Source organism: Manacus vitellinus, unplaced genomic scaffold (assembly GCF_001715985.3).
Source record: "Manacus vitellinus isolate BGI_N305 unplaced genomic scaffold, ASM171598v3 scaffold_15_pilon, whole genome shotgun sequence".
NCBI classification, from domain to species: Eukaryota; Metazoa; Chordata; class Aves; order Passeriformes; family Pipridae; genus Manacus; species Manacus vitellinus.
In genome coordinates this window covers 6086081-6156945 of record NW_021939122.1, presented here as the reverse complement: position 1 = coordinate 6156945, position 70865 = coordinate 6086081, and the positions used below count along the sequence as shown (strand labels likewise).

Here is a 70865-nt window from a genome sequence, read left to right as displayed (position 1 = left end):
AGGACATGGTAGCTGTCCACATGCTTAAGCTCTACGAGAAGTACAACCGGGAAGGGAGCCGGCCCGGCGACGGCAACACGGTCCGCAGCTTCAAAGCCAGGCCGGGTAAGACGGGCCGGGCGCAGGGGGCACCGCTGGAGCCCCCTCGCTCCTCTTTCGCTTTAAAGTGATGGGTTTGCGGCGAGGTTGTCATGGACAGCGCGGGGTGTCACGCTGGGTGAATGCGGGGGAGACCTTTGCTAACTACACGGACAGGGTGTCTCCCCTCCGCTTGCGTACGGCTTCCCATCTCCCCTGGCTCCCTTCCCTCCCCCGAGAGTATCTTCCTCGGGAAAGCCGCCGTTGCTGTGGATGCAAACCATCGGCAAAAGAAGCGCCGTTCCCAGCGGATACCGCACTGGGTCGAAAGATTCTTTCAGAAATACTTGGAGCATGAAACTAGTAGAGAGTGCTCCGGCCGCTGGTCCTCTCCTCCGGCTCTGCTCGCAGGCTCACAAGTTCCTGCTAGGAAGAGTGCCGCCTACGGGACCGCCTAAAACTGCTCGGCATCTTAAATACCTTGCACTGCCTAAACCTGAGAAGACATATGTCTGACCTCCCTCTTCCCAGTTTTATGTGGCTTATTATGAGGGTGGAGAGACATATATACTATGTCAAAACTACACTTTCATTATCCCAATCTTACATTAAATAATAAAAAGGAGATTTGTGTAGCTAATAGCCCTTAAATTTGTTATTCTTTGCCAAGGACACTCAAAGTGTCTTTTCTGGAAAACATCTTTCTTCTTTGGCTAATTCTTACAGTCCATACTTAACTATAACTAGGTCTTAAAATAAGAACTGTATCAGCTTCTAAAGCTAATTGTTGTTACCTCATCAGAAATATTCATTATTCTTTTTAGACAAATCTGATGGATTGAAATTCACAAAAGCAAATTTTGAATTAATCTATTTCTCCTACATTTAAGGTTCGTATATAGAATACAGTGCAGCATACGGTGTTTTAGGGAATCATTACTATGATACTGCACAATAATTCATATTCTCTTGTACACCCCAACTTAATTTCTATCCTGTGTCAACTGTAATATTAAAAAGTAATCATATTCAAGGAGGAGGAGACTCCGTGGAAGGATAAGAATGAAATGAAAATGTCTATAATTCTGGGAGTTAGGATGTGAAGCAACTGCAGACATTTGGGAGAGAAATAAATTGTTGTGCTTTAGATCATTAGCTAGTGGTTAGGAAGGAACTTCCACTGTGGATGGTTATTCCATGACCTCCTGCTAACTTATTTTTCTGTGATCCAAGCAGCTGATACTGGCTGCTACCCAGATAAGGCCCTGGGCCACAGGACAAATTTGGAAACAAGGCAAGAATTGCACTACATTCTTTTTCTTCATTTTTCAGTTAATCTGATGAACAAGTTACTTGTGTCTAAGTACTCTAAGTTGTAATTCTAATTTAAAACAATAAATTAGCAGCATTTTCTACCCAGAGGTAGACTGTGCTGGCCAGTTACAAGTCAATATTATTTCACTCATTTTTCAGATCATGAAACTAAGGCAGAAAGGTCTAGAAGTAACTTGTCTTTCCATGCAATGGAAATAAGGCACACCTATGTCCAAAACTCCTGTCTCCTCTGTCCTACCTGTGTACTTTCTCTGCTGGATTCCACCTCTCTCAAGTAACATTTCATGAAAGCAGAAGCTCCTCTGCAGTGTTCCTTTGTTATGACAACAAATTGTATTTCTTTGTAATTCCTCAAGCAAGTGGTGAACACTCTAAAATTAACCATAGAATGATGCAAGATGAGGGAGGGGAGAAGAACCTTATTTGATAGCATGTTTATCTTCTCTGAGAAATTATAGTGGTTTTTTCTGAAAGAAGAAAATTACATGTTTTGCTAAGAAGATGTTGAACATTCATTCTTTATAAAATACAGATAATAATTCTGATCCTATTGAGATAAGAAAAACAGACTACAGATACAGTAATTTTCTCTTCATTATCCCAAGCAATGGACTTACTTCTTTCTTTTTTTCTTTTTATCATATACCTTTCAGAAAATTTGTACTTGTCTATTCCTATCCTGCTGCTTCAAGCTGTTTGTTAGGGCACACTCAAGCATCAGTGTTACTTATGGTTGTCAAGATGAAGGCTCCAGAGATATGAAACATCATTCCAGAAATTTATCCATTGTCATATGTATTTCTGAGGTCTTCTAAACTACCCAGTTGTATTGCAATCCTACATATCCCTTACAGGGTTTACATGGTGTTGACTGAGTTACTGAGCGTGTAGTATTTCCCCATACTCAGTGTGAGGCACTTGAAATGTACGTGCATCTGCTATTTGCATGTGTTCCAAATACAACTTCTTTTTTTTCAGTTCCTGTAGCAGTGCCTGCCACTTCAGGAAGAGTACTTCACAAACATCTGATGACCTCCTCCCAGCTCAGTTCTGTGTGTGCTCTCAAGAGTTCATTATTTCTCTGATAAGCAGCTGAGAGACAGTCTAAGAACTAATTTCTCAAGTTTCTTATTTCTTTAGGTGCTTTACAGTTTTTTAGGGAATTTTGTAGCTCTAGAAAACAGCAGCAATTGGCTGACATTAGTTACTCTGTCGTTAATTGTTTATGACCAAATGTGAAATATTAAGGTATTGTACAACTTCACCTAAATTGCTCAGATAGGGGAGAATTAATCTTCATGGCAGCAATGTGCTGCTTAAGCCATGGAACTTCCCTATAAATTGATTCTTGCAGCTCAAGCTCACTCCCTGAACATGATCAATCCTCTCTGCTAAACAAAGCAAAGACCTTTGTGAATAGTAGAAAAAGCAGCCATTTAATTAAGACTATATCATAATGCATGTGGGCAAGAAGACCAAATCAAGATTAACCAGGGAACTGTAATTCTGGCTTCTAGAACCTTGCTTTAACATAATTTCACCACTGAAAATTATTTAAATGAGGTTCTCTGCATATTCCTTTCTCACAGATGTGTTATCAGAAGTACCATGTAAATCTGTTTTGCTAATCTTCATTTACTGCAATGCAGCATTCTTCCATGTGGGCTACATACTAAAAGCTAGTATTTCCTTTCTTTGGCCACTTGCCTTTTTTCTCCTACCAATCTCTTGCTTGTATCCTCCACACAACTTGCCTGTATTCCTGACTTGAAGATGTCTACAGTGATCAGAGGCAGATACAATCAGCCTCTTAGTGTATACAGCTAGCAACTTTAATGTATACATCTAGTACAGTTCAACTCAAAGTAGACCTGGAAAATGTAACAATGCATTGCTGACAGCTTGGTAAAAGCCTGAGTGAGCTCAGGATCACAGATTCTTATTCTGTTCTATGAAGAATTTTGACTTTCAAAGGGTTTGTTTCACTCTAGAATGCAGATTTTAGAATAATTCAACCTCTCGTCCTCTGAGTTATCATTATAAGTTACTTTCCCATCTGAAACTGATGTTTGAAACATCTTTATCCTAATGATGCATATGCTTCATAGCCATATCTATAGAGCTCATGGTGCTAGAAGCATTCTACTACTAAAAGAAATATTAGAAAATTAAACTGTACACAGCTCAAGTGAAGAGAAGCAGTGGATAGACTTTGTTTTAAAAACATATGCCTTCTGAAATGAACAAATATTAATAAATCCTGATGTTCTAAAGGGAGTATTACAATTACTCTCTCGCTTACCCTGAGAAATAATCGGTAGCCTGGTGACATTTCTGTGCTTCAAAGACTTGAATAGAATCTAAACTCTTATGGTATTTCATAGTATAAACACCTGTGCATATGACTAGGGTTAATTAAAAGCTTACTAATAGGAATCCATTGACAGAAACAAACAGGTTTTATCACAGAATACTGTGTTTCTTTTAGCCTCTCTGCCGCTGAAACCATTATGTGGGCATCAGTGCAAGCTGTTCCACTTCACTGTGTCAGGAACAAAATACAGATGATGTAGATGGGAATTGCATATTTGAACATCAGACTGTCTGTGTGGGCAGGGGCTTAATGAACATGCTAACCTGCTGTTCTTTAGTCCAAATGATTGTTCCATCCAGCATTAACTGGGAGACAGCAAGCACCAATTTTGTAAGATGTAGCACTATTGATTTCCCTCTTTCAAATGAAACTGTGCTTAAAAGGAAGAACGTTCTGACAGGTGGCAGTTAATAGTACTGCCTTTCTGTTGTTCTCAAAATTTCTGTGGCTCCTCCTCCATAGTGCATTGAAAATCAAACCTGTGTGTTTCTGGGAAGCCTGCCTATGGAGTTTGTTGGTTTTTGTTTGTTGTGGGGTAGTTTTTTTTCTTTCTTCTGCCAGAGATGTTTCAGGTATGTCAGAGAGGGCTCCCAGAGGGTTGGTCCACTTGGGTTAATTAAAGAGCAAACTTACTCACTGCAATCCTTTGATGCATTCTAAGTAGCACTCTGAGCTTGGGAGAATAAGAATCAATTCTGCCACCATTTTCCCATATACTGTTGAGCTAGTAAAAATTTTTTAAAAAGCAACTTTTCACAATGATAGACTGTGAAGGCATTGTCTTTTGATTCTGGGATTACATTCTAACACTCTAAGAAATATTTCTACTGTTTAAATAAACATAGTGTAAACAGTTACTAGTGTAAAATTGTTCCTCTTCCTTGAGTGGACAGTGAAGATGTAAGCTGAGCACAAATAGTTCAACTAGCTAAAAAGAAGCAGTTTCAAATGGAGTTTGAATTTTAAGAGTCAGCTCCTATTCAACAGTAGTTGTCACTAACTTCAAGCAGATCAAAACAGAAGCCTTAGAAACCAAGTATGTTTTACAGTGCTTTAAACAAAGTGCCTACATGATGTGTACAGGAAAGGAGGATTGCTCATAAGAGTAACAACCCCCAAAATGTGCCATACTACTTATTTATCAAGCCCCCATGTGAAATGACTCTTGTGCACTGTTTACAGACAATGAACTTCATATGCTATTCCCCACAGAGTTAGCACCTGGAGACCTTTGAGGAATCTGCAGTCAGCTTTAGATTAGACCATCTTGAATACTAACTGTAAATCTGATTTCTGCTATTATACTCAGCAAGGTACTGCTCTGAGCTCTGCCACAGGCAAATTTGACAGCTTCTCTGAGCTTGACTTTGTTATAATGAAATAGAAGGAAAGACTGCTTTTCTTGCCTGCCTAGAATGAAAGGCACTCTGAAACTAAAAATCTCTGGGAAGAGTTTTATCCCTCATATGTACAAAAGATGCCCAGTATGGTGAACAGTCCAGATATTATTGTAATATTGCTCTTAAATATTTAAGAGGGTTTTTCCTCTTGTTCAACATAGTTTTAAGTTGAAGTGATAAGCTCACTATGCTTAATGATTTAAGTGAAAAGTAAAATTTGTTAATTCACTTAAATGGAAATAAGGGTTTGACTGCCATTTTTGGTCTCAGAAATATATTTATGTTTTCCTTGCTCTCTTGCAGAATTCTTGGCCCAGAAGCCCTTGTACTGCTTCAATCTGACATCTATGCAGGATTCAGAGATGATCCTTGCTGCCAGTTTTCACTTCTATGTTGATAAACGCCCTCGGCACCGGGAAGTGTTTTGTAAGCGGTCAAAGAACTCATCCTGCCGCCTCCTTCACCTGCCTCCGGCCCTCCGGCTCAACCTCGTTTTCCAAAGCATCCACCAGAATTCTGCCTACGGACTAGTTAAAGGGAACATCACTGTGCTTCTTCAAAGGCGAGGGGCTTGGCATGTAACGGACATTTCACACATCGTAAAAGAATCAAAAAGGGCTGGAGAGCTCATTCTCTGTGCCGAGCTTGATTCTGGGGAGAAACATCAAGGCTTCCCTGAACAGGTCACCAGTCATTTGCCTTATATACTAGTTTATGCCAATGATCTTGCAATCTCTGAACCTAACAGTGTGGCAGGCACCCTACAGCGTTATGATCCATTTCCTTCCAATGATGGGGACCCAAATCTGTCCCCTAATGCTTCTGCTGATACTCGGGTGAGGAGGGATACATACCTCACTAGCTCAATTCAGAACAATGAGTTGCCAGAAGTACATTATAACAACAATAAATACAACAAGCATGACATATGGGAGAATGCCTACAGATCCTTGAAACCAAAAGCCTCACGCAAAGATCGAAGGAGAAAAGGGCAAGAAAATACAGAAACATTTACAAAGTCACAGGTGTTAAATTTTGATGAGAAAACAATGAAGAAAGCAAGGCGAAAACAATGGAATGAGCCGAGGATTTGTTCAAGAAGATACATGAAAGTTGACTTTGCTGATATTGGCTGGAATGAATGGATCATATCTCCCAAATCATTTGATGCCTACTACTGTGCAGGGGCATGTGAATTTCCAATGCCCAAGGTAGTATGTCTTTTTATTCTTGTCACTTTGCAAAAAGTAGGCCTACTGTTCTTCCTATCCAACTACTTCTTAAGTTAGATTTTCCTTAAAATTTTTACCTTTTTCACTGTGTTTTGTTGCATTGTTCAACCTAAATAATTTAAGCAATATTCCATATGCCAAAGGATTCCAAGTTTTCTTTAAAGTTAATCTAAAGAATAAGAAAAATATCTCAGGTTTATCTTCCAATTTCTCATTTTATATCTTGAAACCATAACATAAAGATTTATACAGCTTATGAAAATATGGTCACACCCACTAAATCATCAAAGTACTCTATTATACTTGGAGAAGTATGAAGTATTATATGCTGATAATAAAACAAGCTACTCTTTCACAGTATTTCTCTATTCCACTTTAGAAGAAAAATGCAGAGTAGTGACACTGAGGTATTTTTAACTTTAAGAAACTGGTTGTCACATTTGAAAACAATAATGCTGATTACAATGATATTTGTCTACCAAAATTCTAAAAAGTTAATACAGCTGGAACAAAAAAGTTGATTTACCTTATGTGGCTGGAAATGCCACATAGCTGTCTCTAACACTCCAAGCATACTGAATTCCTCCTTAGAAGCAGTGTGAAATTTGCTAATAGAGAGGCAAACATTTGGCTCACTCCCACTCTGTGTTCTATGGAAAGAAGTAAAAATTTTGGTAATCATATGTAGGACAAGAATTACCAATATTTTATAGGGGTTTCAAGTGATGGCAGAGGGAAGGATTTGAAGCACTGCGTAAGATGCCTATTTAGAAACTGTCATTATTTTGCAATTCTACCTACAAATGGCCTGATTGTTTATTCTACTGACATTTTTGCTTGTGGTCATTCGGCACATAAATAATGGATAGTGTTTTACAGCAGAGAATTTCAAGGCTCTGAGACAGGAATCTGCCCTACTTTATATACAGGGAGACTGATGTATGTTTGTGTTGAAACAAGTAGTATGATTTCAGGAAGAGTAGATATGCAGGCTAGTTTTAAGTCCAGGAACAGTGAAAATACAGACTTCACCGTAGGGTGCACAGATTTGGCAACGTGTTCTTGTGTAGCTGGCCAATGCTGAACCATGTGTACATAAATTGATACACGGTCTGGCAAAAATTAAAGCTTGCACAGACTGACATACAACTTCATTGTTGTTGTTGTTGTAATATAAAGAGGTCATGCAACGTAATCACCATTTAACTTATCTAAAGCAAAACACAGCCTGGCAATATGGGTTATTTGCCATAGACCCACAGTCTAATGCACCATTCCTACACAAGAACACAAACCCAAACCAAAAAAAACCCAAGCAAACAACTCCACCCTTCAAAAAAAGATGCATTTGACGCATTTGGTTTCTTGTGAGCAAAACAGCATAACACAAAAGCTGCCAGGACCATAAAAGAGAGGATCCATTTCTAGCTGGAATAGTTGAATAAGCTTATATTGCTCACTTATTTAACATCTTATCTAGAAATATTACTTGCTATATAATAAAGATTCCTTTGTAAATTAAAACCACTTACTTTAGTTCTTATTTTGAGACTTGTTTTCTGTATAAATTAATGTGACTGCACTTGTATCTTGGTGCCCTAAAACCAAAACAAGCAAAAAAACGCCAACAAGAACAGCAACAAAAAAAAAATAAAAATACAAACAAACAAACAAACAAACAACAAAACCCAGAGTAACTAAATCACAGATCCATAGCTGTGGGAATTTTGCATTTGATACATTCATTGATTGGCTTTGCTTTGGAAAAGGTCTGCTCTTTGTCAGCTTTGTATATTTAAGAGGGAAAAAAAGGAGGCAGATTCAAGAGTGTAGCTTTTTTTAATGAGTGTTTCCAAAAGAAGAGCAATAGCTAGGACTGAAGATTCAGTTCAGAGCATAAGAATTGCTAAATATTATGGAGGGAGAAATACCTTTTGCTCTTGCATATATGCTCTAAGTCAGCCAAGTGAGATCTTGGCTCTCCTAAGTAAAGATCACACTGAAGCTATTCATGAAGATTTGGTCTACACAATCAACCTCTAAGGGACAACAGATACCTTATTTCCAACTGCAGAGACAGAATCATATACTTGTGTTGAGAATCATTACATTGTATGATTACCTTTTTTTAAGTATCAGTACCTCATTCTGCACATTTACTTTAATGACTGCAATTCATAATTTAGGTACACAACAGCTTGGGTACAAATTTTGTGACAGCAAGTTTACCTACCTGACTGCTGAATTTCTTATTCCCTGAACTGTGAGGAGGAATAATAGGTTATATGGCTGGCTGCAGTGCTGCATTTACCAAATAAATTCAAGTCCTACATGTGGTAGAACCTGGTCTGTTGTATATAACTTGGCAGCCAGCATTTAAAACATTAGCATTTCCTCAGTGCTATCACTACTGGGCATTCCACTCATTATTTCAAGCTTTCTACTTTATCACATTGGTACAAAGGCTAATGTGAAGCCTAGCCCATGATCACTGAACACTGATGCCAGGTTTCCAGAAGGGCTGATAAAATTCAGAAGCTGGCTGGATGAGGGGTGCATGTGCTGTCTGGCTCTGCTGTCAGTATAGGGCTCAGGCAGCCAGATTTTGTACAGAGTACTGGTCCATCATAAGCATATTTCTCTCTAAGCATTTTTGTGTATAGTGTATCTACTTGCAGGCATTAGAAACATAATTAGTGCTGCTGTCTTGGGAGGCAGCAGCTCACACTAGTCTGCTCTCATCTGCTTGTTCCTTGCAGATATTAGATACTCACAGCTGGAGAAGATCCTAGTAGGATCTTCTGCAGGTTCATAGCCAGGAATCATGTAAGTCAGTAACTGGCACTGAGGGCAATGACGGTTATCCACTGCATGGGGTCAACAAATGCTGTTTCAGTAGCACATTGTGATCTGTAACTGCTTCAAATAACAATATGAAATAGCACAGGCACTAGGAACACTTCAGGAGGTTTTTTGTAAAGGCTAAATTAAGAACCTGATTCTAGAAGCCCTAATTCTTTGAATTTTTAAACTCTGCAGTTGCTTAAACACAAAAAGAACTCCTTCTGTCTCTCTCTTGCTGTCCAGATTTGCTGGCATGACCAATGTGGGTAGAAGGTGATTTCTACTTCACACAGGAGCTATGAGACTACCTCACTGCTGCCTGTCTGTGCACAGCTTTGAAATCTAAAGATGAAGGGAGACAAGAGAGACCAAGCTGTTGTTAATTATGCTAACACATACTAATGAACAGATACTAATGAACAGAAAGGCACTTTGCAGGATTGGTCACTTGTTAGGACTTGGCTATAGGGGTGCTGTCTTGGGGCCCTGAAGGGTCAACGATGGATTTCACAGTTCCTCCTTGTAATGGCTTAGTTAAGGATGATCTGAAAGCCTTAATGGCAATCAAGATTTGTATCTGATTTGCTGATATGTTACACTTAATGTGAATGTATCATAACTGAATTATACTGAAAAATATCTCCTTTGTTCCATCCATGGACTACATAACCTTTCGTATTGAAGTGGAAAATCATGTTTTGCATATACTTATATATTTAAAAAAAAGAGAAGATACAGGAGACAATAATTCTTCTCACTTGAAGTATCTAATGTGCAGAGTCCCTTTCTGTTGTCCCCCAGATACCATTTTCCACCCGATGTACTGCTGCGTACCAACAGCGATGTGCTACGTACACCAGATACGTGCAGATGTGAGAAAAGTCACGAAATTGTAGCAAAAAGCCTGATATGACTAACACAACTTTCTTACTGTTGTTGTTGTCATTTGCTGGGATAGTGTTCAAGCATGATAACTGAACAGGAATCACTGAAGCTTCAGCCTCAATGGTGGACTGCTTGCCATGCTATTGCCTCATGAAGTACACGCATTCCATGCTATGCTGAGGCAATGGCAAGGATCTGTCACCAGTAAACCTGTGCCTGACTGTGTGTAGTGTAGCTTGTGAAAAAAAAAAAAAAAGAGTTACATTAAACTACTAAGCAGTATACAATTTACATATCTTAACTTTTTCCTTTCCTTGTTCTTACTGCTCTTATGCCTAATGGCTGCCTCCTCTATTCAAATGTGTTGTTTTTGTGTTGTTAACTGCATCCAAGAATCAATAGTAGGACTAAAATTCTGGCTCAGTACCCTGAATAGTGTATAGATGTAAAGCGGCAAGATTTTTTATTATCTTCTCCCAGTTTTAGGCTTTCTTGGGGCAGGGAGGGCGGAAAATAAAACAAAGCCTGGTGAGGAAGGTAGAGGGAAGCAAAGATCACAGGTTGTTTGACTATTCTAAACTAACTCCTTCCTGTGGACACTACTTCTGGAGTACTCTGCTCTTTTAAAATAGAGTAATTACTGCTGGAAAAAGTAACTAATTCCAGGTTAGCATACATGAGAAGAAATTCTATTGGAACACAGGGATAGTTATTTTGGAAATAGTTACAGTAACCCATTTTCCACGTGAGACAAGAAGTTAAAGAAAAAAAATACAACATCTTGCAACTGAGAAGTATGGCCCACCTTAGTCTTCTGCATGTCTGCCTCCAGCATCTAGCAGGTACATTCAGGGACATTCTTTCTTCAGGCTGCTGACTGCTGGCTGTGCCACCAGTGCCCTCCTCTGGTATTTATGAAGGCAGCATAAGGGACACAAAATATCTGTTGGATACACCCAGCACAGGAAAGCTGGAAGTGTGAGGGACTGACTGTGCTGCATCAATCACATGTATTTGCTGTATTGAGAAACAAAAAGCCATAATTGTCGTAATTTTCCAAGTCCACCTGAGGAAGCCACTGCTCATAAATGAAGCTATAACTATTTCCTTCTCTGTTCCAGATTGTCCGGCCATCAAATCATGCTACAATTCAGAGCATCGTAAAAGCAGTAGGAATCATTCCTGGCATCCCAGAACCCTGCTGCGTTCCTGACAAAATGAGCTCACTCAGTGTCCTGTTCTTAGATGAGAACAAAAATGTTGTTTTAAAGGTATATCCCAACATGTCAGTTGAAACTTGTGCCTGCCGATAAAGTTCATACAAACACACCTTTAGTGAGACCCACACATCCTGCCTGACTGTACTGGGAAGTTGTAAATGAGAAATGAATCCACTTGTGTTGATGAACAAATGCAAGTCTACAATTCCTCTACAGAAAGCATGCGGAGGGACTAAAATGATACATGTGCTCACCTGGAAGGATATGTCACACTGCCATCATTTGTCCTTCATATTTATCTTCCAGGAACTCAGTGCTTTTACAGATGTCTTCCTAACCCACCTAGCCAAGATACCTGGTGTTTAGTGAGAAATTTAAGTGTAAAGTTTTCCATAATTAAAGGACTAAAATATGTTTCTATATGCTATTTTCTGACTATTTTATCTCTTCAGTTAACCAAGAAGATGGGAAGTGAACTTGGAGAGGCAGGCTTCTTTTAGAATATCACTTTTGTACAAAAATCAAAACTTTTTGCCTAAAACACTCATACTCTCTCTCTGCATATTTATACTGAAAAATGCTGTAATAAAGGGCTTAAAATGTATATTTTCTTCAGAATGCAAGTATAGTTCATAATTTTTTATATAAACCGTATGTTAACATAGCCATTTTTGGTTATCCTTCCCTAATATATGATTCGTTCTACATAAGACATGTAATATCCCACATTTTTGTTTTGCTGGAGAATTTCAGGTTGTTAAACATATTATCTGAGTAACACATACAATATAGTAATATGTTGAAATACTAAAAATAAAATAACCAAGATTTATATTTTTGTAAATTATACTTTATATCCTCTAGATTGTTACATGCTTTTAACAAAAGCTAATAAATTAAAGGTACAGTAGTATCTAAAAATATTTGAATTGTCTTTCTATAAATGTACTCTCTTGCATTCTGTTAATTAGATGGAAACATGTAAATACATGTTAAGCTTGTCATAATGCACTTCAATAGATTAAAGACAGAAGAAAATACTATGATCATCTAGACTGACCTCCTGCATAGCACAGATCAAAGAACTTTGCTCAGCAGTTTCTGCACCATGCACTATGGAACTTCTGTTTTGAGCTTGGGAATATCTTTGAAAAACATGCATAAATTTGGCTTTAAAGGTTTCATGTGATAGAATATCGCTACCAGACTACAAGTAGTTGTTCCAAAAGTTAGTGCTCTTTGTTCATATGTAGTGGCTTAATCCTAGACTGAATTTGATGATCTTTAGCTTCAGTTCAATGGATCTTACTGTAACCTATTATATTAGATCCTTTTTATCTATTATACAAAATACTTTCACTGTGTATTTTTAGTGTAGTGAGTAGGGTCAAATTACATTTTGGCTGAGATTTAAATAGATTGGTTTCTTATTCTAAGCCTCAAAACAATTTCTCACAGCTCTCTTCTGAACTCTTTCCAGAACTTTCATTAACTTTCTTTTCAAACAATGAACATCAAAATGGAAAACATTTGGCAGTGGTTCCTTTAGAAATCTTTATAGAAATAAAGTCTCTGTGTGCCTCTAACTCCTGCACAATCCCCTGTTGATACATTTATGGTAGCCCTTGTAAGTGCAGCGCTCCTTCAAGAGCTAATGTTCCATCATGGTGTCTGTCAGTCCTCTTTCTCAGTGTCCCTGTGTCCTATGTTACACTTGCCACATACTTTACTTTGACCCACCAGCTGTACAATAGCATAAGCAGCACAAGAGCGGAACAAACTTCTGAAGTCTGTGAGGTGGCACATACTGCAAGATATGGAGTGTTTCCTGCTCAAGAGACAGTCTAACCTTACGCACAATCTTACCCTTTTAAGAATTGCGTTGTTTAGGGGAAGAATACTACATGCACTACCTTCTGATGAATAACTGAAAGGTTCCTGTCCTGCTAAGGTGCTATGGAATTTCTGCTGCCAATATTCCATACTAAGGTGGTGCAGATTCCCACCTCTTGAGAGGTAGTGCCTCTCAAGGAATACCCTTACTACACAAGGAATACACATCTCTTACTAGTAAAGCTTATTTCATTTGGAGTTTAGCTGTACTGGTCAATTCTCTAATGCAAACAAGGCCTCCTACCACTATTCGTTTAGTGGTTTAAGCTACTCCTTTCTGGACCTTTGGTATTTGGAGGTCCAGCCTTCGTCTGGAAAGAGAAACTTTGCATTTGAAATGGCACAAGTGCAGTCAGCTGGTGCCAGAGGACACTGATACCCTTACTCTCTTGGTTCCAACAGATCTTTTTATTTCTATGAACATCCTTTAAACCATTCTGCTCAATGTTTAGGTTTCTAGAGGAAGTTACTATTGACAAACACAGGTCAAGATAATTCCACTAATTAATCCTAAAAGAACTGAGGACATACTAATATGGGATGATTAAAGACAGATAAAACATGGAAACAGCTGATACTAGCCAGCAAAGCATTAAGGACTTTTTTTCCCAAAATCCAGTTTCATTCTTTGAGGCCACAGTTTAATTGCCAGAGGTAACAGCTAGAACGTACCTAGGTTTTTGTGGAGTATTTCAATTCACTTGCATGAGGCTGCATAATTAAAAGAAACCATTGGACAATGTTAATATATTTGTGTATCACATGAACTAACAACTTTCTCCCTCCAAACCTCAAATTACAGCTTTCAAAAGGAATTGCCACTGAATTAAACTATTCATTTTAAAGTTTCTGCAAAGCTGACACTTGGCCTGACATTATGTAACATCTTTATGTATGAACTAGAAGTCTGTACATAGCAACACCCACAGCATTTTCAGAAGGAGAGAGGTGAGATGGCTTGATCTAGCTGCACTTATGTAATTAAAGTTCATTTTAGAGCAGACAGATGCAGAAATTCAGGTACCTCTGCACAAGGCATGGAGGCTGCTCCTACTGAGTAAAAGGCTGCACCCTTGAAAGCCGTAACTCTTAAAAAAATTTTGTGGATATCATGGATTTATGGTGCAGTATGAGCATTCAAGGTGATGCTATGTAATGAGAGCTAATGAAAGCTCTGAAAAGATACACACTGGAATAGTGAAACACATAAGGAAAGATTTGATTTCTGCATGTGACACTGATGGACTGACACCAGAAAACCACGTATAGCCCTGGGGTTCACCTTTTCAAAAAGACATTAAAATTCTGAAAGAGACACAAAAAAGAAAACAGTTAGAGAAAATGTCCTATGTGACTGAAATGAACAATCTGTTTATTTTATCAGAAAGCCAACTGAGAAGTAACTTGATTACACTGTGCAAGCACTTCAACAGGGAGAAAATGTCAGCACTATGAAACTCCTTAAACTAGCCAGAATGTTACAAAAATTCCCGTCTAGAAGGTAAAGTCAGGCACAGTGAAATAATAAATGAAGCACCGTGGGTTTTTTAACTGTAGGTGATTATTTTTTGGAGTAAGTGCTACGAAATTGAAGAAATCTTTGATTCTTTGACATGTTCAGGTAAAGTCCGGAGGCACTTAAAACCTTGTGTTTAGCCAAACACAGGTAATTGGACTATGAATGCACTGGAAACACAAAGGCCTTGAGTAAAACATAACAATCTTGCTATGCAGGACACCAAGGTCAATGCCAAATAATCTATTTTGACTTTATGTCATATGAACATAATTAACCAGGATCTTGGATCCAGTTATCACTCGAACAGACACATAAGTGAGCATTTCAGAAGTTTGGGATCAATTTAAATGCTGTGTATGCACTGCTGGAAAACTAGAGAAGAATGGCCAGAAAGAGCAAAATATTGACTGCATCTTTGCAATGAGATTTTTTAATGTAAACAGCTCATAATACTATTCAGACTTTATGGCACATGTACAGTGTGAATTGACTTGTGCTTAGAAAAAATGATGCATTAATAGTACAGATAAAGCAATTATGTATCATTAGATTAACTCATAACACATTCATTAAGATAAATAGTGATATTTTTGTCTCTAAATAAACCTGTTTTTTTCTTCTGTATCGTGAGAAATTAATTTGCCTTGGCCCCTTCTTCTCATGGGTACAGTATCTTCATAGATAATCTCTGTATCTTCAGAAAGACTTCTTACTTTCCGTGTGGCCTCAGAAGGCCTAGTTCTGTCTTCATTTTGAGGTCAGGGAAAAAATGACGGGTTGTTCTTGGACTGGATTGAGATGATGAATCTATGAAATATATTACATAAGATACTATAAAAACAAGGCTAAATTCCCATACACCAAAGGAATCAAACTGAAAATGGACAAGCCTGCAAACAACATGAAGCAAATTTGACACAAAACAGATATTTCACTGTGTACAAACAATAGCTCTTGGCTGATAAACGGAAACAAGTTTTAAGGTTGTTTGTATTGTCATGAGATCATGTATTGCAGAATCACAGGTCTCCATCAAATGACTGGGGATTTTCTGATTGCATATGAAGGGTCTGTAAAAAAGATTTTTCAGATATTATTTGCTAATAGCTAATAGAGTGATTTTGTTCTAGATCTCTATTTTCTAGTCTTGATAAAAACAGTGTAATCTTCTACGTCCCTAAGAAAGCTTCTCTCTGTGTTGGCAAGGAAATGATAGAAGAATGTAATTAAGCAAAGATGACCCTAAAGTGAAATGTGGATTCTTTACAATATACAATGTCCTTCCCACCAGCCACATGTGTTTGTCAGATGTTTACAGAATCTTCATTAACTAAGAGCCTTGCTAGATAACAGAAGCTGAAGCATGGCATCAATGACTCTGATAAGGGCAAGTGTACGACCAATCTGCTTGACAACTGACAAGAGGCTGGGGTTTGAAGCAGACTGCAAAAAGAGCACAAGAAAGTGATTTGCAAAGGGCATTCCAGTTGTTAGCCTTACATCTTCTTTCCTCTGTCTGTAATGAAACAAGACTGTTAATCAGCTATAATACCCTTGTCCTCTTGTCTCTCCACCAGAAAGTAACTATAGAAGAAATGCATTGTTTTGGAGTATTAGCTGCACTGTCTGTTTTCAACATCATTGCTTGTTTGACAAGAGGCAAGCCTTTAGAAGACTGGGACAAGTTATCAGCTATGGGAAAGTCTGATGCACACTTTCATGATCCTGGGGAAGTAGAAGATGAGTCCCATTTTGACTTTAAATCTTTCCTGGAGAATATGAAGACGGATTTACAAAGGAGTTTGAATTTGTCAAGAATCCCCTCACAAGTGAAGACTAAAGAAGAACCACCACAGTTCATGATTGATTTATACAACAGATATGCTGCAGACAAGTCCTCCATCCCTGCATCCAATATTGTAAGGAGCTTCAGTACTGAAGGTAGGAGAAGTCCTAAATATGTGGACTAGAATTTTTAAAGTTCATGGACAGCAGATACTCAGACTCTTTTGGAATTCAGAAGAAACTGAGTGCCTGACTTCCACAGATTCTTTAGAAATGAAACATTAAAATTTTGGATTGTATGCTTGCTCTGTAGTTTCTTTCAATCTTTAAAAAATACAATTACCTTTAGTTTTCTTCTTTGATATTTTCACTGTACAATATTGTCTTCTCAAACACTTCAACTGAGATGATGGACTGTATAACAGTTTACATGAATCATGTTTCTCAACCCTAGATATTTGGAACTGAGTTTCTATGTTAGAATGCAAACTTTTGATCACCTATGACTGAGACATCAATGCTAGAGAGCTCTTCTTTCAGGTGGGCTCTGTGCATATTTAAAAAATACAGCAACCAATTGAGAAACGTGTCTGTGGATCCAAGAAAGGAACAGCAGTGCTCCTCCAAAATTCTGGATTAGACAGAAAGATTTACATGAAAATGGGTAGTCATGCTTGTCTCAGCTTAAAATGTTCAAGATTCCTGTCTGTGTAACATTAAATAGACTTTTAAAAGCTCCATCAAAAGAAGCAGTAAAAAAGTTGTAAGCAAATGCAGTCCTTGAGATAAAAATGAAACAAGGAGAACTGAAGTTTCTGTTTATATGAAAAATAGACATACACAGGTAACAGCTCTACAGAGAACTTCAAATTCCCAAATTAGTGGCCCTAGTCCTGAAATGTAAAGGAACCTTAACAGAATGACCTAGATTATAGTTTCCATATCTCACTCTCCTCTCTGCCTGCTTTTGTGGGTAAATGCTCTGAAGAAGCGGCAGCAATAGCCAAATAAAATTGCTCTAACACCCAGTCATGATTAAGCAGCTAGTTTACATTGAGCATTAAATAGACATCAGTGATGACTTCTAAACATTGCCAGTCTGATCTTCTTGACAAATATCTACCCCTCCCCAGGCAGACTTGCTGGTACTGTGCATGGATTTGCAGACAACAAACATATGAACAAACCTATACAAGTTCAGTCTGGAACAGACTGGGACCTGGGCATGAAAGGCTGTTTATCACCGAGTCCCAATTTAGATCGACCGTGAAGCTTCAATTTAGGATTTCCAAAAGCTTTTCTATTACCACAAATGCCCAGTAATCCAAGCTGCTTTCAAAGTTATCTGTAGACAGCAACAAAAGCCTCAGCACAGGTAGTTCTTAAAGACACTTAAATATGAATATGAGAGCAGTTCATCCGGCTGCATGATTATGAGAGTAGGAAATTCATAGGGGTTTTGAGGAATTCTTTGTGTAAGAATATCTTTAGCAAATTGCTAAATCTGAAAACCGTGCACATGCCTTATTTATGTAGTTAATACTGACCAGCATCATCCACAGTTTGTTCTAGGCTGCCTCTTTATGCTCCACACACTCACCTGGCTATGCAATCTTGGTGAAATAGTACCAACATCAGGGACCTCCATTTCCCTTTTCACACTCTGCCCTTGAAACTTGGCCAGAAGATAGTATTTTTTTTTAATGCTGTGTCACCATGCTCTTATTTTACCCCCAAAATACATGCTGAGTCTTTTAAAAACAAGTTACTTGGACAGTCAGAAGCACTGTAACCACATGCTTTAATTTCCTATTGCAGATGTTGTTTCTTTAGATTCACCAGAAGAAAATCCATTTCAGAAACACATTTTGTTCTTCAACATCTCTATTCCACAATATGAGGAAATCACCAGAGCTGAACTGAGAATTTATGTCTCCTGTCACAGAGAAGCTGAGTCTCTCTCTAGGCTGGAAGGCACCATGGTCATTTATGATGTTCTAGATGATGGACACTGGGAAAACCCAGAAAGTACCAAATCTTTCCTTGTCTCCCACAGTATCCAGAAGTGTGGTTGGGAGATGTTTGAAGTGTCCAGCGCTGTGAAAAGATGGGTCAGAGCAGACAAACTGAAGACTAAAAACAAGCTAGAGGTTGTTATAGAGAGTAAAGTTCTGAGTGGTTTCACTTGTGAGAAGCTGGATATCAGTGTTGCCCCGGATGCTAAAAATCTGCCCCTGTTAATGGTGTTCTCCAATGACCGCAGCAATGGGACAAAAGAGACCAAAGTAGAGCTCCGGGAGATGATTGTTCATGAACAAGAAAGTGTGCTAAAGAAGCTAGGCAAGAACAACACTTCATCTGAAGAGGATGAACAGGGAGAGGAAAAGGCTATCACTGGGCCGCACCAGCATTCCTCCAGAAGCAAGAGAAGCGTTGGGGCCAACCACTGCCGGAGAACTTCCCTCCATGTGAACTTTGAAGAGATTGGCTGGGATTCCTGGATCATCGCACCAAAAGATTATGAGGCTTTTGAGTGTAAAGGAGGTTGCTTCTTCCCTCTGACAGATAACGTTACCCCAACAAAACATGCTATTGTCCAAACTCTGGTGCATCTCCAAAACCCAAAGAAAGCCTCCAAGGCCTGTTGTGTTCCAACCAAACTGGATTCAATCTCCATTCTTTATAAGGATGATGCTGGTGTGCCTACTTTGATATATAACTATGAAGGGATGAAAGTGGCAGAATGTGGCTGCAGGTAGCATACAAGGCAGAATCTCTAAGAATAAGAATACCCCCTTTTTCTGCTCTGTGTAAATCTGTACAGCAGCGATGCAAATGAAAATCCTTGCAAACAAGGTTTGGAGCAGGGTATGGGGCTGCTTGTTGGGTTTGCTGCTTGTTTTAAAGGAAAATTGTCATTTAGAGAATGGCAATTATTGTAAATAGCCAGCATTATATATCATGGCAAAGTGAATACTGGATTAAAATATTGTGAGACTGAATGAACTATGCATTATCTGCCAATGTGATAGAATTTGAATACCTTATTTCAACCTTTCCGTTTAATCAATTCTGTTTAGGTCACAAACAAAAGGATTTTCAGTGGAGATTTAGGATGTCCAGCAAATGTTTAACAGCTATTGAAATCTAATTCTCTCAGCCAACTCTGACATTTTCAACTTCTGTAAAACTCTGTAAATGGAATGTAGTCTGCATGATAAAGTCAGGAGTCTAAATCCAGGAAGCCTTTTCTCATATCAATAATCTCAGAGGCTTTTACAGGCAAATTGTTTGCTCCTGCAAGTGAAGATTTGCAGTATTCAAAACAGTAGAGACTCTCAGTCTTACTTCGTTCCCAAGTTTCCTTCTCTGGGTAGCAGGTGCCTTAGTTTCAGCTTTCTTATCCTCAACATCCCTATTTTTACCCCTTTATGGCACATACTTGAATGATAAGAAGTGCAGCCTTCCGCTTCTAAGACACTGTTTCCTAGGAGGAACAGCAGCCCTTATCTCTGCACAAAGATAAGGAACCACTTTGACCTACTGCATATTCTTAGTATTTCTTTGCAAGAACATGCAGTCAAATGATGTTCAGCCTTAGAAGCTGTATCCTAAGAGCAGTGGGGGTTGGCAAAGCTCAGCACTTTTGAAAAGCCCAGGCTACTTATTTGAAGGTCTAAAGACATTGTTTGGAGTCTGACACAAGGTTCTGGGTTTTTTTTAATTTCTTCTTAGGAGAAACTCCATTTTATATACAAAATTCTTTCACCCCTTAGAAGTCAGGGAAAATCAGAAAACTTTCATCACTTTTCTATGAAGCTTATGCTGCTGTATGAGAAATATACTATCATACAATATTTCTCCTGACCAGTTGTATTTTCACTAGACAAGGACCCATCTTTCCCACAATTAAAGTAAACTTCCTTTGATGCTAATGAAGGTTTTGCCTGTAAAAGAACAGATAAAGTGTCTACTGTTGGTTGCAGGTGACAGATTTACGTGATGTACAACGCCACCATGGTCCAACTCACATCTACTCCTTCACATACACACACACACACAAAATCTATCAGAGAACACTTTTGAACCAAACCCACAACAAGCTACACATCCATTCAAAATGGTGAAGAATATTGATGAGGCAAAAATCTAAACAGTACTTTAATGTATGGAAGCAACAGGATTTAAATCAATACATATGTTTTAAATTAGGACAGCATTAGGGCAAGACGAATTCATTTGGCATGAACAGATCACCTTGAAATCTAATACGCGGTTTATTTACTATTGTTAACTTAATACAGAGCAAACAGCAGGTGAGTGTGAGCAGGGCAGTTGTAATTCCATCAAGAACTGCTGGTTACATCACAAACCATGAGCACAAAGCACGATTCACCAGAATCCTTTAACTGATTTATAGGGTTTTTTCTTTAGAACTTGTCTGCAATAGGATCACATCTGAGATCTGGATCCATGCAAATTCCATCCATCCATAGCTGCAGGTCATTAACCTCTTAAACTTCCAATGGAAGTTATCATTTTACCACTCCCCACTGGTTTCTGTCATCTTACAGTCATAGTTGTGTCTTCCTCCTGTCAGAACCCCCTATGTTCTCTCCCTGTTTTGTTCATGTCACTTAAGCTCCTGACATTTTGCTCTTGACAACTTCTCTTAATCAAGCGACAGAAACTACCAAACAAGCACTTCATGTGATCACATTAGAAACATTAGATCACATTAGAAACATTAGATCACATTGACCTCTATGTCAAGGTAATTGTAGCTGCGTGCCCTTCAGTCATCTAAACACAAAGTCCTACTTATATTCTGACTTCACTGAATACAGAACTTTGTCCATAATTACAGGAAAAAATAGGGAAGGGGAAAGACCAGTTCCCATACCCTCACAGAGAGAAATTCTCAAGAATAATTTTTTTTCCACATTCTGAAGTCAAACATTTATTTTTATTTCCCAAGCTTATTTGGAGCAGGGGGGAAAAAAAGGACTCAAAGCCAGTTTTGGCTCAAAATCTCAGATCATAGCTGTGCTATCAGAATTCCAGAGGAGCTCTACAGATCCCGTCCCAAAACAGGACTACAAATTGTTATTGTATTTCAATTTATAAAATCCATTGAGCTTCCAACGAGCTTTAATGATCACATTCCCATCGGCTTAACATTTTGGTTTGTATGGCAGTAAAATGAAATATGAATCTTTCCACAGGGTGATGAACAGGGTCAAGAAGAAATGAGAACCCAGTGGTGACTACAGCTGCTACTACCTTCAGCATGGCTGAAGTGCATGTCAAATTGATGTTTGGTTTTACATTTAGCAGCTTGATTTATGTAGTTTTGCACATCCAATTTTAAATAACTGTTTGAGCTCCCTCATGTTTCAATTGCTTTGGGATGCAACAAATCAGCCAGGCGGCCAAACCAGTGCTAGAGAGTACACAGGTTGCAAAGAGCAGGTAAGAACCTTGTCCCCTGCTTCAAGCTGTGCCCCACTGGACACTGAGAAAACCCCCCCATCATCACTGGATTATGAATGTTGACCAGCAGCTTGCTGCTACTGAGGAGCAGGTTGGGGGTTGTGCACTGTTCAGCAGATGCACAGTTAAAATTAAAACTTATTTGTTTAACATAGACACAAGGCTGATGCACGCCCTCCTTCTCAGGCCCATTGGCTATGTGTGTAACAGTCCTGTAACATCAGAATCACCTGCTGACTCCACAGCCAGTTTTAAGGCTAACCTATAGCACTTCAGTCTATAGATAAACATGGTAAGCTGGTGGAAGCTGGTCAGGAGATACAGCTGGGGCTATTTTTAACTAGTTTCCCACCTTGTGTATGTACACAGCAGAAACAATGTCCTCTGATCTCATCCACTCCTCCATGCCATGTCCCAACACAGAAGAACATCTGCTGCAACTTACCAACACAGCACCAGCGATCACTGAAAATAAAAAGATCTCCATTTTCACTATTCTTTTCTACAGGTGAAGAGGGAATCCGGAGGTGTTTGGCTGGTATCTGCTCAGATGCCTTTATGCTGTAAAGATCCTGACAATATAGAAATAGTAATCTAGAGTTAACAATTCCTGATATTCAGAATAAAAGGTTTCAGACTGCCTCTCAAGGAGACTCATCATTTCAGACACAACTGTGCCCTTGCACAGTTAACACTGCTCCCAGACCACAGCTGATTCTTCTTTCCAGCCTCCTCAGAGCCTGGCCATTTCCACATAGGTCATGCACTTAGGTGCATGGTCATCCATCATGTAGGTCCACATAGTCACACACCGTGAGCTCCAAGAAATATCAGTACCTTGCTGTAGCTCCTTATAGGCAGCACTGAATCATTTTTTTACTGGAAAGAATTACAAGGTACAGGTGGGAACACAGAACATGCTGACAAAGCCAACAAGTAGTAAATGAACAATGTCTGTGAGGCAAGACCCCATCCTCAGACTGCATAACTGCTCCACGTCCCCTCTGGCTGCTCTGAACAGCTAACAGGACACTACATGTGACTACTAAACACATCCCTTCTCCCATGTTAACTCCCTGATGTACCATTTGTTGGGTGTTTAGCAGAATCAAAAACAGGGCAGGTCTCTCCTCAGTCTCTAGAGTATGCGGGGCCTGGAGCTCTGCCCGCTGTCTGCCAGGTGGGAGGCTCTGCCTGCCTGGGATGCAAACCTCCTTCGTGACATCTCGGCTTTGACTGGGGCCCACAAACCACCTCAGAGCCATATTTTGGCCTCTCTGCAGCCTTCAGTGCTTTCTCCAAGCCTTGCCTCGGTGCCACCTCCAGGCTGTGGCAGGCTGCTGCACTAGCTCGATTCCGTACACCACAGCCACCTCCACACATTTTCGTGCTCTCCCGACCATAATACCTTAAAACCTCTCATCATAAAGGTGTCTCCTGACATCCCACTCTGGGCTACCCACAGCCCCTTTTGCCCGCTTCGTGTCTTCAACCTGCCTCACTGCCTTGTCTGTGCTGGCTCCTGCTTCCAGGCTGCCTCAGGAGCATGTCATCCCTCTGGGCTGCACCTGTTTCTTTTTTGTCATCTCCTTTAAAACTTCTGCTGGACCATCAGTCATAATTCATCTAAAAGCCTCACAGGAGGATGGCTTCAGCATAGCCCTAGCAAACGGGTTGCCCCAAGTCAGTCCCCTCGCTGAAGCGTATGGTTTGTCTGGAGCCTGGCATACCTGCCATTAAGGAAAGGGAATATTAACAAAAAAATCAAAAATCCATCACATTTTTAATTTAAGTTTTTCTTATTACAAACGTGATCGTTAAAGAACTCAGAGTGCTATTTCCATTTTCATAAAATGGAAATATTTCAATATTAAAAAATGTGAAAGAAAACTTCCAGCAGCTTTAATTTTAGTCTATATAGGTTTGTACGGCATAAGAACTGAAAACCTAGGGACAGAAATCTAGTATTACTTCTTTTGGCATGGGAATTATAAAGAAATCTGAGGGTGATATTCATTATTTTTATTTCTACGGGGCTTAGAAAGCCTACTCAGGAACAAGGCTTTCTTTGTACCAAACAGTACAAGAACAGAACAGAAAAGACAGTCTTAGACCATACCTATTCAATCCAATCATGCCTGTCACAGGCAGCCATGAAGTAGTATTGACCCAGACTTGTACATCTATAAAAGGCATTGAAGGTTTGTCTAGAAATACTTACCAAAGTCCTGGAGGCATTAAATATTTCATTAGTATAGTCCTATGCTTGAGCTAATAAACCCTATGTTTCAGTATTTAGGAGCCAGATATCAACTTTACATTAATTCTAATTCATACATATAATTTAAAATATGGCTGTATTAGAAGGCTCCAGTAAAACCAAAAGTAGTTTCCAAATTTTACCTTTATCCTGGTGGCATCTCTGCCAGTTAAAAAGGTGCTCTTGCTGCCACCTTCAGATAAGGCTCCTGCTACTGTGGTTTGTCAGTGGCCAAATGTCTACATGAGTCTGATGAGAGAATGGTGAAATGAGCTGTAGATGAGAACTGGGCAGTATTGGAGCAAAATATATAAAGCAAAACATTTAATCTTGCTTTCATGGCATATTTTTAGCACGTGGTCTGTGTGACACAGGCTGTGCATGCAGACTAGACTGGGACAGATAAAAAAAAACTTCTTTTCAGAATATATGGGAAGTTCATACTCACAGGAAGTCAGAAAATGAAATACTTGTGGACAGATTTTAAAGGATCATAAAGTTTTATGAGTTATAAAAGCTAAACCTGGGCCTAAGCTATTTAGTTCTGCTCAAAAATAAAATCAAAATAAGAATTTGGCTCGGGTTATATTAGAAGTTAGAACTGATGGTAGAGTTACATTTTGGATCTGGGTACTCAGAATTCAATGAACAGACTTGCATTAAACAACGTGTTTGATAAAAATTTAAGCTATGTGTGTCTCAAAACAATTAAGTAAATAGCTCATTCTCCAAAGCTTAAAAAATTCACACCACACAAGAAAGGATTATTACCTTCTAACACCATCTATAAAGAATTACCAACGTAGCAGTGAATGTTACATGTCATATTGAATTCGAACCAAGAGAAATAGATCACTGAATAGATCCAGTGTGGAGAAATACTTTTTTCCATTGTCCTAGCATTTTAAGTTGCGCGCGTTGGGAAAATAATTTATTTTACATTTACATTGTGAAGCTGGGCGGTTTTTTCTATGTGATAGTGATAAAGCACATGAGGACGAATTATATATCTGAACTTGAGGAATAAACTGAGCTATGTAGTGCTGTCATGTCTATCACAATCCTGCATATATTTCTTAAAATCTTTGCCTCATAAAAACCTCAGCTATAGTTTCTAGCCCTTCTGATATGAAAATCTTTAGACTGTGATAAAATGCCAGATAAATGCCAGATAAATGTCAGAAAAATAGAGAAAAGTTTCTTTTTTCTTATGATTTTACAACAAACACAGACAGGAAAGTGCTGTTTTGTGATTTTAACCTCTAGATAAGGCCTCACTGGAGAAGAACATTGTGAATCTGTGGAAATGCTTCCCTAAATGCTAGGAAATAATTGTCATATAAAAAGTTTAGCAGTGGATATATAGGTCCCATTTAAATATGGAAAGTAATTATTTGGCACATACCCTGATTAGAAATGCTCAGTTGCTGTCTGTTCCTGTCTCCTTTCTGACTATGATCTTCATGGCAATTCGTCTCTGTTACATTCAGAGTAAGATGAGGTGACTGTTAACACCTTATACATAACATCTGTAACACCCTATTCGCACCCTATTCACACCCTATTCATCTCTTTGCACAGCAAGCTAAAAGTGAGGTAATTTGAGTAATGCTTTGTTTTTTCAAGTTACATTAAATTCTATTCTAAAATCAAAAAGTGGCAGAGAATACAGTGAAAAAGAAGGCACTTTAAAAAAATAAGGATTTTTTTTTCAGATTTGCTGTGATTTAAACAGCAAAATTAAATTGCTTCCAAGAAATCTAGAAAATATTAATTTCTCTAATTTTTATGGTAAATAATTTAACCTTATTTCCACCATTATCCTGTATTTGCTAAATAGCTTCATATAAATATGGGTCCATTATTTACTGTGTACTGGAGGATTGAAAAGGAAAGTACTATAGTCCATGAACATGCAATGTCATTCTTTTTTCTGGGACAGAAAGCTGCCTGCTTAAAGCTACTGTACAGACAGACATAAATAGAAATCCATCCTGACATGCTCTTAGGGATATGGATTATTGTACTTTTTTTCCCAATTCCTGTCACAATGGGTCCACTTTGTAATCCTGTTTCTTGGCTTCTGGGCATGCCCTCCTCCAGCACCCAGCAGGAGTAAAAGGAAGAGAGAAATAAGAAACAAAGAAGGGGACCCATCAGACAACCCAATACCCCAGCCCAGCAGGCGAAATATACATTTTTATTTCATTGGTTTAGATCCTACATGTGTTTTCCTTACTGTTTTTCTTTGTTTCTATCATAACAAAATTAGTTAATCTATATCTTCACCTCCAAATTAATTGAAAGGGGTTGGAACACACAAAAAATTGCAAGTAATATTAAAATGTTAAGCATTCCAAAGTGGCAAATGTCAGAATTATGATTATATAGGTACCACCCCCCTCTTGCTGATATGCATTAGTTACACAATCACAGCTCATAATGTATTTACTTCAAAATGGTTTTATTTTCTCCTGCTTTGGTCAGTGTGCAGAGCACCAGGTGCTTAAGAATTCAGTTGAGTATTTATTAAATACAAGATCTTTTTTATTTAATTGATTATCTTAATGTACACTACAGTGTGTGCCATTATTCCTGTGGTAATAGCATTTAGAGACACTATCAGAGGTTGGAAGTAAAGGTAGGATATGTGGTAGACATTAACATAGCAAAAGAGACCCCTTGCCCCAAAAACTTTCCAAGCTAGACAAACAGAGGAGCCACGGGTTAGAAAAGCATCAGAAATCAATTTGCCTGGGGCCCTGTCCACTTATCAGTCACGCAGGAGTTAATGCAGCTTTGGCAATAAATCTGTAGCTCAAAAGGCAGTTTCTGGACACAATGTGGTTATGCTGGAGAGTTTTTGTCCAGCTACCTTTACCCTGTAGTGCTGGTTATTCTTTGCCTGAAGAAAGCAAGAAGAGCAATTCAAACTGGTGATAATGCCCTGGAATTCAGACTGTAATGGATGTCACACATTGTACAATATAGATACCCTCTAAAATTAAGAGGATACAACAGACATGAATCTCACTGCTTCTTTACCAGTGAGGCACAGGGAATGTTGCTGTGGCATACTTGGAGCTTAATGACTTATTTATACATTATCAGCAACAGTTTAAACTATACCCTAGGCCTCTCCTTTGACAAGGGAAGTGGCAAGGTTTTTTAAACTAGAGATTTTTACAGATGATAGCACAAACTGGTTGACAGAGATAACTGGGATTGCAACATCAAGTTTTATATTGTTTGCCATAGAGCAGTCCTTTCTCTAATGGACTCTTAGAACAATTTAATTGCTCTCTTTGATGGATTTACATTCGTACATTTACATACACACAGATTCAAATCAACCATGGGATGAAATAGCACCTGCATGTAAACATGAGACTATTCCTATATAGACACATTAAACAAGGAAACTTCACAGAACTCCCTCATTATTACAACTGAATGACCCAGAAAGAGGATTGCGCTAAACTTTGTTCATGAGTGTCAGGCTTCATTCAAGACACATGTGACAGCAACAGAGTGCACCTAGCCAGGGTTAGACCATCTTTAGACTCTTCCCTCCACATGTAACAACATTTTGACAGCAGTACAAAATGTGCTTTTCCCAGATTCCCGAGCCTATTATTGTCACTACCTCCAGCAAACAGAATGGCTGGGGTAGCAACTCATTTCAGACTTAAAGCCAGGAATCTGTTCTTGCATGTCTTTGGCATGTCATGCTGAAGTTCAGGATGAGTACAGCCTGCAGCCACATCCCCCATATTCTGATCCTCTTTCAAACTCTTAATACAATAGGGTCTCAAATACATTGTGAGCAGAAGCAAACAACCCCCCCACATTCTATTTTGGTATGTTGAGCCTAAAGTCTATTGGCTGGGAGCTGTCATCAGACATGACCATATGTTACCCAACAGTATTACAAGTAAATCCTAATTGAGTGCAAATTGTGAAGATTAAAGTCACCTCAGATTTAGCTGTATTATGTTGAGGCAAATGTGTTTCAAAGTCCTGTTTAAAATGTTGGCAATTCTCAGCACAGAAATTAACAGGCTGTCATTACCTTGGATTTTATGAGCTGTGCTAAATGTCTGGAGTTCCTTGTTTGGAGCCCTTAGTCAGAGAATGTAAGAACAGTCCTTTGCATCTCAGGCAGCAAAACACCAAAGACAATGTATTATCAACAATTTTGAAAAAGATATTAAATATTGATACAACTAAGTCACTGAAAAATGTCTTGATATAAGCTTTTCATAAATAAAGGTAAAATGTTAGATTGTTGTTCTAACTGTGGTTAAAATTAGTTTTGCATTTAAGCAATTCACTTGCAGGATAAGCCAGGACCAGTTTGTAACAGGCAATGCATTACCTTTTGGAAACAATTAACTGCTAGAAAGATCTTCCTTAATGATTGAAGTTTATTACTGTTTCATAAGAGGTCTGTGAAGTAGTAAGGAGCTGAACTCCGTCTATTGGTGCACTTTGGATGATGTACTCCATTTTAATGAGATTAAAGGTTTAATGCAGTTAAAAGATCTGTTCAGTGCACCTGGATTCAACACAAGGGTTTCGGTGTGATTCACAGAGAGTCATTGCAGAGCTATGTTCATCTTGATCAATAAGAGCTTCTGACTTTTTTTCTATTCTATACAAAGACAAAATGACCAGGACACATTTCTTGCTGTTTTCAGCACTGATCATGTGCAGCATACCTGCTGAGGAAATCTTTCAGCCAACTCTAGTGCTGGACATGGCTAAAGTTCTTCTGGACAATTACTGCTATCCTGAAAACCTAGTGGGAATGAAAGAAGCCATTGAACAAGCAATCAAAAGCGGGGAGATCCTGGACATCTCAGATCCAAAATTGCTGGCCAGTGTCTTGACAGCTGGAGTGCAGGGTGCTCTGAATGACCCAAGACTGGTGATTTCCTATGAGCCATTACCACATGCAGCTCCCAAACAAGAAGCTGAGGTTTCGCCTACTCGTGAACAACTTCTGAATCTTATTGAGCATGTGATCATGTACGACAAGCTGGATGGCAATGTTGGCTACCTGAGGATTGATTATATCATAGGACAGGAAGTTGTGCAGAAAGTTGGACCTTACCTGGTGGACAAGGTGTGGAAGACACTGATAGACACCTCTGCCCTGGTGATAGATCTTCGTCACAGCACTGGGGGACAGATTTCTGGCCTCCCCTTCGTAATCTCGTACTTGCATGAAGACAAGGTGCTGCATGTTGAGACTGTATACAATCGGCCCTCCAACACCACCACAGAGATATGGACACTGCCAAAGGTGTTGGGAGAGAGGTACGGCAAAGACAAGGATGTCATTGTTTTGATCAGCCACCACACCACAGGAGTGGCTGAAGATGTGGCTTACATCCTCAAGCACATGAATAGGGCTATAACTGTTGGAGAGAAGACAGCTGGGGGCTCACTGGACATCCAGAAGCTGCGTATTGGTCCCTCCAATTTCTATATGATGGTTCCCGTGTCACGATCTGTGAGCCCTTTGAGTGGGGGTGGACAGAGCTGGGAGGTGAGTGGGGTGATGCCATGCGTGGCTACTGAAGCAGAGCAAGCCTTGCAGAAATCCTTGGACATCCTGGCAGTGCGCAGAGCAGTGCCTGGCACCCTAAGCCACCTCACAAACATATTAAAGGACTATTACAGCTTAGTGGAGCGAGTGCCACCGCTGGTGCGGCACCTCATCACCTCTGACTTCTCTTCAGTGCAGTCATCAGAGGACCTGGCCACCAAACTCAACAGTGAGTTGCAAACCTTATCTGAAGACCCCCGCCTATTAGTCCGAGTCATGATGCCAGGTGAAACTGCTGCTCCCCCAGCTGAGCAGCCAATTGCAATGGCAGCCAACTTACCTGACAATGAGCAACTGCTGCATGCCTTGGTGGATACTGTCTTCAAGGTGTCAGTGTTGCCAGGCAATGTTGGCTACATGCGCTTTGATGAGTTTGCAGATGCCTCTGTGCTTGCTAAGCTGGGACCTTACATTGTCCACAAAGTGTGGGAGCCCCTTCAAAATACAGAGAACTTGATCATAGATCTACGTTACAACCCTGGAGGCCCGTCCTCCTCTGCTGTGCCTGTGCTACTCTCCTATTTCCAAGACCCTGCTGCTGGTCCTGTCCATCTCTTCACAACCTATCACAGATGCACCAACCACACACAGGAGCACAACAGCCAGGCAGAACTGCTGGGTCAATCCTATGGAGCTCAGCGTGGCATCTACCTGCTCACCAGCCACCACACTGCCACAGCTGCTGAGGAGTTTGCTTACCTCATGCAGTCCCTGGGCCGTGCCACACTGATTGGTGAGATCACGGCAGGAAGCCTCTTGCACACCCGTACCTTCCCTCTGCTGCAGCCTGAGCTGGGAATAACCCGTGGCCTAACTATCACAGTTCCTGTTATCACCTTCATTGACAACCATGGGGAAAGCTGGATGGGTGGAGGAGTTGTTCCTGATGCCATAGTGTTGGCTGAGGATGCACTGGAGAAGGCTGGAGAAGTGCTAGCCTTCCACAAGAACATGGGAGTACTTTTGGAGGGTACCGGGCAACTCCTAGAGGCTCACTATGCCATCCCAGAAGTGGCTGGTAAGGCCAGTGCTATGCTCAACGCCAAACGGGCCCAAGGAGGTTATCGGTCAGCAATAGACCCTGAGACTTTGGCTTCCCAGCTTACCAGTGACTTGCAGGAGGCCTCTGGGGACCATCGGCTTCACGTCTTCCACAGCCATGTGGAACCAACACCGGAAGAACAGCTTCCCAACGTGATTCCCAGCCCTGAAGAGCTGAGCTACATCATTGAGGCACTCTTCAAAATTGAGGTATTGCCAGGAAACCTGGGTTACCTTCGCTTTGATATGATGGCTGAGGCAGAAACAGTGAAGGCCATTGGGCCCCAGCTGTTGCAGATGGTATGGAACAAGTTAGTGGACACAGATGCCATGATTATTGACATGAGGTACAACACAGGGGGCTACTCCACTGCTATCCCAATACTTTGTTCCTACTTCTTTGAGCCCGAGCCTCGGCAACACCTCTACACTATCTTTGATCGCAGCACCTCCCGCAGCACAGAGGTGTGGACTCTCCCCCAACTCACTGGCAAGAGATATGGCTCCCTCAAGGACATCTACATCCTAACAAGCCATATGAGTGGCTCAGCAGCTGAAGCTTTCACTCGCTCTATGAAGGACCTGCACCGGGCCACAGTTATTGGTGAGCCCACAGTCGGTGGATCTCTCTCAGTGGGCATTTATCGTGTTGGTAACAGTTCCCTGTATGCCTCTATTCCAAGCCAAGTGGTGCTCAGCCCAGTCACTGGTAAAGTATGGAGTGTCTCTGGGGTGGAGCCACACATCACCATCCAGGCCAGCGAAGCCATGGCTGTAGCTCAGCACATTGCCAACCTCCGTGCCCAGGTGCCACAGACACTGCAAACTGTAGGCAAGCTTGTGGCAGATAATTATGCCTTTCTGGACATTGGGACTGTTATAGCATCTAACCTCACCAAGAACATCAACAAACACAATTATAAAAGGATTAATACAGAAGAAGAGCTGGCCAGGAAGGTGACTACCATCTTACAAGCTCTTTCTGATGATGAACACCTGAAATTGCTTTACATTCCTGAACATGCTAAGGACAGCATCCCCGGAATCATGCCAAAACAGGTACAGTTTTCTTGTACCCAAGTATAGGGATGCCACTTAGAATGGGAGCACTGAGACAGATACTCTGTCTTGTTTCTATCCCATATCATAAACCCACCAGGATTTACCTGTATCCAGAGGAAAAGCCAACAGCTGAGTAGGTTTCGTATGCTGAGCTGTCTCTGACACTAAGGCAAGTCAGGGTAGTAGCTTGTGATAGTAGATGATAGTTCTGGATGCATGCATTTTGGGAACAACCTTCAGGCTGTGAATCTCTTTCAACTGCTGTGTGCCACAAGCAAATATACAGGATTTCACAGTAAGAGGGAAGATATCTCATTGTCTCTGTGATCCCTGCTCTTTCAGTGCTACAGCTTTTCAAGCTGTAATAAATGAATGCAGAAATCCACCAGTTACAAACCCAGGTTGTAATTTAAGGGGAATTTGGTTGGACCAGAGTAAATGCATACACAGACTAAACATGTAGCCACATACTCTCTGACAGATTTTTCTATATAAAACTGTAGTAGCTGATATCAAACTATACCAGAACAATTAGCAACTCCTTTGGTAGTGACAGTGGAAAGTTGTTCTGATTGTATCTCATGCTCAGTGACAGACAGTTTTCCAGTGACCTAGAAATACTTTGGAAAAAGTATCTGGGTGGAAGTTAGGTGACCTCAGGGAAAAATTGATTTTTAATAATCTACTTTTGCCCTTGCTGTGTGGTTTGCGTAACAGTCCATGCTTTGTTCTGAGCCTGAGTGTTTATACATTGGTCTGCCTTGGCAATCTTTCTTGTTCATTGTTGTGCTGAAGGGAGCTCCCAGGAGCACTTGTTAAAATTCCATCTTCAAATTAAATAGAGGGTTAGGATAACCTGATCCCTTTCTTGGATGGAGTTAGCTCCTTTCTGGCTACTGTGCTAGAATTGCTACCAGAGATGTATGTTCTCCAGGGACTCATAAAATTACTTTTTGAAGAGAATGCATTTGCCTTTGCAATGAACCTGAGTAGACCAAGTGTTAGGTAACTATTAAGTGTTTCCTGGGGGAGAAAATCTGTGGACGTCCACCCTCTGAAGTTTTTGGCATGTGTGATTTAAAGTGGCCATGACCCTTGTGGTATTATCACAAACACTAAGGTCAAGGACAAAGTCTAAGCATTGAGAGGGGAGGGCACTCTTTTCAGGTTTGTTACCCAAGAGATGCTGGCTCATTCTTGCCTTTAAGCTTAAATGGAAATAATTAATTAAAGGATTTTTCCATTCCATCATTCTCTTTCTTTGCTAACTTGCTTGGGTATAGAAAACTTCACTCTAAAGATGTTTCGAAGTTTTTGACAGAACTCCCTGCTAAATTATTATTGATGCATCAGCAGTGATACATCATAATTTCTTCCCATTCCACAACATTGGCTCATCTTTCAAATTAGTCACTGTTTTCACAGTGAAGGCTGTTAATGAATATTGTTGGCTGTTTTTACTTGTTCAGATCTTACTTACTTTATTCAGAGCTTGAACGTTGAGAACAAGATGTAGAGGACAAATATATTATTTATCACATGATGTGAAATTCTCATCCTGATAGAGCTAGTGAAGAAATGTCATTGTACTATTTAATGCCTTTCTTTACCATTGTTCTTTGTCAAGAAAAATTATTGGAAGAGGGATACATCCATAAAAAGGAAATCACATCAGCGTGGATGAAAATCAGGACAAATGTGAGATTTCTTCAAGCCAAAATAATGTATAAAATCATATGTCTCTTATAGTTTCCAGATGCATAAGTATTCCCTCACAGTGCTGGAGGAAATTGAGAGGCAGAGAGACAAGAGAGCAGTGTTAAGATGTGTACAAAGACATTAAAGTCATTGAAGTAAAGGATTTTCCTTGAGATGGAGGTAAAAGAAAGAGCCTTGTACAGCAGGAGTACCTTAATCTCTTGTTTTGCTTTGTAGAGCTAAGATGGATGCTTTCTATGGAGCATTTCAGGGATACCTCAGAGAGCAAATGTCTTTAGATTACAGTGAAGTTTACATGGTGGCACTAATTAAATTTTTTAATTAAAAAAAAATAAAAATTTGGCAGTCCTATGCACCCTCATAGTGGCTTTCTTAATCTGTATCAGATTGATTCCTCAAAAACCTAAGAGTCAGTTTCTCTCTTGTGCTACCTACCTTCCAAACCACCCTCTCCTTGACAGTGGGATGTTACTGTTAATGACCTTGACAGTGAAGCAGATCCAACACAATTAACTGAAAGTGATGATGAATAACTGCGGGAAGGATGGGTTGGGACATAGGAGACAGACAAGTGAAATGCGTGTAGACCTTTGCATCTGCTGCACTAGAATAGCTGCTGAAGCATGATACAGGGTAGTGAATATGTCTCCTCTATGCAGCAGCAAGGTCAATGTTAGCCAGAGCTGTCAGCTGCATAAATGCCAATTTCCAAAGTCAGGTTTCCTAGAAGCAAATTTTGTATATAGCGTTTGTGGTTAAGAAAATAACATTTTGCTTTTAAGACAGAGCTCTGTAAACTTGCTGACATGCAGTTCAATTCTTATCCTACTTCTTATTCTCCTGTTTTTCTCACTCTCCCCCCCTCCAGTCATACCTTCCTTTCCATACTGAAACATTTCTGTTCATGACTGTCTATCTATGGAATAATTGCTGCCTGATTTTGGCAAATGCATTATGTCAGTTTTAAGTGACAAGTCTCCCTGAGTGACTTTTGGCCCCTTCATAATGCTCAAATACTTTTAGTGCAGTGTTTACATCTAATAGAATTTACATATTAATGTTTTAGATAAGCAGCTGAAAATGATGATCAGAGTAAAGGTAAAAAAAGAATTCTTTATGAAGATAAATCATTTCTGCATTTGAAGCCCTCTTTTTCCCAGATAAATAATATGTATCTATAGCAGAATATTGTAGTTGACGAAGGAAGCAATAATTACAGATGTTTCACCAGAAAGGAGTGCAGTTTGCTTATGTCTCTTCATTAATGAGTGAAATCAAAATCCTCAGCCTCGAAGTGTCAAGATAGATAATTATATTGCTACATCTATTGCTGACAGGTGGGAAAAAAAAATGTTGTAGGCCCATATGACACTGATTTATATCAACATAACCACAGTAAAGTCAGTGGAACTATGCAAGTTTATGCAAGCCAGAAAAGTGTCTCAGGCTAATTCTCACTGACTCTTCACCTTTTGCAATTCTTGCTTGCTTTCTGTATTTGGTGCAGAAAAGCATATGACACTTTGTCATTCACTTTGTTCTTTTTCTGGTACCTTTTGTCTTCTGATCCTGATACTCAGTGTCAATGCAGCTACGGCTGCAGCTACAATCCCACCACAGAGATCTGCTTGTGCTCCCTTTTCTCCATTGCCATTACAGTAGATTTGGCCATTCGCTTTAAGGATTTTCAATGGATTTTGCATGAAAATCAAAATTTAACCGTGAATTGCGTTTTAAAGTTTTGCTTTCAAATGTAATCTTTGAGGGCATTGACAGGAAAATAACTGCTCACTCACTTGCAATGAGTGTGTTACAAGCCATGTATTGTCAGAACAGGCTTACACACTGCTGTGCAGCGCCGCCCTTTGTGGGCTGAAAGTGCAGCTTCTCACTCTGCCCTGCGCTCCCTCAAGGGGGACTGATAGCCTTAAATAACTCCTTTTAATCCTTTTGCAGAGCACCATTCCAGAGGGTATCAGTTTTTGCTTGCAATAACCCACTCGTCCTAGCTGTCTTGGTGCAGTGGAGGGCAGGATTAGAATTCAAAGCTACAGTTCTGGGGAAAAAATGGAGAAATGATCTCTGAAAAGAAGAATTAGGTTAAATACGAACACTTACAGGGTTATTACACAGTTTCTAGGGTTATAGTAATTGACTCCACAATTCTGGGAGGAAAACAGCTTGTTTAGAGGGAGTCCTGTAAAAATGTATATGGATCTTCAGAGTTCATAAGCTGAGCACAAGTCAAGAGCATCAAGTTTTTGTAGAAAATAATAAACATCAAACTGGAATGAAAAAGGAAGAATATAACCAGTAAGACATGAAGTCTTCTGCTACATTTAGCTCTAGAGAAAATTCATCTAGAATATAATAAGCACAGTCTTGGGCAATGGTTTTCTGGAAAGATGTGGCTCAAATAGGGAGATACCAGAAAAGAGGAACAGGGATAAAGAGAAGACTGAATAAAAGCAATCTTGAGAAAGTTTAAAATATTTGAGTTGTTTATTCCAGAGAGAAGAAAACCGAGAGGAGACATGAAAACAGTCTTCAGATACGTAAGAGGCTGTTTTAAATATGAACAGAATAATCTGTTCCCTTGTCCATAGTACATAGGCCAAGAAGTATTGAATTTAAACTGTATGAAGTAGTGAACTTAGACTGTTTACACTAGATCTTAAAAACATCTTTGTAATAGTAAGGCTAGTGACGTACTAGACTGGATTGCCTGGAAATCTCCCAGTAATAGGGGTGTTTTTAAGAGCAATTGAGAATCAGCTGTCAGGGATATATCTCTTCTTGCTCAGTCCTTGAGCTGGGAACCCTACTAGGAGGGATGGTTCCATTCCAGCCTGTGAGGGTACACAAGGAACCCAAATGTTATCCTAAGAAAGGCACAACCCTGCCACTCAGCCCCCACGATCTCATGGTTCTTAAACTAATCTCAGTATTAGCAATGGCACAAGGGTGTTGGCTGATAATATTTAAACATCTAGCAGTTGACAGCACTAGCAACCTTAATGGAAATCAGTTACCTTACAATTGTCAGCACAAAAATAGCTATGAAAATACAGTTTCCATCTAAATAGAAAAGAGGAAAGAGAGGCATAGCTGGAAAAGTAGTTTGCCAATTGTTGGGATATGTGTCAGTCACAGAACTAGGGATGCAACTCCATGCACAAGTCCAAGGGCAGCATTCTGGATCCTATGTTTTGTCATATCATGTATTCCAGTAAAGCCTCTCACCTGTGGAAGGGAGTCTGCAGAATAGGACTAGAGACCCTATATAGTTAATGAAAAAACATTTTTCCTTGGGTTAAAGTGGAGTTAGCTTGGAGGTCCTTTAGTTTACAGTGTGCACCTGAGGGTTTATATGTAACATCAAGTTATTTGTATGTAAACACTGTCTGACTGAGCAGCAGGATCTTACTTTCAGCTGCATCCTGTCCCAGCTTGTCCTTGTTAATCAAGGACAAACAGAGCCTTTCCTTCCCAAGAAGAGCGTGTGGTTGCTCCTGTGGTAAGCTAGACTTATCTCCTTAGGTACCAGCAGCACACGGGCCACGTACCAGTGTCATGAACCTGCAGTTTTCCAGGACAATTACTCTATAATGGCAATTCCAGCCTCCTCACCTCTTTTGCTAAAAAATTTAGAGGCTTTCCCTGGCACCCCAAAATTACATTCTAAGTGCTTTTCAGTCTTATAGCCTTTAGAATAGATATATTTTCATACATTTTCATGCAGCCATGAAGATGAAGAGCTTTCATTTAGATCCTTGCACATTCATTTAACCCCACGAGACCTGAGACTTTAAGAGCAACCTGCCCACTTCGAAATCTGTAATGAATTTTCAAGAGTTAGCAGTGCTGAAGTTCTCAGTGAACAAAGATGTGACACACTGCAATAAAAGAACAAGTAGAGAAAAAGTTTACCGGACAGAGAGGTTATTCTTAATCAACATGTTTATGGGTATGCATCTAGCAATTATTGGAGACAGAGATAAGACGACCGTGGGTTCAGTTAAAATATCATTAGGAAGTGGCTGAGAGTAACACATCAATTTTATTTGTAGATTTTACCCACGAGTGATGATTTTTTTCCTCCTGGGGGCACCAGTATCGCTGAACTAGATAGAAGCTCTGTCAGAACAATCAATGCATGCTGGATATATTTTTCAAAACTGTGATTTATTAATCAAAGTACAGTGGGGAGGTCACGTAGCGTTGCTGTCACTGGGAAGTGGATTGGAAATGACAAACTCAGTGGTGCTGGACTAATATGTTTACAGTCCAGATACAATGGTTATTTTCACAAGGTATAGCAAGAAAGAAGAGTACAGAAAGGAGTTTGCTCTTACCATCAGATCAACAACTACTAGCCAACAGGGCTTTTAAATTAATGATTGATATTTTGGAAATTCTGGCATACAGAAGGGACTGAGTGATGAAGTGTAATATGGTGGGTAATTTCCTCCTAGGTAAAGTCTTGCACTGTTTCAAATACAGGTGCATTCACACACTTTGGAAAAACCTCCTTCTGCTGTGGCAGACCTGCTTTTGGCAGGAGCACAACTGCAGGCCAGAGCACTATATGGAGGGCAGGAGATTACCCAACTCCTCTACAGTCATAGAAAGCCCAAATGCCTTCCACATTCTGTGGCATATCACAGGCTGGAAGAGCACCTTTTAGCACATGGCTCACTTCTGACTCCTTTTCCTTCTGAGTGTAAAAGTATGGATTGTCTGGGGCTGAGCTATAGGAAAGGGCAATGGATTTAAAAGAAGGTATAAAATCATTTTCATGGCAACCCTGAGGAGAAAAGGCAAAATGGTTGAATGAAGGTCACATAAGTCATATGTATCCTAAAGTCTTATCTCCTTAAGCTGAAGGAGACAATTCCATTTTCAGATACTGCATGCAAAACAGAAGTTTGGCAATAGTTATGTCTCAGTGCATATAGAGGTTACTAGGATAACTATTATTTGGCTACACATTGGTACTAAAAAGGTGTCTGCTGTTTAAAGCAGACGTTTTGTTTAGCACAAGCTAAACAAAATGAAATCAGTCACGGCCTAACACGTGAGACTCCAGGCACATGGCCACCATATAAGAGATTTAGCACGTCTACTTCACGAGTATCCCAGCACATGCCCAACACATCAGGTTCCTCACTGTCACAGGAACTGGGTCATTATGAGGGGCTGGGGCCAACCTCATCTTCAGCCAGCAGCTGTTTATCAGATGAGGCTAATCAAGATTATAAAAGTCCCAGGTGACGAGTTTAGAAAGAACTCATAAAGTTAAGTGGGCTTCAGTGGCAGGCCTGGGACAGTGGCTTATACTGAAAGCTTGTTTGGTCTGAATCTTTTGAATCTTAGCAAGATTGTTCTTGTAGCCTTCTCAGCCTATCCAGTCCAAGAAAACTCCTGTATTTTTGAAAAATACACTGAGCCCTGGCATCTAGGTGCCTGATCCAGATTCTGGGCATGTTATTGGTGCACAAAAATACATCAGCCAATGCTAACCTATGTTTATTATGAAAAAATATTATATAATTTATTATGTTTTTCAAACTTGGTCACATTCCTCACAGATGTCCCACCTGGATTAAACTTGACCCACATCATTCTTTTTATATTTTGTGCCAAGCTATCAGTGCCAGCAAATGATTTGTTTTGTTTTTCCAAACTCTTTCAGATCCCTTCTCCAGAAGTATTTGAAGATCTGATTAAAGTTTCCTTCCACACGAACGTATTTGAAAACAACATCGGCTATGTGAGATTCGATATGTTTGGAGACACTGAACTTCTAACCCAGGTGTCCGACCTACTGATAGAGCATGTTTGGAAGAAAATTGTTCACACAGATGCATTAATCATAGACATGAGGTAACTTTGAATGGCAAATAACCAAAGCTCTTTCAAAACAGCATTTTATTTGTAACAGCGAATTAGCTTTACATGGCTTACTGTCCTGTTCACAGGCTAACATTGCTGGGATTAAATGAGAAAAGGAAAACAGCCAAGGAAAACAATAACAGTCTGGAAGTATTCTAAAGATAAATTGTGCCATCACTTGAGATGCTTAGAACTAAATAGCCAAACCCAGGGAATAGGTTGTAGAATGCAATCCTGGGTGTCACATGTGTTTTATGTCTCTAATTTCTTTCTAATCTAATTGTGTATGTGTCCTGTATTTTATATATATTTTTATATATATATATATTATATATATATATATATATATATAAAATATATATATATATATGGCTTAAATAAATATTTTACTTCATGCAGTGGTCAAGTGATTCAACAGTTAAAAAGGCAGGCCATGTGCTGTGTTACAACATCTATTTTGCCTTATCTGCAGTGCTAAGTAATCCTGGGCAATCAGCTCTGTACAAAATGGCCCTTGTACACAGAGCACAAAGGTGGCTTAGAGGTGCTGTAGCACTCCTAGACCCTGCTGCACCAAGCTGCAGCATCACAGGCCTGCTCTCATCTTAGGATTCTGTTGGACACTCCAGTGTATCAACAATGCTCCAAATCTTACAAGCCAGAAGATGGCATCCATTTGTTGCCAGCTATCAAATGAGATTAATATCAAAAATATATGTTTCCCATACAATATTTAGGTAAGTAATGCCCTTTTTTTGGTCCAGAGATAATGTCTGCGAGTCCAGAATATTACAAACATCAACAAAAGAAAAGAAGGCCTTTGTAAGAACTTGGTTTTAATGGCAGAACCACTTGTTTCCATTGTCATCATGGGGCTCTTAATATTTGATAATCTTAATACTCTTGTGGGATTTACAGAATAGACAGGAAAAGATAAGCACAGTGATGAGAGCACAGAGAGAGAGATCTCACTATGTGAGCACAGAGGAGGCAAGGCAGCAACAAACACAACACACCCACGACTGAATTTGAATTCACCAAAGGCACCACCATCTTCCAACAGACTCAAGACATGACTCAGAATTTCCTCTTTCTTTCCCCAGTTTTCTCCTATGCTAAAAATTTCAGGGCTGGGGGCAATAAAACAGCAAAGATGAAATCCTCTCAGGTACCAAAATGCATCATTATAGCTCTTTTCTTGGGTTGCTTTGGTTTGTTTGGGATTTTTTTATATTTAATGTATTTCCAGTCCTTTGAGTGCACACAAAAGATCCAGTCTCTGAAGGCATATAAAAGAGAATCCCAAATACCTTTTGAAATTCTCCCTAAACCAATCTTATCATTTTAAGGCAAGGCTGATGATTTAAATTTTGCATGGGATTAACTGGAATGAATAATGTTTCTCATTTTACAAGTTTGCCTCCCTGGAACAGCTGGGCCAATCATGAACTTCATATTTTGAGAATTTTGATTTTGCATGGGATTAACCATAATGAATAATGTCTCTCACCTTAATAGTTCCTCTTCATGGAACAGCTGTGCCACTCATGAACTTCCTATTTTTAACCCTCACAGCCTTGACAAGAGACACTGATAAACTGAACAGCTTCCCTATTGTCACACAAGAAGTCTGTAAGAAGGAGTACTTGCACCCAAAAGTTAAGCTAAAATTCTAGCAACTGCTCAGGTATTATAACTAACTAAAGCTCCTGCAGTTTCACTGTGTGCAAGAGAGTCTCAGGAAGGACATTCCAGCATTGCTGTGCCTGCCAGTAACTCCAGCAGCTGTGGGAAACCAGACTCTGCTGTGCCGAGCTGTCTCGTTGGCTGTGCAGCAGCAGCAGGACCTCCTGGCAGGACAGCACTACACAGCTCCCAAATGCTGCAGAATAGAGATGTAACTTCACTCTTTGGAACAGAGGCCTTCTGGATGGTCTGTTCCTTCTCTGGAGGTGAAAAATCTTAGCTATGTACTGGACTGAATAAACTTATTTTCTAGCAGGTTTTTGCTGGAATGTCTGTGCTAGGCACTCCTAACATCACCTACAGGAAAGCACTGTATCCACCTCCTATTAGTGGGAAAAGTTCAAACATTTCTAGTGCTGTATGTGCTCTAGTATTAGTGAAAAATCACAGACAAAAACTAATTTGATAGTCCATTGTGTGTATTCATAGCAGGGGTTCTCCAAGGACAGACTTTTCAATGAATTTAATCTTCAGAGACTGGTATGGAATTAAACTGCAACCAAAATTTTCAAATACAACTGTGCTAAATGAAGCAGCTAACAAAATCTTTGGCACAAAAAAAATGGCCTGATCTAAAACACTAGGTTTTTTCATTGTGTGTAGCAAAAAAATAAGAACACAACAGTTCCACAAACGTATATTGCTTTAATTAGTATCTACTTCTATGTATTAGGTTTTAGACATTTACTCCTTGCTGCCTATATCAGGAACAGCACAGGTTATTCATAGGAGAATAACAAGAATCTGATGTTTCTCTGCAGATTAAGAGTCTTTGCTTACTTTCTGATTTTTTCTAGGTTAAATTTAGAAAAAAAATAGACCTTTAAGTTTTGTGTTTGTTTTTGAAGTCCAAGTCTCTTAGACAGGATTTTGTTTATCTGATAAATGTGCAAATGCTGATGGGGAGAATGAATGTAAATGTGTCAAAATGTGGCCATAAGCCCTTTCAGTACTGATGTTAAGGAACAATACCTGAAAGGAGATTTACTGCCTGCCACAAATTTTCAATTGCTTCTTTAATATTTTTTGAAAAGGTACAATATTGGAGGCTCCACTACACCCATAGCAATCCTATGCTCATATTTCTTTGATGAAGGACACCCAGTTCTCTTGGACAAAGTTTATGACAGACCCAGTGATTCAGTAAAGGAAATATGGACCCAGCCACAGCTCAAAGGTAAAATGATGATTTCTTTTTAGAGTAGCTTCTCATTTCAGATGTCTATCCTCGTGTATTTTGAAGTGAGCCATTAGACACCAAAACTCATTTGGTGAAAGGACCTGCCACAATTAGCTCAAGCTGTGCAGATAATGTAAAAAACCAAAAAATGTGCATTTCAGCCATGTCCCTCAATGCCATCTGCAAATAAGTTTATCACTCCTAGGAAAGGTGTATGTTAGGCACAGAGGTTTGTAAACTGGTCCCCAGAAGTTTAGCCAAATACTGTGTACAGCAGTTGTGACTTGTTGCTTTTAAAAGTTGCCAAAATTAAAAATAAATCCTGTGTTGCCTAGACCTCTAGTAATGTCTCTTCCAACACTCACATAAAGTTTTGTATGTAGCTCCTCACTACTTACCTGTGTAATCCACTATTTCAGTAGATGAAAACATCATAATATCCCAGTTTGTCCAGAGGATGCAAGAAAGAAAAATACTAAATTTTGCACTTTTGAGTGAGTTTGGAGCATTTGGCAATGTGTCACACACCCCACACACACCCTGCCTCACTGTTTATAGAAGTTGAAAAATGTTGCAACATGCAGAAACAGAGCTCTGCAGTGCCCATAAACTGCAGTGCTAAGAAGCCTTAAATATAGATTTTAATTCTTTTCCCCTTTTAAGATAAGACAGTAGCAAAAAAGTCATGATGGTGTCTGCAGTTACTGGCTTGGAGCATGCTGAAATGGTTAAACTGTCACACTCTGCAAGGTCCATCTATTTTCCCAGGCAGTCAGAGGTGGGCTGTGCTAAGGATTTGATTTCTGTGGACACATTCCAGTTCCCATCAAAGAGAAGAGGCAGACTCACATTAACTTCAAAGGAGCTGGATCTGGTCTAGTATTATATATATCTACTGTGAAAAGGGTCTTCTAATGGTTATTATGTCTATAGTGAAATGAAAGGACCAAAGATGGTATGAAAATTAATTACCATGCTATCGGCCCCTCTCTTAGAGTTTAGTATGAGAATTATATCTCATACTGTAACTTATAGAACATTTTTAGACCAGTTTAGAGTAGTTTTCAAGTGATTGGGTCCCAGTCACAACACATCGGCCACTTTTTCAAAGAAACTAAACTCTGAAAAAGTATCTAGCATGTTCAGATATATTGAAAATAAGGTGCAAAAACCTTCCTGTTCCTGTCAGCTCGTTTATGTAAGAAAATGAGATAACTTGGCTTAGATCCTAATCATAAAGGGCTATTTGTTGAAGGGTTTGGGACAAAGGCCATGCAACAGCTTCTACTTACAGACTATAAAAAAACTGTGGGAAATACTGTAATTATCATTTCATAAAATAATGGATACATAGTTGCAGGCCGAGCTCTATGAGAGCCATGTTCCTAGACAGGGGTGAGAGTGAAACTGAAGATGCTTCTGGATGAGCTTTGAGTATTCCTGCTGTTAGAGTGGAAAATGTCATTTTCCTCACTGGTCTATTCCACTACTCTGATGGGACCTAGAACTCCTGTAAAAGTCAAAGCCACAGAAGAGTGGTATCTATCAGTTACTACTATCAGTAGTATCTATCATGGTTACTACTGTCAGTAGTAACTATGAGCTGGCCTCCCAGCTGCTGGAGCTTATAGCCAGAAAGTGATGGCAGAAGAGCACCACATAGGGAGACAGCCTTTTTTACAGTATAGAGGCTGGGCTAGTGTTTAAAGTGTTTTAATAGTATCATATATGCAAAGTAAATTTCCAAACTTCTTGAGTTGTTTGTTAATAGCATATAGGGAATGAAGCCTCTACACTGGCTTCTCTTTGCTCTATTTATACAAATAAATCTCTGAAAATGGATGCATTTCTGATGTTTTTTGTCCTATCTGACAGGGGAGAGGTACGGCTCTCAGAAGGGGCTAATAATCCTCACTAGTGCTGTGACGGCCGGGGCTGCTGAAGAGTTTGTGTACATAATGAAGAGACTGGGCAGAGCTCTCATCATTGGGGAACAAACCAGTGGTGACTGCCATTCCCCACAGACATATCAAGTAGATAATACCAACTTCTACATCTTCATCCCCACCTCCAGATCAGTCATCTCTGCAGACAGCACTTCTTGGGAAGGGAAAGGAGTGCCTCCTCACATAGAAACACCAGCTGAAACAGCACTCATCAAAGCAAAGGAGATGCTCAGTGCTCACCTACACAGCTCTAGATAGTCCAGTGGAGGAACATGCCCCTGGTTCTTAGGAAAAGAGAGCTATCTTCCCAAATGTAAACCCTAGAAAGAAGTGGGAACTTCATTTCAATCCCCATTGTCAGTGATTGGGTCCCTGTACGTAGCTCAAAGTGACTCCTTTTCAACATGCTGACATTTTTCCCCGTTCTGTGGAACCCAGCTCTTTCTGTGCGTGGTGGAGATACTTGGATAATTCACTGGGATTTCTGGATTCCCCTCCTGTAGCCAAACATAAATGGTCGGTGTGTCCGGTTTTGAAGATTTAGCTAAAAATCACAGATTTTCTTTGGTACTTTAGAAAAATCCCAGCCGTCACTACTGATGGCATGCAAACAACCTCAAAGGCAGAAAAGGCACCTCTTCTCCTTTGGAAATTGTGTACATTCCTATTTGTATGTCTTTAAGAATTAACAGTAGTTGGAAGACTGTTTTCCAAACTGCAAGAGCTAAATCAAGTCTCTTTTCCATTTAGATGTACCAAAAATAACCATTCCCAGACTGTCAGGGTTGCCCAGACTCCTGGTATTTCAAAGGTACATGCCTGCTTCTCTCTTAGTATCTGTCAAAGGGAGGGGAGAATGAGCAAGGGAAGGGCAGTACATTGACTCTTTCACTCAGTGCTCAGATCAACCGTCTCATATGTTTTTACTTAGGCCTAAAAATAGATTGCTACGTGTCCTGCCCTAAAGACAGGGGGGGAAAAATTTGAAAAAAAAGCTGAGAAATATTCTTTGCACCCTGCTAACAACATACATTTTAAGTAATGGTGTATTCCAGGGCAAGTAACAGAGATACTGACGTGAGCTTAAGCAATGCACAACATTCTTTGTCTTTCTTACAATTCTTAGTTGATCATCTTCTTTGTAATTCTTTAGTAGTACATGTAACTCTAATCTAGATCTCAAAATTTCTCATCTCTACAGAATGCCAGCTCTAAGGTAATTAAGTCAGGGAAATGGTCCTTCAAAATTCAATTAGAGTCTATAGTAGTTACACATTGGTGTTCGCTTGCTCATTTGTAAGTTCCTGCCATTTTTTTTATAAATTGTGTTAAACATCTGACTTTCAGTTTTTACAGGAAAATAATTTTAAGAACCAAGTAGACTTTCCATCTTTTTTACTACTTATTTGTCTTACCAGCTACACTCAGTGTGATCACTAACCTGGACTCTTTTGACTCATTTTCATGTTCTGATTTTTATGCACTAGCTTGTTGTTGAACTTCTCAGTGTTGTGGAAAATATTTTAATGAATTAAAACTCATACAGAATTTGGTGTAAAGTGATACATGTATGAAGAATATTAAATATTCTTAATATGGAAAAAACCGGAGTAGTCAATGAGTAAAGAATACTAATGTGTTTCTTCTAATGTCTTTTAAGCCTTCTTAATGTCTAAATGATCCAGATATACTGCTTTGTTTTCCTAAAATTAATCAGTTGTGCTGTCATGTACAAACAATATTAATTGTTAAACCCAATACTTAAAGACTTTAGCCATCCAGTCAAGGACAAAAAGTTATACCATATGGGCACAAATAGCAAAACTTTCTTCCTGTAAAAAATATGATACATACTTATGAATAATAAATATGCCCAGAAATTGGAATCCAGTTGGGAAAACAAACAATGAAGATGCATTTGCTGGTGAGTTCATTTCAAATCAATAGTGCTGGTAGCTCACTGAAGTGACTGATTTCACTGGAAGATTAATGTGCAACCTTGAGAAATTTTATTACTTGACAAAATATTATTTATTATTTCATAGGTCATATACTGGCTAATTAATATTGAAACTTCCAGGCTTAACAAAGGTCAGTGTGTAAAAAAAACATTTTTTCCTGTCTTCACAAAGTGCTACATCATAGTTATTCCCATCTCGATGAACTCAGACCTCACAAAACTACAGACAGTAATTGTGTAGAAAATTACACTGCATTGAAAGATTTGAGTATCACAAAACTACAAGTGAAAATTAGTATGGAAAATCCATCATTTGTGGCTTAAATGAGAAAGTTAGACAGAAGGTTTTTAGGGAGGGACAAGCAATTTGGTAAGTGCCCTTCCACAACAGAACAGGAAACATGCTGAACCTGCCACTTTTCTCTCATCTAGTTCAAGAGCTGACACGGGCATTCAACAGTTTATAGCACCATTTCCTTACCATCCGACCTAGAATAACTTCCTGAATTTTAATCCTAATCATGTTCCTTCTAAAGGCAGGAAGAAAGGAGCTGGTGTATCAGACCACCTAGCAGTATCATCTTTCTCCTTTTAGCATTCATAGAACTTTAACTAAAGAATGACAGCCAGCTTTTCCTTTTTTTTTCTGTGTTGCCTTAGTCCAGTGATTTCTGAACTGTGCTCTGTAGACCAAAGGGAGCCCACAGACTGCACTGATTAGTGAAAAATTACCCCCTAAAAAGCAAGTAAATATGTATTTTTCAAAGGCGTATCTGAGTGCCATTTTGATGGAGAAACACATCTTCATTGGAAGAAGTTTGAGGATCAATGATCGATAAGTGAACAAATATCCTAATGTGGTGTTTCCTATTGGCAAATTCACTACCCACTGCAGAAAAACACCCTGCACAGCTAAGCTTGACAACACTGTGTTGTGTCCTTTTTCACTGATCCAGAAACAGATGTCATGAGAAACAGTGGTTTGATCAAAATGAACAGGCAGTTGCTAGCAAAGACAGGAAAAGAAACAGTCAGCTTGTCTCCTCCTGTTTTAAAAACAAAATCCTTTTTTTTTCCCCTAGCATTTCTACTTGTAGAAAAGACAGAGATCTCTGCTGTAAAATCACAGTATTTCACTGGGATAGAATGCAGCCCTTCATGAATTCCTTAAGTCCCTTCATTTCTTCACAAACCGCCTGCTCTAGTGGAGTCCTTTCCTTCCAGCAGGATTTCATCTGCACCAATTTAAATTTTCAGACTTCTAGACATAAGGGGAAATAAGCTTCCAGCATGACTCAATTATAGGAAGTTTGTTTTTCTTTGTCTCGTTAGGCTTCCCTCTGCCTGTGCAATACTTGGTTCACTCAGCTTTAATACGAATATTTTCATTTAAAGACATAAAATCTGCAAAATTTTTGGACAAGCCCCCTGGTTTATGTAACCCAGCTTAGATGAGACACTCAGTTAAACTTGAGACACATAAAAGACATTCACCATGCCTGCACAAGGAGCTTTACACACGAGCTCGTTTAACACATAGCAAGTTCTGCTTCTGTTGGCATCTATGTGGGTTTGCCCCGATATCAGCACAGATGCAGCAGGCAACAAGATGTCATATTGGTTAGTTGTGTGTGGTAAATAAGTCTTAGTCCACAAAGCACTTCTGCCCAGAATAAGAAGCAATCTGTTCACTCAATTTTTATGCTAATGGCCACCTCCAAAGGAACAAGGGTAATATTGCACACAGTTGCCTACAGTGTGATTCCCATGTTACAAGAGGAAAATCCTCAATCTTTAAATGCCAGGACCAAACTGCACTGCTGCTGCCACTGGAGGAGGTGAGCAAAGTACCAGAAATAAAGCTGATTAAAAACCTCTCCTCTTCATTTTTACCTTTTGAATCAGCTCTGCCACTTTTCATAACTGGTTCCCTTGCCTTTCTGTGCACAGAAGGCTTTCCTAGATTGTTTGTCATCACAGTATGTAAGTTGCTGTGGCTGAGATATGCCCACAAGGACACTGGAAAGAGTTCTTACACTTTTTTTTTCCTAGAGAAAACAAATCAGTGACATAAAGGAAAGCTATATCTCTCCCCGTAACCTTGCTGCTTGCTTAAGCCTCATACCATAAGTAGAGTGAAGAAGTCTGATTACTGGTGAGCACTCTAAGGAGGTAGGTCTAACACACCATCAGAAGGTTTTGAGATTTAGCAGCTGTTTATCAGTGGTTGATTTTCCACACTTTCTCCAGATCAGCTGTACCAACACAAAATCAGTGAAACCATGTAACCAGTTAGATTTGGTAGTGCTTCATTCTGATGTAAATAATACACCAGGTGTAATACACTGGAAAAACAGGCCCTTGGAGCAGGGTAATATTGAAGTGATGTGCCAAAATAATACTGGGGAGCACTATACAGCTGGACCCATCTTTTTCCAGAAGAAATCTGAACCTAGGTTTCTAACCATTAAACTGTTAAGAAAACATGGCATCTTTCAGTAAGTACAGAGGAGAACATTTTGCAGCAATGGTACCAAAAAATCTTTAGTCTTATTTATACTGGACCGGTCTGATCTTAAATAATTAATGTAAATCAGAAGTAGCAACATGGACTTATTCTGGATTTACACTGGAATAAATGAGATCACAATCTGGCCTAAACTACTAATGGGAAATAAAACCCTGACCACAGATGAATGCAGTTACACCATGGAGTCCTTCATTACACTTTATGGACACTGACTTCACAGTAAAGTGGCTGGCACTCAGGTAAAACCAGATGGAGTGAAATTTGGTCCATTAAACCTTGCCATAAATACATTCCTTACACAGTAAATGTTATTGGACACAAAGTAGAGATGGAAAGATTAAGAGAAAACCACATCATCTCCCCCCTACTCAATGCAAGGTTGTTCCCTGTGCTCCATGTTTCAAAGTCTTTGTTTGTTTTGGTTTTTAAAGACTCCAGTGAAAGAGATTCCACCACTGACCTTGGAAAGCTATGTTATAATCCAACTCAAAGGCATAATGTAACACTTCTATCTCTTTATGTTGCAAAAATGTTGGCCTGCAATGTCAAATGTTTACATCAACAGGAAACAACCGTGTATTAATGTTCAACAGCAATGCATTGGGAAGAATACAATCTCATGACTTACAGAAATCTCCCAAGAGGTGACAATGAGTGTAATATGTTGGTCCCAACTGACAGCCTAAGACTCTCAGGCTCTCTTTTATTGCTCAGATGTGTTTATGTGCTGATACTTGCATTATCAGACTAGGCATTGTCATGGGAACTCAAAATTCTGTCCAGTGTGCAGCAGACAAACACTGGAGTACATCATCAGTATGGTGGAACATAAAGAGAATATTGCAATGTCCTTTAGTCTTAGCTGGAAAATGAGTGGTTTCTGATCATTGTCTGGAAGCGAGTAATAGCCCTTGATGAACCAGATGAGGCTCAGAGACAGGCCACAAAAACACCAGACAACCTGAAAAAATGCTATGCAAGAGAGAGAGAAATTATTGCTTCAGGAACACATTGTCATAAGCTATCAAGAGCAAGCCCCTAAATGGATTTAAAAAGTAATGAAAGGCTAATTAGCTGGGCTGCAGTAACAATAGACAATGCTTCTTCCCACCCAGGGCAGTATAAACTCATCTGCTTCTGAAACTCAGCAAAGCTCAAATCTCATGGAGAGGCAATAGAAAGAACTTGGTACTTTCTTTTTAAAAAAGCTGGAGTTGGCCCACATATAAACCAGAGGATAGACAAGCTCATCTAATGCAATAAAATTCATGTATGCCTGCATCATTTTGTGAAGGCCATTCGTATTCTACCTGTTAGCAAAACAGAGCCTATCATCCACCATTAGTGTGCAGATTCTATCTATCAGTAGCTAATTGTAACTCAAATACCCTAGTTGCTTCCTTTGGTATATCCAAAACCTGAAAACCACAGGCTAAACTCTACCCCCATCAGATCTGTATGCCTGCTAAAGTCACACACACCTTGCAAGCACATCTCAGGGTAGAATTTTTGCTTCCTGTCTACACAATAATGTTGACAACAGGTCACATTATAATACAGATCCAGGCTGATTTGACTTTGTAAAAGATATTTCAAAAGCAGCAGAGCCTAGAACAGAACTCAGATATGCTGCTTTATAAGTCACATCCTCTTTGGCAGTCTGCTGGTCAGTTGTTGATGATCACAGTTTCAGACAGTCTTAACTTCAGGTTCCTTTCAAAGCCAAGGAGATAGTGAGATATAAGTTTTTAGCTCACAAATCTGGTAAGAGAGCTGATTCAGCTAACATAAAGGAGTAAGAGTCCACCAACACTGCTAGAAATAGTAATTTCTTTTCTCTTAGCATATAAGCTCTGATTTTTTTAGTGCTCAAAGGTTCCTCATTCAGTTAGGTGGTTGTTACTTCTGTATTTACATTGTACTACACAGACACCAGCAAATCAAATATAAGCAAAGAAAACTGTGTCTGAAAAACTATAATTTTGTTCCCTACTCTGCAAAGTAACACTGCATGCACATTCATTTCACTATTTTATTTCCTCAAAAATAAGTTGACAAGGGCTAGGTTGAGTTTTCAAAACTTACAAGCCACTCATATTCTTGTAAACATTTTATAATTTTTTTGCAAAGCATCTATTATAAATTATTGTAAACAGTGATTTCCTGTAAGAAATTAATGTAAACCCAAAAAGTATATAAGTGAACAATGATTCCCTTCTTTATACAACCTGCCCAGTCCCTTGGTGACATCTGTCTGCACAGCTCTAATTATGAGAAGTCATGTGTCGGGACAAATGATGGCGTTCTCGGAAGTACTCATGACAAATGGGACATGTTAGCTTCTCCTCTCGTCTCCTCTTGCACTGGGATTCAGTTGAGGAGTATTCTTTTTTGTGATGTGACCGCATGTGGAAGACTAAATCGGATGTCATGCGAAAGGACAGGTTGCATTTGGCACACCAGTTCTGGGCAGCCACTCCAAAGGATGTGAAGGTGGGGGGAAGAAGAGTCAAGGAAGAGGAGGAGGAGGAAGAAGAAGTGGTGGTTGTGTTTTGTAACTGTCCTCCTGCTTGTTTGGGCCACGGTTCTGAGGTATATGGGAAAACATTGCTCCGAGTGATGCTTGTCTGCAGCATCTGAGCATTACACAAATCACTGACAAAGAACTTGGAATTGAGAAGAGTGCTGCAGCACATGATGTCTGTGGTGGCAATGAAGCCAGACAGCTCCCCCAGGCTCTTTGCTGACTCACTCATGGGATGAGAAGAATTTATTGCAGCTCTTTCTGTTAGACGCTTACTGGGTTTGCTGAAAGCACTTTTCTGTTCTCCTCGAGCTCTGGTGGGCCAAACAAAGGAGAATGCACTACTAGAGGAGTTCACCAACACTTCCTTTGATATCTGCTCTTTACCACCTGGGACTGTGCCATCCTCCTGCTCTGGCTCCTTCAGCTTCTCATTCCTCAGCTTCTCCTTCATCCTCCTGACCTCAGTGAAAGCACTCTGCTTCTGCTCTAAAACATCCTTCCTAGCTGACTGCCTCCCTGAACTAAGCTTCCAGAAAGAACCAGCCAATGCATGCTCTCCTCCAACCTCTTCCTTGCCCCCACAGTTACGTTCCTCAGTCAAATTATTGGTTTTCTCCAACAACACTGTTTTCCTGCTCCTGTTGTTCTCAGCCTCTTCAGATTTTGCTCTCCTTTCTCCAACAAGACCATGTGCATCATCTTTACAAGCTGCCATTTTGACTTCTAGATCCCTTGCCAGACTGTGGAAATTTGTGGTCTGCTCAGCTAAGTTGCTCTTTTCAGTCTTAGGGTTCTGGAAGTTCCTCCACAGCAGGGCACTCTTCTCTGGGACACAGAGGAAACGGACATGGGATAGGTAGGAATGCTCACATTTAAAGACTCGGTCGCATTCTTGGCATCTCAACTCTGCAGAAACAGACAACAAATGATGAGTTTTGCAAAGGCAGAATCGTGGATGGATGCAGATACTGACCCTGTCATTGACACAAACAAAAAAATCAGAAACACCTCTTGTGTCACACATGGTAAAGCTAATGCCAGTGCAGAATCAGGTCCCTTCCTGCTATACAAAATGGTTCCCTCTTATTTGCCTCCATATGCTACTTGCAGAAATGCTTTCATTTAGACTCTCAAGCCAGAACTGTATTACATAAAATGTAATTATATTACATAAAATTAAATAAAATGGCCAGTACACAGTGACCTGGATAAAATCATATAGACTTTATGATGATTTGAAGTCTGAACCCAGATTTGGGTCTACATTTCTAAACTAAGTCATTGGCTTTAATACAGGACAAATGTTAAACTCTATGTATCCAAGCAATAATGTGTTTTAGACCTGGATTCAAAGATTTTGACCCGAGCCTCTATTTTTAGGATATTCTGGAAGTTTAATACCATTCACAAATCATCTGACCTTAGCCTGAAGCCTTTACTCATGCTCATTTGGCAAGCTGTTATATGCCTTAAGGCACAGCCGTCTGTGGCACAGAAAATAATGTTCAAAGTGAAACAATGCCAGTGATGTGCAGGAGGAATGGGGAACACTGTTTCCTTCTGGCCTTCAGACCTACTGTATCTCGGGTTCACTGGGAGGATTGATTGCCATGAACAGATGATACATAATTCAGCAACCAAGACATGTACGGTACCTCTTAACCTTTGCAAACTATATCCATGCTATGTTATTTCACAACACACAGCAATTTTTAAATGCAAATGATGCCAGACAGCACCTGAGGCCTCGGCTACATAGGAAAGTTCATAGATTGGTTAAGTAGTACCACAGATTCCTAATTTTGGGCTAAGCGTAGCTCAGATCACTTTCCAAATTACAGAAACTGAACTTTCTGTAAGAAAATAAGGCTGCTGTATTGGGTGGAACATTACATCTGCTAGTTTAAAGTTTCTTGTGCAGATAACACTTTTCCCTGGTGAATCCAAAGGGCTGACAGTGTGTGTCTATGCAGAAGCTAACAGAATACACTAAAACCAGCCAGAATTATTTAGTGAGTTCCTCCTATGAATGTGTCTCTATTAATTTAATATTAATTTACAGAAAAGCACATTATCATATAAATTTGCCAATTCATACCTTTACCAGCCTACACCTTTACTAACCAACCTCTACAAACCAACTACAGGGAATGTAGAAAGGGTTTTGTTCCAATCTAACTAGATAAAGTTTGGAGCAAATGATAGCTGTAGTCAGACTTGGCATGGACCTGACTGATTTTCTTGGTGTCTACGTAATGTAGATGTTTATTTTTTCAACAACTGCCAGGTAAACTTCCTTTGGAGCAATGAATTTTCACCAATATCTTAGAAACAAACTCAAGCCCTTTTCCTCCTCCCCACTGTATCCCACACCAAACAGGCAGACTGCTGTATGCAGTACTGTCGGGTTTATTATGCATTTTTATAGCCCTGGTCATTTACAAGATTAAAGCTGAACACTGGCCTATACCTGATTCCTCAATGAGCTAAAAAAAGGCATATTTCCAATTGATAATTTAGACTTTTAGGATTCCAAGTTAGTCAGGTGCACTGGTTTCCATTACATAGCTCAAAAATTTCTGCATGAATCCCTAGTGCACCATCCTCTGCTAGAAAGTAGAATGAAAATGGCATTGAGAACTGCAAATTTGTTCTTGCTCTATGCCTCCAGTTCAATCCCCAAAGCAGAAGATCTCTTCTCTTAGCTGACCAGCTAAGGATTTAGACAAGTTTTATTTCACTTATTACAAAACAACCGCATACTAAAGAAGTTGTAGATTCACTTTCTGCCCTCAGTGACCCCTGCAGTCAGCAACTTGGTACTTACCATTCTGGGGACTCTGAGGTTTTATCTCATTGAAACCCAAGAGGCTGGAAAGCTCCTCATCATACCAGACAAGCAACTCCTCGTTTTTACTGATTTTCCTGGTGGAGCGATAATATAACTGGCTGTTTTCTAAGTAAGCTTCCAAGTTCTGCTCCTTGCTATTGGCAGCTGCTTGTACAAGTCTCATCCAAGGCAGTCCTGTGGGACTGTGCACAGACGTAACGTCTACCTGTGAGACAGGACACATAAAAGGGAAGTTACAGGTCTTGAGAGCCAGAGTAAGATTTCCATCACATTCAAGAACAAAGCCTGTTTTCTGCCTTATATTGAGCAAATATGACAAAGCTGCGAGCCCGATACACACACCCATGTCAGCAAATCCAAAGTCATCATAGGGAAAAGGCTTCCCCTATGTGAATGCTAAGAACTCTGGGAATACAGCTGCATGGGAAAGAGAAGGAGACACCAATGTTCATGTGTAACATCTCATGGCAATGCCATGGTATGTTGGTCAGTCTCTGGCCCACTCATGGCAAGGATGATGTTCTCTGTCCTTTGCAGGTTATCTCATGAGACAGTGCCAGGTGTGGATCACAGAGGTACAGAAGGTGTGATCCTCTGTAAGAAGGGGTCTCAGTCTCATGGGAAAATGGGATACGAGTCAGGGTGCTGTGGCCTGGGGGGATGAGAGATGCGCAGACCCCTGGATCAATGCAGTGAGAGACTGAAAATGAACACACACTCCACACACTCTTGGTAGATGCATGTGGAGTTTTTCACTGACATAAGAGGACATGGATCAGGAGGTATAAGAATAACCCTCAGTTATTTGATTCAACATCCCAACTAGATAACATCTGCATATCTGTTTGGCTAGATTACATAAAACATAGATTTTATTAAATATAACCAAGAAGCACTTATATGATTTCTTTCCTTTTTAAGAAACAAAATTAGATATTCATATTCTTACCTTTGATAAATAATTAAATTCATTTCAAGGTATCTAAACAGATAAAACCTCATCAGATCAGTATTCTTAATGAAATAATTTCTTAGGTTGTAAGGTCAGGCACTAAAAAGTTTAAAAAATAATATTAAGTCTGCTATTTAAAGTTCTCTTCTGTGTGTATTAAAGTGTAGTCCTCAGTCACATATAAACTTTTATCCACAGGACTCCTGAGTCATTTAGTCACAGGCTGACTATGCTCTGGACATAATATAACTACAAAACATTTGGCTTGGTCTTCCTCTTTCAGTGTGACTCCCATCTTAGTTTATTACACTGAATAGGGACTGATTTATTTCTTTATAGGTTTTTCCTTGCTGTTTACCACAGCAGATCTATGCCCTCTGCAGTATTTGAAAGATGGGGAAGATTTTCATAGCTTGAAGGCTGAAACACAGGGCGATCAAGGGCAGCATTTACATGTATAAAAAGCCTCAACTAATTTTTGAAGCATTAAGTCATTGTTTAGAAAGGAAAAAGTTTGAAAATGAAAAATGTCTAATGACAAGTATGATCTAAATTTCACCCCAAGCAATGTATAGCTCTTTGTTTTCCACTAATTGCAGGGCAGCCATTCAGTGGTGTTTGGTATCAAAAACAGTATTTTGGCTAATTATTTCTCTAGTTTTAACTGACTATTCCCTACCGGGAAGAGTACGATCACATTAGTAGCTTGGATACAAGAATGAAACATTAAGGGACCATTAGGATGAGAGTTAATTAGTATAAGGGAGAAAATAAATTAGAATGGCCTGTAACTGGTTCTCTCTAAATGCCACAGTAATTAACAATGATTGAGAAATACAAGTGTCTGACAGCGACACAAGAACACCCACACACAGTGGTTGTAACTAATAGCTATGACAGAGGCTGTCATATTTTAGTTGCTGTGTTTCAGAAATACTGAGCAGCCACCCAGTGCTCTAAGCAAAGTCAAAGGGAGCACAGCTTCTCCAGGAACCAGGAGTCCAGGGAAAGAGCTGAGTGAGCCTAAAGAAAGTGCGGAGGAGTACCAGACATAAGATCTGGGTGCTGCCAAATAGAAGCACGCACCAGCATTAGTTTTTCCGTGTGTTTAGAGTCACTATAATAAACCCAGCAAGTCCACCCTGTTCTGGAGATGGCAATCCCTCAGATGAATCCTTTGCACCCATATAGGAGGAAAGGGTTTCACAGCCCAACAGGCTCAATCATAGCTGGGCTATGGAAGCAATGTGGCTTCCTTGGGAGAGACTGGAGGAGAACGGAGAGAATATGACTCTTCCTTGAAACCCACAAGAAGCTGTAAGGGGTAGAGGAACTCAGCTGGAAAGAACTACCTGTGCCAAGGGTTGCCAAGGCATTTGCTTTGCCCAAGTGCATAAATTGGGCCAAGGAGTTCAAATTAAGGTCTCCAAGTGGATGAGAGAAAAATTATGGAGTTCCCTTTTGGTCTAAACAAAAAAGCCGAAGATGAACCATTGTAAGAAATAATATTCCCAAATTCTTGCCAAATTATTCCTGTGTGTATTCTGTTTGTACTATAGCCAGCAGAGCAAAACTCATTTCTTGTTCTGCATTTCCGTGCCATGATAACAACAAAGTATCATGATTGAATTGTTAATTAATTGACTACACAGAGTTAGGAGCTTAACAGTAGTTCCTGATTTCTGGAAGGTTTACTTTTAATTATGAGTAGTTAACAGGATATGGGACTACCGATTGCATCTAAAACAGCTACTTGCACAGAATTCCATGCATTTACTGCCAAAAGACAGAGATCTGAGCCAACTCAGGCATCCAATTTCATTGCTGCATAGCAATTACTTAGCTCAAGTGTAGAAAAACACTAAAGCCATCTCTCCAGAGGGCTCTTCCAATGTAGAAACCCTTTGAGGCTGTTTCTTGAGTCTACAGTAATTCAAAACTCCCAGGAGAAATACTGACATATTCCATAAATAAAGCCTCATTTCAGGACAGGTTTCTCTCCAAAGAGTTCGTCGATCTCCTGGAGTGCTAATAACACTGTCCAAGAAAGCAAACTTGAGCCAGACTCAAAACAGTCAGATAAACCCTGAAGCCTTTTACTCTCTTTCTTACTCTGTTTAAAGTAGAAGTGTAAAACAGGTATATCCCAACAACTGTATCTTCCATATTACACACACACACTGGGATTTCTCTCCTCCAGAGCAGAGAACTCTTAAGTGAACCTGGATCTCTCCCAGATCCATCCATGCCATGGAATGGGGGAAATTGGCTTTCCTCACACCGTAAAACACTACCTCCCCATCTTCATCTAGACCAATGGTGACTGAAAGGCACTCCAAGACCCAGAAAGCCAGGGTAACAGGCCAGCACGAAATATGCATTGTTCAAATGAAAATGTTATGATAAACAGTGGCTATGGAACAAAAAAATTTTGGTAAATAAAGTTAGAAAGTTAACGCTCCATCACAATCCTGGGGTTTCTGCCTTCTCTACAGTGATTGAGAAGTGTAGCTCTAAAACAGACATACATATCTAAGGTAACTTTAGGAGGTCCATGTACTAACAGCAGTGAGTTGTGGCTGCCTGAAGATTGTGTGGACTAGGTGATTTCACTTTTATGGATAACTGAGCAAACTGTGTTAGCACTTGCTTGGATCTGTCAATAAATGCTGTGAATCCACCACCTGCATGAATCAGTGCAATGCCACAGTTTTCCCTCTCTGTTCTCACAGGGTTGTCACACCTGATAAATATCCTTTGTCCTGTGTAAGGATGAAACCTGAGTGTGAGGTTTCTAAACTATTTGTCCCTCTCCCCTCCTAGTCCACACCAGTGCTGAAGCAGATCATCAATCGTCAGCCTAGAAGTGGAACTTTGTATTCTTCCTGCAAAGGAAACAGTTTTCACTGAGGTCCCTCTAATCTACAGCTCATAAATCAGAAATGAATTGACTACTTCTCCCCTCTGAAGGAGCTGTTACTCATACTGAACAAAACAAAAAGCCTACCCCTAGAAAAGTTACCTTCTCAGAGATGGTGTAGCTCTTTTTGATATGACTGACATTAAACACTGTTTTCTCATACCTTAAATACATAGTGGATGTTCCGTCTATCAGAACACTTGAGAGCAATAAAAGCTACAGTGTCCAGCAGGGTGTTCTGGAGCAAGCATGGTCCAAAAACGACTTCTTCAGGAATGTCTTGTGTGGTATGAACAGTAGCCAATATGTCCGGAAAATGGTGATGCAGAAGCTTGTTGTCACTTGTCCAAAGGAATTTAGGCAAAGATGTAAGTTCCATTATAAACCTATAAAATACACAAAAAATCACATTTGGAATAGAGATGGAAGTGGGCATCACTACTTACAATACAGAGACTTCCAGGACTATAGGTGAATTGTAAGAGCATGCCAGGACATTGTTGGTTACAGAGTTTAAGCATTACAACATCCAGTTTAGAAAGAGAAAGATTACTTTGCACTAAACCAAAATCTTAGGTTTGTAAACAAGTGAGTTACTCTTCCTGGAATAGGCAGACACTCCAAGAGTTCAACTGTTACTCTCTACAGTCAGAAATAAGACGCTTTGGGAACAGTAAGGAGAATTTTCAGTAACTAGAACTCAGCATATTCTTGTTCAGCACGTTCTCAGATATCCTTCTTAATTATTAATAGTTTGTAGAGGTGTGAAGAAAGGTAGAGAAGGAGAAAGGCAATTAAAAAAGCAAGCACTTTTTGAAATACATTTTTAAAAAGCTGTGCTTTTTTATTTGAGTGCAACATCAGTCTAGTTTCTGGCTAAGCTGACACAAAACTAGAAATAAGTCCCAAGTCTACCCAACCTGAATGCACAAAATCTGTGGAGATGGATGAAAAATATTTTTATATCTCAATATATGTTATCAGCTGTTGCTGAGAAAATCAAATCAGATTATGACTATTTGCATAGCAACACTTTTAGCACAATGTTAGTAGAAGATGAATTTTCCTGCCCTGAATGTAGAATATTTTTCAGTGCAGAGGCAAGTTCTGCAATGCAAGTCACAATCTGTGAACTCAATATGAAGTGAGGAGGCAGGTTTGAGTTATCTGTCATTCTAAGCTTCTTTAGGTTTTTAATAAAGATATTGCCATCTCCAGCTCCCAGCTGGAGGTCATGGAAAACCCCTCATTTATGCCATCAAGAGCTGGATCAGGTCCATTAGGCAGAGAAAATTAAAGAGAACAGCAACAAGCCCTGAAGATGCCTTAGCCTAATAAATACTGAGATAGAAGGGCTGAAAATCTAGTCTAATCTTTCTCACTCTCTGACATCAGAATTGATTTGTTACTCACCGACTCACTACTTAAACTGAAGTGGTATAATGTGCTCAGGAGAGTTCCACTGATTTAACTAAATCAATTTCTAATTCAGTATGGTTAATTCATTATAATTTTTTCCTTGTAGGCAAGGTTTAAGATCTTACCCTAAAAATATTAGAATACATGGTCACATATTCAGTATGTAGTAAACATCTGATGGATGAAGGCCTAAACCAGATGACCAAGGCAAAGAGTGGGATATAACAGGTAAAAAAAAAAAGACTGGATGGCTTGCCAGGGATTAGTCACTAAGAGAAGGATAGACTGGGTTTCTGCTTTCTTTTAATGGTAAGTTTCACTTCCTGGTTTCCCAATCATTTCCTAAAGTTACTACTGGTGTGAAAACAAAATGACGGGATATATGTGTACATTTGTAGAATATATGGAATCTACCTAAATCAATACAATGTATTCATATGTATGTGGTTGTTTCAATTTAAAATATATCAATGAATAAATGGAAACAGTCAAGGCATATTTGTTTAAAATAATACCAAAAATAAAAGTTTCAAACCAATCAGAAATTAAATTTGATATCTAAAATGCTTAAAAGTCTCTCTAAATAAGTTTAGAAACAAATTGTAACCTGAGCCATTTTATTTTCTAAAGAATTCACATTCAGGAAATTCCTAATCTCTTCTGACATTATTTTACTTATCCACTTATGACCCTAGAAGGCAACACCTCTTACTAAGATTTCCGTTTCCGTGAAATTCATCTGAATTTTTTCATGTAAACTAAGATAGTGCTGTACCTTGACATACTGTTGGCAATCCAGGGGAAGCAGAAAACCGGGGCCCTCAAAATGAAGCTTTCAATGAGGAAGGATTTGAGTACACACACTTCTCATTGGAAGAGGATGCATGCTACCTATGTGCAGTCAGTTTTTTCCTCCAGAAACCTCAGCCCAAGCACATATACGAGGGTTTAAAGAAGCTACACTCCCTCCCAGCCAGCTACTGCTGCTTCCTCCCTTTCTCTATTTCAGCAGCTTTTCAGAGATTAACGTAAACCCAACCCTAACAAGAACCATTTCTCCAAAGGCTGAAAATGTGCGGGTACCAAGGGAAGCTGTGAGATTGATGTATAACAGCACCACCTAGTGATCCCTAATGCAATCCGCACCCCAAAGAAAGATTCACCAAGGAGTACGACACGCTCTAGCACTGTTTCCTGCCAGATAGGTGTGCAACCATCACCTCGAAAAGCACACCCACAGCCCACACCTCCAACCCTGACATTTCTTCTGAGTTCCTTGGCGAAGGTGTCAACAGTTCCCAACAAGGCGTGTGCTGCTTGCTGTGCTGCCCACTGCCCTGCCCCAAATCCTGAATACAGATGGGTTTCGACACACCCGAAGGGATGGGCACGCACTAATCCCCTGGACACAGGAGTCTCTTCCTGTCTCATAGGGGAGGGGAAGGAAAGCTTCATTAGGAGCACTGCCCTATGGCAAAGGTAAATGGCCATGGGACAATAAATCAATATTTATTCTCCAGCAAATAAACCAATATGTGCATGTCTTCAGTTCCATTTAATTACCCATATTGATGGGATATGGGAAATGCAGGATAATATGGATTATCAGATACTTCCTAACATACCTCCTCTATGCACCCCTCAAACTCAGTATGACATTAAAGTTTGTTTTTTTCTAAGTGACTTGTTAACTTAATCTGTGTTCAGAAAAAAAAAAAAAAATCCCTCAAATCTACAGGCATAAATGCCAAAGACTCAAAGTGCCACTTCAGCAGCTGTGGAAGCACGGAACTCAACTCCTGCACAGAAGGGTCAACTTTGTGAAAAGTTATGAAAAGGATTACACAGCATATGGAATTGTTAAGGTCAGCCTTGGGCCAAAAGCTTTCCGCATGGGAAGATCAATCTTTCCAATCATTTGTCGAAGGCACCATCTAGTGACAGATCTCAGTATAACACAGTGTCGCAAGACAAAGCAACACAGGACATCCCATAGTCCCGGGTGCTGTTGGTGTGTGGTATTGCCGCAGCTGCTGAGCACTCCGTCAGGCATGACTCGTTTCTCTCGTGAGTGGATCATTCTCTCTGCCACCCTCTGCTCAAAGAGGAGGTTAGGTGTCTCCACGGGTACTGGGTTTTATAGGGTCTGGTCACCGTTATGTCAGGTAGGGAGAGTAATTTAAATTTACAGTGCTGACTTTTTGAAAAAGCGAAGGGAGGCTGAAGATGTGCTGCTCGTATTCAGAGTGGAGAGTGTGGATACTCAGCAACATTACTAAGAAAAAGGGTGAATCTTTTTTTCTACAGTCTTCAAAGAGCATTAGGAAAACTCTTCCCTCTGTACCGAGTAGATTTCAGCTTCTGCTACAGAGGCAAGTCCATCAGCTGAGGGACAAGAGCAAGCACACATCACTGTACTACTTTCAAAAATGAGCTGCTACCTCTGCAAAGGATTGTGCTGCGTCCTGTGGGCTTTCTGACCTGTCCTCAGAGGTCTCCATTCCAAAGTGGAGATTCATCCACAGGACAATACTGGAACAAGTCTTGCCTCCTGTAAAGGTAAGCAGTGGTAGGGAGTTCTCAGGTAGCTGCAGCCCTTAATCCTGGAGAACTGAAATACTGACTTTCTCAAAAGTAGACTGAGTTTTGAAACATGATTTCAGAGGAGAGAAACAAATTTAATTGATTTACTTTCTGAACTCTGATGGAGCCAAGGAAACCAGAACAGATGAGCTGAAGGGAGGTAAAAGGACCATGGACAACAGGAGTAAGAGGTATAAAACTATAAAAGCTTTACTGGCATCACAGCAATACTGTGGCTGGAGTGTGGAACTCAGCAGCTCCAGCATAAAAGAGGGTACCCACAGACAACCTAGGTAATGCATTTCTACACTGCAGACTTTTTTAAATTACATTTCAAGATGTAATTCAAGACTTTTTAATGGCTGTTGCTGTTAAAGAAACTTATCAGTCTGTGTGACACTTTTACAGAAAGTTTACTAACACAGATTTTACCTTTGTCCCATGAGTTTGAGGATGGTGGTGTCTGGAAAATGCACACATTTGCCTTTTCAGCAAAGCTCAGGAAAGTTTAGCAGTATCCCAAGTCTAAATCCACATAGTGTTCTTTCCCCAGTAATTCCAGTCAAATACTCATTGACACTTTACAGAAATAAATCTCAACAGAGTATGGGCATGAGGTTGCCCTGGGCCCTAACAGTTCTGCTCTTTTCAGTCCTGCCACCATTTACTGCAAACCCAGAGACAGCTGTGTGCAAAGTCAGATCCTACTGCTGCCAGAGGGCATCTGCTGGATTCTCAAAGAGGGTCAGCAGGTGTATGACTACACTATGGCATTTGCCAGTGCAGAAGGCAGCTGCATAACAGTCAATGCAACCTCATACCTTGAAAACACCAACAGGTATCTTAGAAGAGCAGCAAAGCATGCAGCACTCAAAACAGATGACAGAAATGAGCTAGAACAAAGAAAGATCATGTGTAAGTAGGCCAGAATATAAATCTCAAATACCTCTCAATTTGGATGGAAGTACATGCTTTTCATTTGGTTATAATCTAAAGCAAAAACTTCAGCCACAGCCAAGATGCTTGGGAGTTTTTTTCCCCTTAGTTTTCAGGAACCTCATATTTGAATCTGAATGAGCTTTCTACACCAAACCATGAACCCAGTACTTGAGCTCTTGTTTAATTACAAATCTGGTCTCAATACAAATCTCACATCTTTGCCAACAGTCTTCATAGTCTAAGGAAAGTCATTAAGAATCTACAAATGGAGTCATAATGAGAAATTGAAAAGGTATACTAGAATGCCTGGCATTTTTCTTTGACAGGTTGAAGTAGGTGAATTGCTTATATTCTTTCCAGGGAGCAAAGAACAGAGAAATTATCATAACAGAGAATCTTCAAGACTTCAGTCAACTGATTACTCTTGTCTTATGTTATTGATTTCTGTAGTTTGGCTACCTCCTCTAAGGAGCAGTAATTCTGCTGTGCTTTCACTTCTTACAGATTCACTAGCTCTTTACATATGACTAATTCACTCTTCTTCTACTATGTAGCAAACTTCACAGGACTCTCTTATAAGCTTCATGGTGAAGGTCATATCTTCAACTCTGTATCATGCAGGCAATGACATGCTTGCCTCAAAGTGCCAATGCTGGGAATGCCATCGCTTCCCAGAGACATGATCCCACCCATACAACATAATCCTGCAATTCTCACTCATGTTCTGCATAAGCAGTTCCTGTCCCTCTGGGCTCACCCACACATGTCTCTGAGAGGGTGAAATAAAATTAATATTTATAGTGCTTTACTAGCACATTAGACTCAGATCACCTTTGGACGATGGGTTCTCTCCATATTCTATCTGTCACAGATGTGAATTCTTCATATGGATGAGTTTAGGGACTTGCTGTTTAATGGACTCTTCATCCCCCAGAGAGTATTTGATACACATATACCATGTCCCTGAGTGATGGATTTTGCATCTTGATTTCTGAGAAGTGTGACAGATCTGTCAAAGAACAAGCACCTATAGGCAGGCAACTCCTTATGGATTATGCAACTGTGGATGTTCCATCAAAAAGCACATGAAATAGATGGTGCTCACAGCAAGTGCTCACAGCCTGCTTGCTTCCAGAGTAGCACATAAATTGTCAGTCATCTTTTGGTTTCCTAAGTGTTCTTCCAAGCTGGAGCTCTGCAGATAGCCGCCTCCTCCTCTCTCCCTATTTCCTAGCACATGTATATTATACCATTAACTAAATAAGATTACCTCTCCTGCCTTCCTGAAAAATGTTTACGTAGCTCCCACACCTCACCAGAAAAACATGTTTCTAGAGAGGAAAAGAGAGAAAGGAATTTTCAGATCCCTGACTTTCTACTGTATGGCCTTCAGATGTCACTGCAAGCTCTTCTGAAAAACGTCTGGAAATTCCCAAATGTAGAAAGACCAATTCTAGCAAGGACTCACCTACATCCTATTTTCAGAGGATCTGACCTGATTCTCCTTGCCACAGTGATAATGTTGAACTGTGGCATCATTTGGAGCTTCTTGGTGACCATAAAGACACTGGTAACCTTGCTTAATATTATGATCAACTATGCAAGTGTGAAAGAAAGAAGGTAGTTCAGCTCTTCACAATCATACATGGAAGAAGATAATAAAAACTGTTTCTCTTAAATTAATTTGATTTTAAAAAATGTCAGTAGCTTTTTCTATTTTGCCAATACATTCCATTCTAACTGTAGATTTATTTCCATATAGTTATATCACTTTCAAAGCAATTACTGCAGGCGGAAAAGAAAATGGTACGGAAGTTACTAAAAAAAAAAAACACAAATAAAGTATTTAATCCTGGAAAGCATCATCCCAGAGTCTCAGACTTTTTCCAGAGCACAGATTAATGTAAAGGGTATACCTCTGCACTTGCAATGTCAACAAAACTGAAAGAAAAAAAAAAAAAGGTGAAATATTAAATACTGGAACCATCATTTCCTTCACCTTTTAACTTACTCCTTTCTGCTCAGCAGTGTGACGGTATTTTCCCTGAAGTGCATAACCTGTGACTTTGTGCCAATGCACTCCTGTGGCCGCTGCCAAAACTGCCTTTGATTTCGATAGGTCTGTCGGTCTGAGGAATCCACGATCAGACATGCAGTGTCATGCACAATAAACTACAGATAATAAAGGAATTGAGCTGATGCAGACAGAGTGGTTCTGTCTGCAGCATTTATTATTCTCTGTTGTTATAAGGAACTGAGGATTCTTAACGTATGAAGGAAATTTCAAAGGAATCAGAGACGGAAAAGTGAGAAAATCCATCTGTGGGTTTTATACAATTGCTTTTCTTCTGAAGGTTTTCTTCACTTTTTTATTTAAGCTGTGAACTGCAAAGGAGAAGAATCAAAACTAAAACTGAAGGATACTGGTGGGAAATCAAAATTTTTCTTTTAAAAGGTAAAATAAGTAATTCCAGAACCCACACAATAAATCCTAAAAGAAATCACAACCTGTTTCCTAAATTAAATTATAAGCTGAGAAGTCCTTTAAAAGCAAGAAAAGTCCAAACAAGTAATTTCTTTTAGCTCACTGCCATGGCAAGACAGAGCTTATGTGCTTCAGCCTGGGTGCAGCACTGGGAGTTGTTTCCTTTTGAGCATGAAGTGGTTTCTTTGTACCTTTAGTGCTGAAAATCCTGCACACATTAAGAAAATTTTACAAACATTCATGGAGAGGAAAGGCAGATACATCTATGTGCTGCCATTCCCAGCCTGTTTGGGATGAACAAAGCCATCTGGGGGTTTGCTACCCATCAGACAGACATTATATCCCAAGTAGAGTATGTAAAGATCTTGGATTATGTTAGAAAGGAAAGAATTGCTCTTAATTTTAAGAAAGAAAACTAGTCATATGTCACTCATTTTTGAGTCTCAAGTTTAGCAATGCATCCATCTTTGAGAAAGAGCCCATAAGACAATATACCTTGAATTTCTAAGCATTGAGTATGCTCTGTCATCCTCACCTTTTTATTGGTCACAAATTTGGATGCCAGCAGCGATTCTGCATAAAAGAAAGAGGGCAGCTGATCCAAGGAGGATCATTGCCTGCCAGTCAGCCATGTCCCATCTATGCATTTAGAACAGCCCAATTAGCATGGATTAAGTAAATGAGATAATGATAATAAAACCTGTGGAAACTTGGTGGTGTGTTTTTTGTTGTGTTAATTTTGTTTGTCTGTTGGTTTGTTTGTTTGTTTTGCTGTCCAGGGCTACAACTGGGGCATATTGTGAGTACCTCTCTTCTCAGTTCCTCACAGCTCTTATGTACTGCTCATTTGAACATATGGCATGATTCAGTCATGCTTGCCTGACTAGCTTGCCTGAGCTAGGCATCTGGGAAGAAGCAGAAGAAAATACAACAATAAGCATCAAGCAGGAATTTGCTGACCGAAGAAATGAACTGAATCTAAAGACAGAAAAATAAAATTGGGACTGAACTAGCCTGATGCATGAAAATGATTTTTCCTTGGCATTCCAGGCTTCCCCAGCTTTCTTTCATCATACTTTTCTGTACAGCAGCTGCACAACTCTAATCTGGCAAGCCTCTAAAAATAATGAGTAGAAACAGGGAAACTCACTGCCTGACGTCCTCTGAAATGATCACGAGGCAGCTCAAGGTGAAAAGCTTTGTGTCTACTTTGAGCTTCCTGAAACTGGGCCCTTTTTGAGGTTTTACTGTGAATCAGAGGCCTCCAGTCTTATGGGTGCTCACCATTTTGTTGTTGTATCGTCATGATGTCTTCAGGGAGCAGTTCTCCAGTTCTTACTATTTTAAGGCTCTATGGTCTTCAGATTGTCTTCTATCATCTGAAATCCCCAGTACATGCAATGTAAGCTGACAGCTCTTGATGAACCATCATTATATCTTGGCTGGATACCCAACCTAGTGAATCATGAAGCTGCCAAAGCTTTTTATTATGAACAATCTCTCAAACTTCAGTGGGAATAATGAAGAAGACAGAGCTAAACTCCCTGCTTGAAAATGAGTAAACACCTCTAACTTCATATGTGCTTTAAGCAAGTCTTGTGACATACAGGAGCCATTAGGAAGTGCAGATTAAAATAAAAGCCTCCAAGTTTCTTCTTATTTTCTCTGAGGACAGGGAAAGTTGAAGTGGGCTCTCTCCTGATGGATGGTAGCTGCCCCACAGACACGCAGAGCTGCCTCTCCAAGGTAGATGTGCTTTAAGTCCAAGACCACCACAAGGATGCAATTTCCAGTCCCTACCTGAAGTCCAGGAACAAAATCCCTGAGCCTGAGCATCACAACTAGCCTGATGACAAAACAGATGAGATTTGATGAAGTCCCAGTAGAGTCACATACCGTAGCCCCACTGACTTTCAAATGGCAGTTCAGCACCAAACTTCCTTACATTTTTAGGACTTTCCACATCGAAGCCCTATTTCTACTGCCACTGTCTTCCATGGCAGGAAATGTGGTAGGTAGGAAAGGAATGCAATATCCCACATAGCTGGAAGGCCTGGTTAACACTGATTTGTTGGGATGTGTGATGCAACAATATCTGCATAGTTCTATGTGAAGGTTTCTTTGATTTAGCTGGAGGTTTTCAGTCTAGTGGAACACAAACAACAGGTTCATTCAGGGCTCTGTTCCACCTTTCACAGGGCTTAAATACAAGAAATGCAGTGCAGGCACTGGGAGGGCTTTTGATGTTTCAAATTGAACAATGAGCAACAGTAATACCAAGCCGTATCAGTTAGAAAGAATAAAATAAGTTTATTTTCTGCAATACCTGTGGTTCAGACAGACTTGGTACATGTTTCAAAAAATGTCAGTGTTTCTTTCCAGTTGGGTTGGTCCCAGGGGCAGAATTAGTTCTTCTGTCTAGCACTGTAACTGATCTAATGAACCCTGTTGGATGGTACTGGGTTGTACAAATCATTCATAAATCAGGCAATCCACCTGTGGATAAAAAGATGACTACAGCTCTGTAGTCTGCTGGCTTTCAAAGACTTTATTTTTGTGTGAAGGGTTGACTCTTCACTGGACTACAGCTATTCTGTCTAATGGAAGAACAGTACCCTTGTCCACCACTTTGCTCTTGTGGTTTCAAGGCCCAAGACCTAAAAAAGAGGGTTTCTGTAGGATAAAGGGAACATGTTTTAATTCTTCATCCAGTATTAAGGATTATCAGACTGTAAATGTTATGAATTAACATAATTTCAGCTCCTTATACACCTGTGTGTGCAGTACACTGTATGGATATATTTCAGTTCAGAGCACAAGGTATTTCATATTCCAGGCCTGAACCGTGCTGGTGGTCAACTCGGATATTTGGTCTGGTTTCTGCTCCTGCTGCTCTGGCATTGTTCACTATTCAGCAATGGACATAATGCCCCAAAACATCACAGGAAGTTTGAATTTTACAGGGAACAACCAGGAAAGAACAGAAAGCAAATGTACAAATGCCTCTACTTTTCTCACACACACAAAAAAAGCATACAAACCCCCCACATTTTCAAGCAACAAAGTTATTCCATGAGGGGGGAACAAAGAAGGCAATTATTCATCTGTCACATAGTGTAAGAAAGTTACTTGTCTCACAGATGTGTGTACCTACCCACTTTCAGCAAAATCCTTGTTTGATTCACATAAATAACAGCCCTGACCATAGCAGTTTGTGCTAACACATTTGTTCTCACACAGATCTGTGCATTTGGTCCTTTATCCAGGCATCCATGCAGGCAAAACCACCATTCCCTATGCGTAGCCACAGAAAATGAAGGAACAACCAACCAACATGATCTAAACACAAACAGACTGAACCAAAACCAAACAGACTGAAACAAAATGTGTGACTTGTGAAAACAGTCATAAACATTTGTCTTCTCTCTTCATGCAATTCCCATTTATGCCTCCTTTTCACAAATCTAAAGAAATTGCGTTATCTGGTTGACGTGAGAGGTATATTAAGGTATGTCCCTGTTACTATTTTTGGCGGCTCTAGATTTATAAAGAAGTTCTATCTGTTCAAATGTTTCTTTCTGACAGGAAAGCATATACTTATGGTGTGTAAGCACAGCCATATATATACGTAAACACATATATACACGTACATACATTCACGACTACACATACAGCTACAGCTCTTTATTTTTTTGTGATTTTGTATTTAAAGAGAAGTGTTTTAAAACAAAGAGCAGTTACTTTCACATGGTTAATACTGGAAATTTCTTCAACAGTGCTAAGTAACATTAACTTACATTAATCTTATTTACATTAATGCTAAACTCAATAATGTCAACTCCAATAACAGCAAGTGATGGAGCTGAAGAACACCATGTAAGCTGAAATTGTGGGAAGCAACACAAACACTACAGTATAGTCAAGAAACCTTTTAATTTAAAGTGATTTTCTAAACTAAAATAGGTCTGACTTAAAATAATTTGTTTTCCAACAAAATACTCTGTTCTTTGACTTGGTGTTTATTATTAGCAATTGCATGTAATGTAAGACTGTGCTGCAGGAAAATTATATTAAATAAAGCATAGCACTACAAACATGGAAATATCCATCTATATCATACTAGGATTTAGCAAAGTAATTTCTTATGCAAAATCTTTGGTACAATCTGTAATTCTTACACATAATTTATTTCCGTACTTTGTCATCTGGTTACATTATGTTCAGATAACAGAATCCAAAGTAGTATTTTGACGTTACATTAATATTTCTATGGCTCCAAAGCTATTTTTTTCTATAAGATAATATCTCTACAGCGTTTGATAAGGCACTTCTACTTAGCTTTGAAATACTGGAAAATGCTTAAAATACAAAAAAAATGGCTTTTTAAAAGAACAGCTTATGCTTTGGTGTATTTTTACACATTAAAATATAAATTTAATCACTCTATTGCCTAAAGAAATCCCTCTTTCTAATTCCAATCATATTTAATAAATAGTAACAAAAGCTGTCAAGTGCTATATTTTGCATTTTTAAAAGCCAAATATAAGGGATAACTCCCGAGTCACAATTTATTATTAAATTCTGAATTTCATAAGTGAGTGTAACTGCTTTTTATTTAAAAGCAAGTATATAAAAATATATAACACTATTTAAAAATTATATCTTCCAGCAAGTTTCTATTGACATTTCTTCCGACTAGTAGCTGTCGGATCACAGAATAAAATCATTAAAATGCTTCAAACATTTCCAATGGACTGAATTCCTACAGAAACCTTTTCATGTAAGGATTTGCAAATTTAAAGATCAATGTGACATTTTAAAGTGACAGCAATAACAGCTCCTAACTTACTTAACCACTAAAAAATTCTATTACATGAATATCCATGATATAAGGCTATCCATGTCGCATGGATAGCCTTATATTAGATACGAATAGAGAATAACAATGTAAACTATTCCAAAGAAGTTCATCAATTTCTTAAAAGCAATTAGATCCTAAGCAAATACCTAAAACAGCCACGATGCTCGATGACCTGTCGAAGTTGGAAGGCTGAGGAGAGCTGTAACCAATAAAAAGAGCAACTGATGCTCGAGAGGTCTCGGCGAGAGAAGAGGAGCCGGGAGGGAGAAAAAGGGCTACTGCCGGCGGGTTTGCCAGGGCGGATCCGCCTTATCCCC

General features: G+C 39.6%; 4 protein-coding genes across 4 annotated transcripts; 3 read left to right on the top strand and 1 right to left on the bottom strand.

The window, feature by feature from the left end:
* Positions 1-5: 5 nt before the first annotated feature.
* GDF10 (growth differentiation factor 10) lies at positions 6-12289 on the top strand. The gene is made up of 3 exons (XM_018068867.2): positions 6-105; positions 5491-6398; positions 11270-12289. Exons 1-3 carry the CDS (start codon positions 6-8, stop codon positions 11459-11461), a joined length of 1200 nt encoding a protein of 399 aa, XP_017924356.2. The 3' UTR covers positions 11462-12289.
* Positions 12290-16137: 3848 nt separating this feature from the next.
* On the top strand, positions 16138-20240 carry GDF2 (growth differentiation factor 2). The gene is made up of 2 exons (XM_008929814.2): positions 16138-16721; positions 18384-20240. The coding sequence occupies exons 1-2, from the start codon at positions 16376-16378 to the stop codon at positions 19322-19324; spliced, it is 1287 nt and encodes a 428-aa protein (XP_008928062.1). The 5' UTR covers positions 16138-16375; the 3' UTR covers positions 19325-20240.
* Positions 20241-28866: 8626 nt separating this feature from the next.
* Positions 28867-45326, top strand: RBP3 (retinol binding protein 3). Its single transcript, XM_008929812.4, has 4 exons — positions 28867-32032; positions 39450-39640; positions 42430-42572; positions 44451-45326. Exons 1-4 carry the CDS (start codon positions 28988-28990, stop codon positions 44777-44779), a joined length of 3708 nt encoding a protein of 1235 aa, XP_008928060.2. The 5' UTR covers positions 28867-28987; the 3' UTR covers positions 44780-45326.
* Positions 45327-51016: 5690 nt separating this feature from the next.
* Positions 51017-58643, bottom strand: ZNF488 (zinc finger protein 488). Its single transcript, XM_018068939.1, has 3 exons — positions 58425-58643; positions 54366-54594; positions 51017-52444 (listed from the first exon to the last, which is right to left on the bottom strand). Exons 1-3 carry the CDS (start codon positions 58638-58640, stop codon positions 51276-51278), a joined length of 1614 nt encoding a protein of 537 aa, XP_017924428.1. The 5' UTR covers positions 58641-58643; the 3' UTR covers positions 51017-51275.
* Positions 58644-70865: the final 12222 nt, after the last annotated feature.

Coding starts and splice junctions, on each gene's coding strand:
- GDF10 (XM_018068867.2), top strand. CDS start 6: ATGGTAGCTGTCCACATGCTTAAGCTCTACGAGAAGTACAACCGGGAA. Junction 106..5,490: donor CAGCTTCAAAGCCAGGCCGG/GTAAGACGGGCC, acceptor GCTCTCTTGCAG/AATTCTTGGCCCAGAAGCCC. Junction 6,399..11,269: donor GTGAATTTCCAATGCCCAAG/GTAGTATGTCTT, acceptor TCTCTGTTCCAG/ATTGTCCGGCCATCAAATCA.
- GDF2 (XM_008929814.2), top strand. CDS start 16,376: ATGCATTGTTTTGGAGTATTAGCTGCACTGTCTGTTTTCAACATCATT. Junction 16,722..18,383: donor AAGGAGCTTCAGTACTGAAG/GTAGGAGAAGTC, acceptor TTCCTATTGCAG/ATGTTGTTTCTTTAGATTCA.
- RBP3 (XM_008929812.4), top strand. CDS start 28,988: ATGACCAGGACACATTTCTTGCTGTTTTCAGCACTGATCATGTGCAGC. Junction 32,033..39,449: donor CCGGAATCATGCCAAAACAG/GTACAGTTTTCT, acceptor AAACTCTTTCAG/ATCCCTTCTCCAGAAGTATT. Junction 42,573..44,450: donor GACCCAGCCACAGCTCAAAG/GTAAAATGATGA, acceptor CCTATCTGACAG/GGGAGAGGTACGGCTCTCAG.
- ZNF488 (XM_018068939.1), bottom strand. CDS start 58,640: ATGGAACTTACATCTTTGCCTAAATTCCTTTGGACAAGTGACAACAAG. Junction 54,595..58,424: donor ACATCCACTATGTATTTAAG/GTATGAGAAAAC, acceptor CCTGTCTCACAG/GTAGACGTTACGTCTGTGCA. Junction 52,445..54,365: donor ACCTCAGAGTCCCCAGAATG/GTAAGTACCAAG, acceptor CTGTTTCTGCAG/AGTTGAGATGCCAAGAATGC.